Source organism: Mytilus galloprovincialis, chromosome 9 (assembly GCF_965363235.1).
Source record: "Mytilus galloprovincialis chromosome 9, xbMytGall1.hap1.1, whole genome shotgun sequence".
NCBI classification, from domain to species: domain Eukaryota; kingdom Metazoa; phylum Mollusca; class Bivalvia; order Mytilida; family Mytilidae; genus Mytilus; species Mytilus galloprovincialis.
Window position 1 is genome coordinate 45161358 of NC_134846.1, and position 72089 is coordinate 45233446.

Consider the following 72089-nt stretch of genomic DNA (forward strand, 5'->3'; position numbering starts at 1 on the left):
TCGAGAAGATATGGCAATTTTGAATGTAGCCATCAGGTTTGAGTGAATGGTTAATATAATTTTCGCCAAACTTGCTAGTTATGTGATGTTTGCCACTTTCAACAACTGCAATCAACAAACTATAGTTGGACAGACTACGATGTATTTTTGACAGTATTTTTCCACACTAAATGTAATGTTTAAACATTTTGATATCGGTAAAAAAGGGCAACTTTTTGACAAATTAACTTGAAAATAACGTTCAATTCTCTGATTAAAAACACAAAAGTTATACGTGTTCATGCAAAACAAATGTCTTGGAAGACAAAATTTCCCCAAAGACTAAAAAGAGTGAAAACGTTTTTTGTTTTTTTTAACAAAACGTATTTGACACACATATACATAAATATGTATGTACACAACGAAATAATATATCCAGCCCATTCGATCAGCTAACACTAACATTACTTTAGTTCTGTAGATACCTTGAGCTAAATTCTGAATTCTGTGTTTCGTTGTCCTTCAAATCTTATTACGTATTATATTATATATACGTTTTCTTCCGGGAGTTGACCTGATATGTCACGTCCAGCATTCAAACCTGTAAACTTTCATTTGGCTGTTTTGTTAGAATGGAAACACGAAGCCGTGAGCGTCGTTTAGAAAGAATTAAATATATTTTCACATCTTTTAATAACCCTTGCTACATACATATCCTATAATGCCATGTTTTCGTAGGAAAACTTGTCGAAATGTATAAAGATTTGCTACGATTCGAATTAATCTCACTTTATAATGCAGATTTAAATTCTAACCCTCTTTTTCAACCCAACTTGCAGAAACTGTTAAGTGCGAAAAAAAATCATCAGGCCTGGGCCATGAAATATACTTGCCACTGTACGTTAATGAAAACAGTCTATTATTCAGTCGATGTATATTTGCTTGAATCTATTCACATTAACTTGTATAATAAACATTCCGATGAATACATATATAATAACATTTGTTTAATAGGTTTTCTTAATCTAATTACTAATTCAAATTGCGATTTATCAATCGGATTTTCTTTGCTATCACATTATATATACTATACTCTAGCCAACAAATAAATAGATACAAGTCGGTGTATTCTCAATACCTAATGAATATACATCATATAGTTAATAGATGCCGAATTGGTGTTATATTTACAGATTATGTTCTTATCAAATACATTAATTTAAGGCAAAAAAGCGATTCTATTTTGTTGCACTCTTTTGGTTTTTTTCAAATCGAATATCGGCCTAAAATTAAAAAATCCACACTAAAACTCAGCTTAAAAATTGAATGCCTTTTGCAGATATTTGAATATTTGATTCTCATCTTTGAAATTATGTGTCGACTTTTGTCATCGTTTTCCGCAGAAATTATTGCATTAATTACAGATAATCAAAACACAATATTTTCTCTTTTTCAAAATAGGTCAGCTTCTTTAAATTATATGCATTAGCTTTGCAAATGGATTTTTTTCCATTGATGTTTTAACAGTTTTTCCTATTCATTTATAAAAGCAATTGTAGTCTAAACTTGTGTGTTGACTTGGTAGTATAGCATGTGTTATGTTCTGTTTACGCTCGACTTAATTTACAATTTTGCTTTTGGATTACACATTTTCGTTTTGGGGCCAACTGTAACACACTCCCGGTGCGAGATATTATCGCTGTATTGAAGACCCGTTCAGGGATGGCGTTTGGCTGTTTTCTCCTTTTTAGTCGGGTTGTTCACAGGCACTTGTTTCTATCCATTGAAAGACCCACTATCAACGTAATATACGTTGATAGTGGGTCTTCCAATTGATAGAAACAAGTGCCTGTGGTGTTGCTGTCTCTTTGACGAATTCCCCATTTCCATTCTAATTTTATTAATTGATTCTATACAGATATAGAAAACATTCATATTGCTTTTAAATCTCACCAAAAAAGATCCCATCTTTTTCGATTGCATTCTTTAAAAAAAACCTTTATACATACATGAATATAAGTGTAATTTCTATAGATACGAAGACTAGATTCCTGATATTTTATGTCTAAAAAATGTGTGAAGTCTGGCCAGTTTACTTTCTTTTATCATTGTATTATGTGTTTGTACCACACTTGTATATAATTAACATTCGATTTATTGTCTTAAAGTCTGTGACTTGATGACTTCGTTATATAAATCTTTTTCAACACCGAGATAACCATTTGGAATATTTTCTTTGGCAATTTTATTTCTTTCTGGCATATATCAATAAAGTTTTCTTGGGATATTTAAACATTTACAGCTAATAATATTTCATTACTATACTTTTTCCTTCAGCAAATAATTTTGATGTCTATATGTATTTAAATCCTTTCTTCCATTTTTGTTGTGCGTGAAAATCCGTTGAAAAATGTTCCACCAGTTTTCCAAAAGATGACAAAATTATAATCAGTATAATAAGGTAAGACAAATATTTGATTTTCATTATATATTATTCAACAAAAGAAACCATACACGACTTTTGAATCAAATTGATCAAAAAGTATTTAATATAAAACAAAATGAGATGCACTATTTCAAAACTTTTCATTTACCATGTATTTGCATATGATTATAAAAATCAACACCTGTCGGAAAGAAACTAAATTCCGGGGAAATCATAGGATTCAAATTATTTTGGCAGAATGTAGCATTAAATTTGACACACAATTTTTAAAGTACTGCAACAAATTTCAAATTTGTTTTAAAATATGCAATCTGCTAATCAAGTTTTGTTTAAAATAATGGGTTGAAATATTGTTCGTTTTTTTTTTTGGTAATCTCAAAAAATTAAATAGAAATGTGTTTACGTTCCAAATCAATGCTTAAAATCTGAAAACACCACACTGTAAATTCGAATCATTTCAGATTAGTTTTTAGTTTGTTACTATGTATTTCAATTTCACTTAACAAATACTGTATGTGGCATTAAAATGAAGGGATAATGTATACAGTTTACCGATTTCTTACGGGGCCGAATTTCGATTTACATATAATCAACTGTATGTTTTTTCAAAACAAATTGATGGGAAATATTGTCTAAACCTTTAAGTGAGAGGTTGGTATCATTGATTGAAACTTCTGTTCTAAAAATTGTCTTTTTTTGTAAATTTTGTCCAAATAAAAAATAATTTCGCTCAATGACGTCTGGAAGCAAAAAAATATTTTTTTAATAAACGGAATTATAGTTCCGTGGTTATTCGGTATTACTATATTCAATATTTGTGGTGTATAATGAAAAATTCATCTTCGGAATTCGAAAAAAAAGTTGTGTATTGTTTCATTTGTTTACTAGTATACATATATTATATATAATTGATGCATGGGACTTGTGTATCGCCCTTGAAATATGTGTTAATACTTTTTATGATATATACACAGTAATGCTTTTATTTATATTTACTTTGTCTATAATATATGTTCTAATAACTTGAAATCTTATAATTTAAAATATATGAATAATTTCTACCCATTCTTTCATCTGTAATTATAATGCAGTATGTTTTATTGGTGCTCATGTAGCACGGTCACTGGTGTTTGATTTTGTTTAATACAGTTAAATTTGTAAAATTAATTATTTGCCGTTTAAAGGAGGCGTCCTGTCTCCACCAGTGACAAATCAAATTCAAATTGCTAGTACAAAGTAAAATGGACATTAAGTTCATTGTTTTTCTCCCTCTCAAATCTGTACTTGAATTTTTATATTTGTATTCACACATATTGGTTGTATTATTTAAAAAAAAAAACGTGATACACTATTAGTTTATATTATTTCTTTAATTATCTAATTAAGGAATAATATCATTTTTAAAACACCTTTAAATTAATTAATGGGAAACACATACCACCTTTAAATTATTTTTTTCCGTTGATTCCATTATTTTTCCATAAATCAATGTAAATATTTATTTTTCCATAAATCAATGTAAATATTTAAAAAAAAAAGTTTAAAGACAAGTTTATGACATCTTAGGTAAGACCATTCTAAGACAGCTTCGGGGCGAGGTCTGAGATATAACCTATGATAGCCAAGAGGATCATAATTGTAAGCGTAATCATCCAATGTCATCTTTGCAGTAGGCGTTACTATCGCTGCTAATTCTATCCAATCAGGACTGTGCATTCTAGAAATCAACTAACAAAATGTATTGTTATAAAAAATAAAAATTAGACATATACAATCATAAAAATAAGGTTTCATTTTTTTTTTAAATCCTTCTTCCTTTTATTGGGATACTAAAACTTGCATCCTTCATAATTTCGTGTAGAAATATGCATAATGCCATCAGTTTTTCTTTAAGATATTGCCTTTTTTAATTACATCGGCGTTTTACGTTTCCGCAAATTGGCATTACTTTTCCGGAAAAAAATATGACTTTTCCGCCAAAAAAAGTTTACGTTTCCGCAAATAAATATCTTACTTTTCCGGTAAAAAAGGTAACTATTCCGGAAAAAATAAATTGTTACTTATCGGCAAATAATTAAGGAATACCTTTTTATCGAAAGCAAAGTCATAATAAAAACATAAATATTTATAAAGTTAAAGATCATCATTACATGCAAGCAAAACTCGTCATAGTATGAAAACGTATGTCCAAAAGACAGCACTAATCAGGTATATTTTGATATATATGAGTTCATAAGTCAGTTCTGGCAGAGTACATGTATGTGTAGCCAATACGTCGTACAAAGTCCACACTTTAGTACATTCACCGTTTACAAGTTTTGTAATTTGTTCAAGAAGGAAGACTTAATAGTCTATCTTATTCTTTTCATATTCCCGAAGGGTTGCTTTTACGGTTAGACTTCTCATCTTTATGTAAGATGTTGTTTGCAGTTTCAATAACACATCGACAAAGACAAAAATATAGGATGGCTAGCGTAAAACTGCTCTTTTAGGTGGGCATGAAAGACTCGGCACCATTCATTGTTCTCTTTTCCTCGGGGTCAAGAGGTGATGCATAATTTATCTTATATATATTTAAATATTTATAATTGACCAGGGGTGGTGTTCTCGAAGCTATCTTAGGATTAGGACGTGTCCTAAGTCTATCTTATGACAAGTCTTTGTCCTAAGTCGTGTTCTCGAAGCTCTCTTAACTTATGATATATCTCATTTTTCGTCCTAACTTTAGGACACCCAATAAGGTGTCTTAAGAGCATCCTATCTTCATCCTAGTGTAATAATGTTTGGATTTCGCTTTTTGCTCATTATTTTACGTGAGAATGAACATGAAATGAAACGCACCATCGGTTATTAACTCGTATATAAAGAAATTGTGCATGATTTTAAACTTTGAACTTCGTGTTTCACGATATGATTACACAACAAATTTAATTCTCATTTCAAAACAAATTGTTTTCAAGTTTAAATAACAATCCTTTTTCATATTATAACATTGGTAATTATGCATTTAATTCTGTACATGTTATTATAAAATTCGTAAACAATTGTGTTAAAAAATTTCGTCATTAATAAATGTTTTATCAAAAAATTACTTTAAAGATTTAAAATTTCGACTTAGGAAATGTTTAGGACGTCCTAACATAAGATTCGTCTGAGAGAGCTTCGAGACACAACTTAATAGTGTCCTAAGTCGATCCTAAGTCCGTCCTAAAGTCGGACTTATCTATGACTTAGGACGAATCTTAGGATACCTTCGAGAACACCACCCCAGGTATTTTTCCGGAAAATTAATAAATACAAATTGCGGAAACGCATACTTTGAATTTGCGGAAACGCAAACCGAAGGTCTAATCTGACTTAAATTTCGTCAAATGACGGATATAACACAGAAAATACACTGTATTCGTAGTATTAATGTATGCTCAAAATATACAGAATAACGGAAACCGGAAGTCTAATCTGACTTAAAATTTCGCCCAATGACGGAAATATATCCGGACGTCTTTTTCTCGTTTTTCATAATAACTCAATCTGAATAATCATATGAATGGATGACAAATGCGATTATGCACTGTACCCATAGGACACAGAGGCATGATGATTAATTTATTGTGGAAAGAAGAGAAGCGACACCCAAAATGAGGTCTTCTGGTTTATGATAGATGTCTCTGTTATTACAAAATAAGAAATTAATTTCGCTCAGCTTCGCCTGACTTGCAGTAGCAATAATTTAACGATTGATTGCAATATCATGTCTTGTACAGTTTCAGATATGGCTGCACCGGCAGATTTTACAGAATTACCAGAAACAGTTGATATGGATTCATTTTGGAAGAAAGTGGAACAAGAGTTAATAAGTCCTGGAATTAGACATGGTAAACATTTTCGCTTGTTAAATCGTAAATTTACAACGATAAGGCAACTAGGCAAGCTAGTGCAGGAATGCAGCCAATTGCATAAAAACTGTCACTTATATGATTAACAAAATTGTGTGAACAATGAACAATGTGAATTAATGTGAAAAAAAAATGTGGTATGATAGTCAACAAGACAACTCTCAACATAAAAACAACTGACATATGTTAGCAAATATATATTAATGTATAGCCTGTAACGCTGAGAAAAACCCAGACCATAGTTAACAAGTACAAAGATTTCACTTGTTTATATGGCATTATATTTAAAAAAAACCCCACATATTTGATATTATTGCTAATGAGACAACTATTCAGAAGAGATCAAATAAAACTGAAATAAACAACTATAGGTCGCCGTACGGACTTCAACAATGAGCAAATACCATATCGTAAATACCGTCTAATTTGTCTAAATAACAGCCCAACAATGTTAAATAGATATCTAAATTTGCTGAATATTTGTTCACCCCGGCCGGGATTCAAACTCGTACTACTGAGATATGTGACCCGGATTTCGAACCAGTGCTACTGAGATACGTGGCACTAAATCGCCTTTCGCTATATCTGGCGCGCTAGACCACTCAACCACCTAGACTCTCTCGACTATATGTATAGTCAGCTATAAAAGACAAATGCAAAGCTATGAAAACGAGAACCCATGGGCCTAAAACGAAAAACTAAATGTTAAATAATTCAACAGAGAAAACTTACAGCCTGATTAATTTAAAAAAAAGAAGCAATAACACAATATGATACATACAGCGTCAAGCGAAAACTACTTAATTACAGGCTCAGATTTAGGACAGTTACATATTGTTTGCGGACGACACATCCCGGCACTTATTCACTTGTTGACATGTTTCAGGAAACCGACTTAATGAGATAGTGCCAAACTACGAATTTTGGGCACCTTGGATTGGAAATGAATCAAGGCGTAGCAACCATGTCTTCAATACAGAAAGTTTTAAATGTCCAAAGAGGCTTCACATTCCAGACGAGACTGAACCAGTTCCTGACGAAATTATAAAAAATTTAAGAGATGAAAAGGTACACGTAGTTTTTGAGAGTCATATAACAGATATAATAAATATACATATACACCGAAACCTCTACCCTGAAAATATGATAATATTTGAAAACTCTTAGTAGATCTGCCCTCTTTCTCATCTACTAAGAGTTTTCAAATATTATCATATTTTCAGGGTAAAGGTTTCTGTGTATGTGTATATTTACTTCATTAACATAATAGAAAAGTAGAGCTCTGAATGTCATTCCAATCCACTTAGTCTATATTGTTTGTTATTTCAAGATAACTCATAATTTGTTTATGTAAGAAATTATAAGATACTCTCATACAGCTTCAATTTCAAATTACATATTTCGTAAATCGAATCAAATAATAGTTTTGAAGGAGAATTGTAACGACTAAAATTTGAAAAAAAACCCATCTCCAATACAATCTCAGGAACAATGTACAAAATATGATGAAACAAGGAAATACAAAAAGCTTTCGCGTATTCAAACTATGAAAATATAAATAGTTCACCATTTCCATTTTCAATTTTACCTTGAACCATATACGAAACTGTTAGATGGAAAGGATACTCTTTCTAGCTGGACAACCCTCTTCGATCACTACTTCGTGAATATTTTGTAGATTCAGTTAATATGATTTATTTATGAAATTTTCGTGTGAAAGAGAGTAATCCGATATTTTGTGCAAAATTGTCTGATTTTGTATAAACTATGACTTTGACTGTCCCTCTTTTATGTAAGGAAAACCCAATTTTGTATGATAAACGTGTGATAAAAAAATACACAATTGAATTTAAAGATAAAATATAAACAGATAGCTAGATCCTATTATTAATAATATGCTTAAGATAAGAAAAAGAACAAATGGGGTACCGTCAGCGGACTCCTTTGCTTGCTATACTCAGAACACTCATTAATAGAAGTTACCTTATACGAGTTATCTCCCCTTATCTGTCACGCTTGGACAAAAATATTTATTGAACAAAACTATTCGTTGTTTTTAAATAATCCATTGATACTCATGATTTTCTTTTTAAAGATGAATATTCGTACACACACATTTGAAAATACATACTATATAATATAAATTTGCAGTGTTATCCTATATTTTAAAATCCAAGGTGGATGTACACACCCAAACCACCTACATACCGTTATGGAACGTTTTATGTTAAATATAAAATTATGTAGTTACAAGCGTCATTCATAAAATCTAATTTTGTTAAGGTTTCGAGAGTTCGACGTTTCTGCAAAGAACTAGGTATACCAGACAACGGTTCAATGATGGATCTAACAATCAGACTTCGTGACCATTCAATAAAACAGACTGAATATGACAGGGCATACGAAAAAATCTTTGGCACATCTGGTAAGTTTCAAAGCATTATGGAAATCTTAGCATTTTAAAAATGTTAATTTGCTATGTGTTATTTAAATATATAACAGAATAAAATTAAACGAGTAGAAAGTGGTTCAATTTTAATTTTGCAAGAAAAATGGGAATCAGTCGGCCAAACATTCTTTCGCATTAAATATGAAAAGAAAATGTGGTACGATTGTCAAAGACAACTCTCCACAAGAGACCCAAATGACACAGAAATTACTTTACACAATAACAACTACGGGTCACCGTACAGCCTTCAACAATGAGAAAACAACATACCTCATAGTCAGCTGTAATAATAATACCAAAAACATGAGGGGAAATATGGCAAATAGTAGAAATCGCAGTCATTCCGTCTTAATGTTGACTCTGTACATATGCTCTGCAAGTGTTACTTTACGACTTGGTGTACAGAAGTGACATGTTATACAGTTGCACAATATCACATGAGTTTGTGCAAACAAAAGAAAGTATGTTCAAGACCTCCACAAAATATGAAATGGAATTGGTAACGAATTTGATGTACATGTATTATATTAGATTTTCATAGACCTTAGTGTGGACAGTATATTTAACTTACATTTCTTTCATACACTTTCCAAAAATATTTATTGACGTTTTATTTATGAAATATTTTAAGTAAGGGAATGAGATTACGAAACAAACTAGTAGGTCTGAAGCTAATAAAGAGTAGGATTTTTTTGTTTAAAACTGTGTAACTGCATCATCAAATAACTGGTTCTCGGTCCAACTGATTCAAGGGATGCATTAATGTCTGGAAAATTCCAACATGCTCAACGTCATCCATAAAATCCATAGAGTAAATATTATTTTTATTGACGAATGATTACGAGAATGAAAGACAATAGCGACAATGCTCACATTGACATTTTACATGAATTTGAATAAGTATCACTATGGGGTGGTAGTATAAGATGCCAAAAAAGTTTATATAACAATACGAAAAGAAGGATGATAAAATAGTCTGTTATACGCGAATGATAGTTTGATTTGAAACCTGTCATCTGTAGACCTTATTCTTTTAATTTGATTTGAAGATTTATAAAAATCAAATTGAAATTCTTTTGTATTACAAACAATAGTATTACTAACGTAAAACATGAAGATTTGTTATGAATGCAAATGAGACGAATATATCCAACAATGCAAACGTAGTCCTTTCTAGCGCAAATGAAATGATCTGCACACTTATGTTATGGTTTGCATACTGATGTAATGGCAATGAATTCAAATGTTATACATCGAAAACCATATCACGACCTGGTGTCTATACAAAACAACAAATGAAAAACAATTAGGATATTTATGAAAAAAGGCAAAAAACAGTTATGATATACAACAGCAAACACAGTTGAAAAGGGATCAGTTCATTGCAAAAATGAAAAAATTTTTTTTTTTCTAAATTCAGGTGGATGGCTTATTGCTGCCTGTCCTCATTCGGTGGTTTACGCAGCAAAGAGTCTCCTCAGAGGTGAAAGTCCAAGAGATTTCGTCGATTTGATGAGATCATTCAAACACCGACCAAACATCTTGATCTGTGATATAGCCAATAGGGTAGCTGCCAGTGGAAATAAAATCACCCGCATGTTTTATCCATTTGAGGGACGTGTGGCAGAAAACACCATCGATAACATAGAAAAGGCTAAAAGTGGAATGTATACTTGGGAATTGGGATGTCTTAATGAGATAGGTCCAGAAACAACATTCAACCAGTTAATAAGCAATGAAAAAAATCCAACATCTGGGTCATCGGAACACTATAGCCTATTCGACTGGTTCCACGAGGATAACACAAAAGATGACAATGAAACTCTTAGAAAAGTATCTCTAGTGGAAAGATTAGGATCCATCACCAACTCCCAAGTTGTTGAGCAGTTTTTCAACAGCATGAGAAGAGATCTTTACTTTATTAACGAGATGTCACCAGCTGTTCATGTTTTCGTCTGTCGCCTAATATTACAGTTCCACAATGAGAAATCTAACAACAAAATCAAAAAGCAACAGAGTAAGTTGTTTCCAGCAGATATGTCTTTCAACCAGTTAGGCCAGTTATGTCAGCACTTTGGAGACGAGATCAATGGTATACAGACATCAACTGTTGGAAGTATGGAAATGCCAGATCATGGTTCAGGAACTGTTGACCAGCAATCTGATATAATCACACAGCATACTTTCCCCAAGGCTGCTTGTGTTTCTGACAGATCATCTGACGTAGTAGCTTTGCATTTGAATGAGCTATCGCAAATAGAAAGCGCACTAAACTCGTCAGCCAGGGAGAATTATTCAACCTTTTCCTCTTTAATGCTGTCAACTTTTGAGGAGAAAATAAGAGAGCTCACAAACATCTGGGACAATCTCTCTGATGAAGAAAGACGTGCTATGTCACTAAACATGGACTATGTTACTAACGTTCTTTTTAAATGTCCGTCGGAGAGAAGACTGTCAGAAGTAGCTAGCGTTTTTGTAGGTGGACATTTCATACAATGGCAGGGAAATACAAACTACTGTGGATTGTGTGCTGTTAATAATATCATTGGTTCAACCGCTGACGGCATATTTCCTGTTCTGATTGCTGATATGGATCATATAGCAGATGAACTGTGGTTGAATATGGCTGGAGATCCTTTAGTTCCTCTAACTTTCCTGATACCGGCACTTCGTGACAGAGAGGGATTTTATAGTGGAGAGGTCATCATCAAAACAATCGAAAGGCGGTCATATTCAACCACAAGACTGCAGCACGATGTCCTTTCTGCCACAGAAGACAATGAAATCCTAGAGAATCTCATGTCCTTCAATGAAATTAAAGGACTGATTATTAGAAAATTTAATGAAGCCCATTGGATTTCGATCCCCATTATTGACAGTAACTTTACTCTTATAGACCCGAAAGTGAAAACAATGAGAACACTGTCATCTAGCGATGTATGTCAACTAGTAAGGAGCCATTGTTTTCACCCTGGAGCCGTTTACATTGTGCAGGTAAAATATAACCAAAAGCAATTGCGCTGGACAGATGCTACTATAGAATATCCTCCTAATACTGATTTGTTAGTCAACTCAAACATTAACCACATATGTAAAGTTCGATCTGATCGAAACACAGATCCTCCATCCATGCTTCGTTCACAGGGCCATATTTCATTCTATCTATCTACACATACAAACTATACAGGCAAAAACGTGTAAAACTAGTAAGGCCGGCAAGTCAAAGTCAATAGTGTTACTTTTATTGTATTCGAGGACAAGAAGAAAATCAAATGAAACGATGTTCAAATATACCTACATCTCGTTCACATCTTTAGAATTCAGAATACATATACATTTAACATCACTGAAAGAAGTTGACTTTCTCCCCATTTTTTCATGCCTTATATATAATGTAATTTCAAAAGTCAGATCATTTACAATGATTTATTATAAAAAAGAATAATAAGACACAAACGGATTTAGTTACTAGCTACGCTTACGGTATTTAGACTAAAGTTCATTGTGATATAGCTACAATACTTGTTTGTTCCATTATAATACATTATTTTTATTGGCTATTGGCAATCGTGTGTCAATGTGAAATCAATATTCATTTCCCAATGAAGTGTAACATTCATGATGCCACGAGCATCTACAATAAAGTGCACAGGTAAATAAAAGAAAAACTTGAAAGAAATCTTGATTTCATGATCCTATAAAAAAAAGTGTAATTATAGTAATTAAATACGATTTTCAGTAATCTTATAGGGATGTGAACGCATTGACCGTGCGTACATTTAAAGAATTCAAATTTCGGAAAACATGGAGAAACCGGTACGACAAAAAAAAAACTTTCATAAGTGTTGTCGGACACTTTAACAATGGTAAATCCAGAAAAGCGGTTCGGACATGTGAAATTATTAAACGTGTTGTTTCCAATTTCTTACATAATAAATAAGTTTAGAAAAAAATCATAACTTGATTTTCGGTTACAATTAAGTTACGACATGTTTGTTTTAAAATATTTTACAGAAGGACACTTGTCAAACTGGAACAGACGAAAACATAGAAAGCACTGATGTAGAAGAAACTGGAGAGGAGATAATTCAGAATGAGGTTAAGGTTTATGACCCCTTCTGTGGCCATTTTTGTACGAACTTTTCAAACTGCAATAGTATCAAAACAACAAATATAATGAAAAGTATAGATAGACCATTGTGTATATATACTAAGGGGGAACTTGATGCAAAGCATGGTTATTTACTGTTTCATTGTATTTGATAGAAGAAAAAAAGGGCTTTGTGGCAAGTAAACCAAGATTTTAAAAGAAATTCCACAGCCTTTAATACAGAGGTTTTTGTTATAAAATTTTAAACAAAGATAACTCACTTGCTTTTTCTATGATGTGCTAGCATTTATTGTTTACAACAGTGGCGAATCTAGAAATTTTCATAAGTGGGGGCCCACTGACTGCCTAGGGCCAGGGGGAGCCCGCTCCTGTCATGCTTCAGTGATTCCCTATTTAAGAAACCAATTTTTTCCCAGAAAAGGGGGAGCCCGGGCCCCCTGCCCCCTAAATCCGCCTCTGTTCAAAAAGTTTTAAGCAATCTGTAAATTCCAAAAACACCCCATGCTGAGTCACTTAAGTCGAGCGCACCCTAAAAGGTGTACTTGATTCGGTTCATACGCGCGTTATTCAGTGTGCACCATTTTTTTTATTTCTTCATAGACAGAAAAAATATTACAGTCATTCCTTAATGAAATAATACATGACAGTTAAAAAAAAATAGTTGATAATCATAAGACGTCTGACTATCATAATAAGTCATGTCGCGATGTGTCTTATGTTTACGACACAAGTTATGATATATCCATCTTGGAACTCTTTCGCAAACATATCTGTTGAGACTATCATAAGACATGTCTCAGTAATAAGACACTTTGAAAACAAGGCCAATGAATTAAATACATGAGAGTATATAATTAACGAACTGTCTATATTGCAGGTGAAACCACCAAAGGTAAATGAATAGAACATGTTTAGAACAAATGAATTACGGGCGAACTACTTTTACTTTTTTACGTAAATTCGAATTTTGATAGGTATAAAATGTTTGCGCAAGCAACTGCATGATATTACATTTGACGAATTTAAAGAGCCATACCTGTATCATTTAACACAGAAAAAATAACCTGAACTTTACAATAGTTTTTTTAATGATTAATTATATTGATAAATATACATTATTTCATTCGTTGACTATAGACATTTGAAAGCAAAGGCTTTGATATAAAAACACAGTGTGTGTGTGTGTGTTAATTCTCAAAAAGAACAAATTATAAAGAAAATAAATATGTCGAAACTATTTATTTATAAAAGGATTATTATTTCTAATGTATGCTTCACAGAAAAGAAGGACGAGTTTTTGGTATGAATTAGACCATAAGAAGAATGCCAAGAGATTGCCAGCTAATGTAAGTGTCAATCATTCATATATTTCTAATTTGCCACGTAACACTTACCAAAATATTGGTAATTGTTAAAAAAAAAGAACAGAATAGAAGACAATTCAATAAAATTAAATATTTCATTTTCAAAAAGAAAACAAGACAATTTTACAATAGCTGTTATATAAGGACAGGGAGTTTGTATTTAACCTGCTAGCAGGAATTGTACATGTTTCCCCAAAAATGTAATTTAAATTTCGACATATTGAACCGTTGACTGATTTTTAAATACATCAGTATAAAATGACTTACAAATGTAGCAATAGTCTCCGCTATCTATGCATTTCTTGCAATGATAACAAAAAAATGCTCGGTTTGTATTTCTCCATAAAACGAGTTTTGTTAAACTTTCAAAGAGATCGTCTTTATTTATATAAATATGAAGTTCAACTGTAGGCATAAGGGTTTAAAACGTCATAGCTTCGTCGCAGTGGGTTAAACACTTCCAAGCTTTCATTCAAAATTTCGAGTATTTTTCTTTATTAGAATTGATTTGTTATAGTAGTTATGACTTTGTTCATGCTTTATAAGAGTGAACCGCATATCGCTTTATGTATATATACAAAAAAAAAAAAACGTTATTAATTTCAACTGTTTTACAATTAGTCTGTGGAAGACAATAGTAGAAATACAGATGAGAATGAACATACGCAAAATGAAGAAGAGAACAGTTCAAAGGGTAATATACTAGTATTCGAAATCCATACTGTACACAGATATTGTCTTCAAATTAATGGAACTGTGTATAAGTAAAATAAATGAAAAGGTGTTTTACAGTAATTTGCAAATGTATATCAAGCCAAACAACCAATAACTATGAATGGCTATCACACGAGATAAGGGAGATGTAGGGTGAGAGACATATCGAAAAGTAAATCCGAATGTTTGTTTTTATTTGGTAGGTATATATCATGTAGGTATATTATTGACGTAAGAAAATTTCGTAGCACATTCATTTCTAGCCTCATTTAGTATTACTGTGGTCGAATTTCGTATTTAAATCGTGCATAAATTTCTCAGTTGTCATATTATAATGATCTAAAATGTGTCAGACTCAATAGAAGCAACAAAAGTTAACTCATCAATTTGTCACGCATACTAATTTTCACAATTTAAAATGAGAAAGTGTTTTCGATCAATTATACTATCCATAGATATGAAACCTCGATGAAATTTCGCCCTACAACTATGGACTTATCAATAACTACAAAAACAAGTATTAGCCTTTCAAAAAGGACTAGCCGTCTCTTAGCTGATGAAAATGGAAAGTGTTCTCGCTTTGTAGATTAATTCATTTAGAAAATCCACGTGCATCAATCAACAAATTTTACCACACACGTGAGGTCACACGTTATGAAGTAGTTACATATCGTTTAACATTGTTGTTTACGAAACTCCAGAAGATTCAGCTATTTATAGATAAAAGTTACCTGTGTACCAATATCATGAATATGCATGATTAATGACCAGGCAAACTCTAATTGCTAGAATAGAGAGGACAAATCCGATACTCTACGGGATTGAAGGACATTAACTAGGTTTGAATTGTCCTAAGCAATCAATAAACTTTGATTATTCACGTCTCGTAATATCTTCCAATCAGGTAGTAAGAAGCATTCACGCAATGACTGCCCATCGTTCAATTCTTAATATCGTCTCCTCGGAGACGGAGACGATAATCACTGAGACAGTCGCATTCCATCCACACCTTCGGCCGGCTTCCAGCTAACGGTAGTTTTCTAAAATATACCGTTCTAACGAAAGGTTAGGAAATATGTAAACTATGTCTTCAATTTGATTCGAAGTTTATTTCTTCTTATATATTTTATTATGCTTTGAAGTGCATGCAAAATACATTTGAAGAGATTTATTACAGTAGGTCAAAAATATTTGTTTTATGGGCTTTTATGTAATCAAATTGGAGAAAGCGGACAAAATTGATATTTAATTTCACCGGTTGCCCCTTAATAACTACAGTTTTCAACTTTTAAATGTTTAAGTATAGTAAAATGAATTGGAAAAAAGAAAAAAACAATGTACTTTTGTGTTTGTTTCAGATACGCCAGAGATTTCTGAAATAGACGTTACGCAGGTGACATGGGTGAGTGAATTCAAATAGAACTGTTAGGATACAATATATTTTAAAACAATTGGTGCAGTAATGTGCGGTGCTTTGTAAATATATTTATCAAAAACACATGGTGGGCGTGGACCGGTGTTTGCATCCAAGACTAAATGATGAGTAGGTTCAAAGTACATGTATGGAGTTGTTTCATATTTTGTTTCCCCTACGATTAAGTAGAAATATGAATATATACAAAAATAAGTTCAAGATCAACTTCGTACGTTATCTTTTTACAGCTTAATAAAGACAGTCCAGATGACACGGAAGTTGGAAACAATGAAGAAGAAGAAATAGATGAAGGTAATATATGCTCGAAGGTCGAGGGGATTTGAACAGCCCTTTTTTCTGCGGAGGTCTATTAAATGTCAATATTAAGTTAATCATTGATCTTTTGCTGTCTTTCTATTTGTCAAAAACATGACAGAAGTACACAAAAAGCACTTGAAGAAGCCTAATTCTTATTTGATATATGAATCAATCAAAACCCAATCAAGACCTCATTTACAACTTACTGACCATTGAATATTCTGAACAACAACTAATTATTATATGTATAATATTTGATGTTTTTAATCTGAGATTAAACATGAGATAGATTCATAAAGACTAAACCTTAGAAAACAGATATTAGCTTTTCAAAAAGCTTAGTTTCATAAATTCTTATCGAATAGACTTAGATGCACAAGGTCCTTCACACTATTCAACGGTTAACTGTTCATTTTGGTTTTGATTCTGTAATTTGTCTTAACTACAATTAATACATGCGAATGCAAAATAATTACTGTTGTCTGTTCAGTCCAGTGTGGAATTACAATGTTCAAGGTCTCAAAATGACCTCAGGTTCAATAATTTGTTTTAGTTTTCTTTGATTTATGTGCTAAACTTATTTCAGTCATACACATTGAAACTAATGGGTAACTTTCAAAATTTTCTAGTTAGACATGTTTTTATATGAATTGCATTGATTCGATTTTTATATTTTTAGACAATGCTAATACCTTTAATTGACATAACAATATCTGTATTTTCATTTGTTTAATTTATTGTAGGGCAATACAACTTAGAATCAGTTTGGTTATCTAATGTAAGTGTGTTACCTTTGCAAGCACATAAGATTATATTAACTGACATTTAGAATTGAGAAGTTGACTAATGAATTGTAATTCTAAAACAAAACAAAAAAATCAAACGAAATTCTCAAAATAAATATACAATAGTTATACATCGTTGGAAAATTTAATATAAAAATAGTTTGAACAAGCTTTAAAAACAGGACGAAAAGAGAGGCTTGCCGACAATGTACATTTGTTTTATCCTGCAATTCACACATGACCCATGAGCGACGCTGCGTTAGTTGTTAAATCCAAGTCAGTACCGCTGACTTTTTCAAATAAATTCAAATCGACATGGTTTAAATGCGGACCACGAAGAGGATCCCAAAATGAAACGTTACCCAGAAAGAATATCCAATTTAACGCTTTCTCAACATGGAAGTGAGTAACGGAAGACTTTATTTGTACTCAGAAAATAAAGCAGACATTTATTTGATTATTTCAGGATCATATGAATATATCGATTTACTGATAATTCTTACATGCTTTATTAATCCCAATCACTTTAAATAACAAAAACTAGATCATGATTCTTAATTTGAAACATTTGTTAATTTTTAGATTAGTATACTTTCATCTTATACCTTCATTTCAGATTGACTCTGCATTAAATCACATATTCGGGATCATGATATGTGATGATTCAAAATGGTTAGTAGATTTTATTACCGTTAATAAATTCACGAACATCGTGATTTACTTTTGTTACGCCAAAGTATGAAAGGAGTTAATTTCAACATGCACTAGATCACACCCGCGAAATCGCGGGCATTAAGAGCTTGGTTGAACGTATGTAAACTTTTGTGGAATCAAAATTCATAGGCACTTAGAAACTCTGAGCTTGGAAACAGTTTTAGCCCTCTGCCTCGTTTCCAGAGTCCGTTTTTTATTCTGTTAAATTGATTATTTTCAAATTTCTGTATATTGTGAACATACATATACTGTAAATAAATTGTACTTTCTATTAACTATCAATTTCAAGTTTCTTCACCTAGGCGATCAATGCTATGTTGTGTAGAGAATCTCCGCTATCAACGGATCAAAATCATTGTCCTGTCGACCCGAGTAATCTTAAAATTTACTATGTGCAATTTTTAAATCGGAAGTCTTGTTTGACTTAAAAGCGAAATCGCGGCCATTAAGAGCTTGGTTGAACGTATGTAAACTTTTGTGGAGAAAAAAATTGTAAAAGATTTTGTGTCTAGAGAATTTCAGTTAAAAATTTCATGTCTGGAGAAATTCAGAAAAGGTATCAAAATTCATAGGCACTTAGAAACTCTGAGCTTGGAAACAGTTTTAGCCCTCTGCCTCGTTTCCAGAGTCCGTTTTTTATTCTGTTAAATTGATTATTTTCAAATTTCTGTATATTGTGAACATACATATACTGTAAATAAATTGTACTTTCTATTAACTATCAATTTCAAGTTTCTTCACCTAGGCGATCAATGCTATGTTGTGTAGAGAATCTCCGCTATCAACGGATCAAGATCATTGTCCTGTCGACCCGAGTAATCTTAAAATTTACTATGTGCAATTTTTAAATCGGAAGTCTTTTTTGACTTAAAAGCGAAATCGCGGCCATTTTTAGCTTGCTTGAAAGTATGTTAACTATTTTAGGATTATTTTTTGTAAAAGATTTTATTTCTGTAGAATTTAATTTACTGAAATGATATCAAGTCATATATGTACATAGAGACAGGACAATATTTTAAAGCCCTATCTCTTTTTTTCAAAGCCCGTTATTATTCTGTTTTCTGTTGTATTCCATTATTTTTCGTTTCTGTATACTATGGAAATACGTATCTATATTATCTGAAAATGAAAATAAATAATTTTGATATGGATGCTGTTTTTTGGTCATTGACCAGCTTCGGTCCAAATTTTCAATAAAAATTCCATTAGGTTTGAGTAAGTTATTGATTACTGAAAACTTTAACCTCAGACTTATTTTCCTTGTTAACTTAAAAAAATAAACAGTACGTTCATTTGAAAGTACGAACAATTTGCTCTCGATACTGTCTTTTTTTGTCTATTTTTGTATAGTAAGCTATACATGGCCCATAAGTGACAAACGATAAAACGTACAACCAGAATTATTTTTAAACATTAATAAGTGTAGAAGAACAAATATAATATATGGCAACTGATTTAAAGAAGCCATTATTAGAAACACTTATTCTAGAAGATAGATATCTAAGTTGTTCAAGTAACTGTGTAACACCTCTAGATATTAAATTATATATTTATGTTATTGTTATTCATCAGCTTTTTTTAACGGTGTAGTTTAATAATCTAACGAATTGTTGATCAGAAATGTATCCATTATACAGAACAAAGCTAGTCAATTTTTTGGATATTATTTATTTTTCAAATGATGTATAATGTTTAGTCACCATACCCCAGCTCTTATAAGATTCCTGGTCATGAGAGTTTCTTCTTTTTATGTAGCATTCTAGGCTTGTCTTCGGTAATTGCGAGCTTTTTAGTAAAGGTGTTATTTTTGGTAGCACGAACTTGACTCGAGGGAATGCAAATAATGTTTCTGAATATTTATACTTAAAAAGAAACATGGTACATTTAATAAATGTTGCGGGAATCTCGTTACAGGAGATATACTTAATTAGAATTTTGTCTTTTAAAGCGATGAGGTTGACCATGAAAGACACCATGAATTTCTGAGAACACCAAACAGAGTTCAAGAAAGGGAGCACGATACCTACGGTTTTGGTTATTATGTCTTCTCGGAAAACGTAAGACTTATATTGGTATTCCTTGAAGTATTTAAACGAACAAAATTAGTTTTGTTTTACAGTGCTTGAAAGTAAATAAATCAATATTAAGGTGTTAAAATGTTTGTTCACATATTATATATCAATATACTAAATAAATAAATGATTGGGAATACGTTAAAGTAATAAAAAGTCAAGAGAATTTCAGAACGCAATTTGGTTCCGAACAATATCTATCACGCTTTGTGCATGCAGACTCCACGCGGCCTTCACGTGATTTTACTATTTTTAGAATAATTGCATAGTAACCAAATGCACTAGATTCAACCTTTACTAATTATGCATTATTTTTGACCTGGTCGTGATTAATGTCCTATAATAAGAACCCATGCAGCTTTCACCTGATTCTCTATTTATAGAAAAATGTCAGAGTAACCTGTCCATATGAACTTGATTGATTCTTATCATGTTATTTATATGGAGCGCCTAAATAAATATCTTATTAACAGAATTTGTAGTGTCAGATGTTATATTAATTTATTTATGGCATCTTAAACTGTAAATGCATACTATACGCTGTTATATCCCAATATAAAAAATAGAGGCTAATAGGGTGGTAATGTATAAAGAAATTTAAACAAAATAATTAAACAAAAATAAAGAATACAGACCAATGACATGATAATGGGAAGAATACAGAAATTCGCGACTTCCATCGAAACACTCTTTAAGCAACAGTTGCTATTAGCTCATTGGTGAAGGTCGAAAATGCTTCATTTTTGCATATTTTTTAAACAACTTCTAAATATAATGCACTTGGTTTCGCTCATTGTTGAAGGCCGTAAATGCTTCACTTTTCATATTTTTTAAACAAATTCTAACTAAATATAAAGCATTTGATTTTTCTCATTGTTGAAGGACCGTAAATGCTTCACTTTTCAAATTTTGCTGTGTCCATATCAACGGCAGCCATTTCGACCTTTTTCAAAAGAAATGTCAAAAACATTTCACTTAAGTCTAATATTCTGTCAGAACATGCTACTTTTACGTTGTTCCCCCAAAGGTTTCACTTTTTTTTTGCTGCATGCAAACTCCAAGCAGCCTTCACTTGATTTTCAGAATTTTGAGATTGAAAAATCCCGATGTATCCGAGTATTTAAGAACAATCCCGAAACAACCGAATGAACTTTCGTCAGGCTTTATTATATATCAATATACTAAATAAATAAATGATTGGGAATACGTTAAAGTAATAAAAAGTCAAGAGAATTTCAGAACGCAATTTGGTTCCGAACAATATCTATCACGCTTTGTGCATGCAGACTCCACGCGGCCTTCACGTGATTTTACTATTTTTAGAATAATTGCATAGTAACCAAATGCACTAGATTCAACCTTTACTAATTATGCATTATTTTTGACCTGGTCGTGATTAATGTCCTATAATAAGAACCCATGCAGCTTTCACCTGATTCTCTATTTATAGAAAAATGTCAGAGTAACCTGTCCATATGAACTTGATTGATTCTTATCATGTTATTTATATGGAGCGCCTAAATAAATATCTTATTAACAGAATTTGTAGTGTCAGATGTTATATTAATTTATTTATGGCATCTTAAACTGTAAATGCATACTATACGCTGTTATATCCCAATATAAAAAATAGAGGCTAATAGGGTGGTAATGTATAAAGAAATTTAAACAAAATAATTAAACAAAAATAAAGAATACAGACCAATGACATGATAATGGGAAGAATACAGAAATTCGCGACTTCCATCGAAACACTCTTTAAGCAACAGTTGCTATTAGCTCATTGGTGAAGGTCGAAAATGCTTCATTTTACATATTTTTTAAACAACTTCTAAATATAATGCACTTGGTTTCGCTCATTGTTGAAGGCCGTAAATGCTTCACTTTTCATATTTTTTAAACAAATTCTAACTAAATATAAAGCATTTGATTTTTCTCATTGTTGAAGGACCGTAAATGCTTCACTTTTCAAATTTTGCTGTGTCCATATCAACGGCAGCCATTTCGACCTTTTTCAAAAGAAATGTCAAAAACATTTCACTTAAGTCTAATATTCTGTCAGAACATGCTACTTTTACGTTGTTCCCCCAAATGTTTCACTTTTTTTTTGCTGCATGCAAACTCCAAGCAGCCTTCACTTGATTTTCAGAATTTTGAGATTGAAAAATCCCGATGTATCCGAGTATTTAAGAACAATCCCGAAACAACCGAATGAACTTTCGTCAGGCTTTATTATATATCAATATACTAAATAAATAAATGATTGGGAATACGTTAAAGTAATAAAAAGTCAAGAGAATTTCAGAACGCAATTTGGTTCCGAACAATATCTATCACGCTTTGTGCATGCAGACTCCACGCGGCCTTCACGTGATTTTACTATTTTTAAAATAATTGCATAGTAACCAAATGCACTAGATTCAACCTTTACTAATTATGCAACATTTTCGAATAATTCTCTAGAAAATATTTCAATAGGTTCTAAAATTTATATTGTAAATATACACACTGCAGTTATTAATAGATAAATAAAAAAATAACTTGTACCCTTTAATACATCCAATCACAGCGTTCTTAAGTTGACTTCCTACGCCCTGTCTTGGGTACACAAAAGGCCAACCTAATGCTGGGAAAATGTAATACTACCGTTTTCCCTATACATCAAACATCATGAAATTGAATATTTTGTCCAGAACTATACGAATGAAAATTATAATAGATCCAAATTTTATTCAGATTGTACTATAAAGAAACCAAAGTTTTTTTTCCGATTTATTTACATAAACTTATTAAATCAGCTGCAGCATTACTATTATATGTAGACCTTCATTACATAAAACAATGGAAATAACATTGTATATTGATATAAACGATAAAACTTGTTAATTAAAAATAAAGATATTAATCATATTGAATACCATTAAATGTCAATACACCGATGAAAAGAATATATAATTTACTATTAAGTTTGTAAGCGTTTATTTTTATTTTTGATAATTTCGTTTCTGTAAACAATTTCATTTTAACCGTAATAAGTTTCATTTAATTTCAGCTGGTCTATGATATTCACAGTGTAGATACTATTCTGTACGCTATCCGGAAGTCGCGATTTTCGAAGCGATGATTTCCAACTGGCTAACAGGACGGTTTTGCCTACGGTGACTTTTCTCATCATTTGTTTACACCTATATCTATAAAGTGCTTTGAACATCTTCAAGGTATGTATAGCATCATAAATATGTGTAACTGTAACAAAAACATGCACTAGAACATAAAATATATATGTGCATCATACCAACTTGATAGTAAAAAGTGAAATCGATGGACAATTTTGCTCTCGTAGTACAAAGCAAATAATCTTTTATTGCAAATATTTGCATCTGTTTACAGTTAAATATATACTGTTTCAATATTCTTTTCGTATTTAAGTAGAATATTCGTATTTCCCATAAAAAAATATGTTTTCCTTGAGGATCCCAAAATAAATTACTGTACGATCAGTCTACAACTGACTGTATTCTAGAAGCGATTTCATTTTTTTTGACTGTATGACCAGTCGTGATTTTGAAGGAAAAAAAACAACGGCAATTTGAAGGTATATACGTGTCTATGTGATATTATGAACTGTCCAGGGAACTATAACGTGTAATATCTTTCATCAGACAATATAAATATAGTTCTGATGATTTTTGTAGACTGCAAAATAATTGTATTTTTGTTCCGTCAGTCTTATTTAAAATCAAATGCCTAAAAAGCAATACATGATTTGCTTGTGGACTTTGTAATAGTGTATCGTTGCATTACAAAAAAAATGCATAAAGAAAACTTTGCGAAGGGGAATAATTCATGTGATATAATTTGGGTAAGTTTACAGAATTCATTACCTGTATCAATAACGAATGAATTTAAAATGAAAAGGATAATATCATTTTTCTTTAAAAAGCGATTTCTGGGTTAATCCATATATATTTCATTGTACTGATTGCATTTGTTAATTGCGTGACAACTTGTGAAAATGATAATAAATTGCTTATGTAATGTCACCCTTTTTAACAGGATTTTCCACAGAAAAATCGGTTGGTAGGTTTGAAACCTTTTTTTTTAACTATCAATGCATTTGTATGGGAACATATATTTGGAATCCCCTTTTCTCCTGGGTTGGACCCTCTTTCCATTTAAAAATGGCTGGAAACCCCATTGTATATTAAGTAGTTCATGAGGAGATGGGCTTACAAAACCGGCGAAACAAATTGTACCGGTCAAACGAACGAACGGAAAGACGGACTTCATTATCAGTATAAACCCCCGCTTTACAAAGTAGTGTACAATTGGGTGTCAAAGAGACAGTACGGCCTCGAATGTGTGTAAATACATGCATTTTTATATAACAATTAAATCTGTGTGTTTGTACAATTTTAAGTATAACGGAGGACAGTTCTGAAACTTCTACACACAACAAACCTTCCTCTTATTTTAACAACATTTAAACATCCTTATACTTAATGTATTAAGTAGAGTACACCCTATTAAGCTAAACATGTTTCATAAGTTTTCAGGATGTGAATTTATTGAAATATATTTGTGTTATTTAGAAAAATGCCACCTTCTAATGTATCGTAAATAACTTTGAAATCACCACTAGAATACAGTGAAATAAAGACTGATCATACAGTTTCAAAATATACAAGCGAGACTGATCGTACAGTGAGAAATTCAAACAAGTGTAATTTTCTTATTTCTGGCTTCAAAGATCTGGTTGAAATTTTTACGACCACTTGAAATATAATTCCTTTAGTTAATTAAGTCTGGTGTTTACGTTAATTTGTACACTAAGAGGGTAAAAAGATTGTTTTTAGGTTCACAGACTGATTTTCCTTAGTGATGCACTTGAAAATATATTGATTAAGGCAAATATACGAATAATGAATGTGCTAAATTTAATTCTTAACCATTTGAGAATACCGATGTCAGCTGAATTAATCATTAAGCAATGTACAGATGATCAACTTACCGTTTAATTCAGTATATCCATCAAATTTCAAATGCGATCCAAAAAGTTCTCGCTTCGAAAATCACGACTTCCGGATAGCGTATACAGAATAGTATCTACACTGTGATATTGGTTTAACTCTATCGCAGAAATTATTGTATTATCCGAAACTGCCAGGGTAAGTTGTCATTTTTATGCCTCATCAAGTAAAAGATTGGGTTGATATTATTTATCCCTGTCCGTCCTTCCGTTTCATCATGGGCATATACTAGTAGTTAATTATAACTCCTCCAACAGTTTAAAATGAAGTAAGTTTTCACTGTGCTGGCTGTTTGTACATATATATCGATGGTGAGCATGTGGTCAGGGTTTTAATTTTTATTTAAAAAATAAATATTTGTTCTTTTTGGAAAGGGGGCTTGGTGGCCGAATGGTCTAATTAGTTACTACTGGAATCACTAACCAGTCAAACATTGAGGTTATGAGTTCGAACCCCGTGTTGGTGCACTCGACTTCCATGTTAGTTGACTAACCGGGATTGACAGTTCTCCGATCGAAGGTCAGTGGTTTTCTTATAATGAAAAACTGGACACCACGAAAGAGTCTAAAAGCGTTAAAAAACAGAATTAAACAATCAATGCATTTGGGAGACTGTTTAACTTTGTCGGTTTTTTTTAGTATTTACTTGCATATATGAGGAACGCTTTCTATACTTTTTAATTGTTTCTATACTGCACTACGTGCTCTTAAATATTACTATGCATGTCTTTTCAAATCTTTCTTAATATTTGTGGCAAAACGACTCCAATAACTATTCCAGTAATCATTTTTAAATCTCGTTACAGGAAACCATACACCTCAGCAGTAGTAGAGCAGATACGGGGACTTGCAGACTGCTTACTGTTAATACTACGTATGTATTGTTTTGGTTTGGTAATTTTATAAGAATATCTAAGTTCAAATCTATTAGATTCATAGACAATGCGACGTTGCTTAGAAAGATTGACAAACAAACAAAATATTAAAAAGAAACCCAAGGCACACGAATCAAATAGGCACTTATTAATTTTTAAAAAGCGAAGAAATTTTAACATGTCAATTATAAATATTAAATGAATAATACTTCATTTTAAAAATTGTACTGTGTAAAATAGGATTACCAATGAGACAGCATCCCAGCAGAGACAAAATGACATAACAGTTTAGCCACTACGCTACGTATCGTTTTAGAATGCATACTCTCCATTGTGTAAATGTTGTCGTTTGATTCTTACGCATTTATTACATTTTTTTAAACTCTTTTTCAGTTTTGCTTCAAAGTACATCAGAGACGTGGTCTTGAAGGAGATAATGATTTGGCTATTGTGCCGAAGCAGCAAATGTCCATACCAATTTGTCAACAATAAATGTTTGTCAACAGAACATCGAGTTGTGAGGAAAGGACTAAGAATTTCGATTTAAATGTGTATTCACGTCTCAAAAAATCAATTTGTAGCTAAAGTTTATTACTTCTTAAAAATACATAACAGACGAGACAAAAAAAAACTATAAAAACTCTGATAAAAACCGATCTTCTTCTATCTATAGCATTTATAATAATAAAGCCTTGAACAATACGGAATGTCACAATTTAAAAATAAAATATAAAATATATTACTATATAGTGTTTCCATATTATTGCGAAAAGGGAATATTAAACAATTATGAAAAACGGTTTTCCTTTTTTCCAAAATTTTTCTTTATAATTTAAAGAATGAGATTATCAAATGACAACTGCATGTGTTTTATTGATCCGGGGCCGTGTCAATAAAAGTATCCTAGGATATGTCCTAAGATAGGTCTTAGGACATTATTTAGGATGGTCTTAGGACGTGTCTGAGACATGTCTTAGGATGTAAAACAAAGCTGTCTTAGGACAGTCCTAACTACGATGGTCCTAGGACCATCCTAACACATTTATTTAATTGAAAATATATGTAAAGATTTGTATGACATAGATTGAATTGTATTTTAGAACCTATATGTAAAGACAGGGAGGATGACTCTTATATAGAAAACAATTAACGCAAAATAAAAGTTAAAGTTTTTACGGAATACTAATAAATACGTTATTAAATATGATAAAAGATTAAATTAATTTAATACGAAAACAAAAGTTAATGGTCACAAAACTTTGTGATATTCGTGCTGCAATTTTAGTACATAAACTAGTTTTGTCCTTAGGTCCACTCTATTTCATTACATGTATTCAATCAGGATTAGGTAAATTCAGAAGTAAACTTTTTACCATATTTGAATTATTTAAAATAAGTTTCTAATGATGATAGTATTGTTCAGACTTCAAAAAAGGCAGCCCGAAATAATTTAATCTAATACAATTAAATCTTTAACAAACATTAAACAATATTTTTTTTATTTATTTTATCTAATGATGTTGTATTAGTATTTTTAGTATTGAGTTTATATCATATTTGTTGTTTTTATTACGTTTTAGGACGATGTAATCTTTAGGACTATCCTAAGACACCTTTTTGTTTATCCTAAATTTAGGACCAAATTTAGGACATATCTTATTTTAGGAGACTTTCGTTAACCCGACTTAGGACTAAGACTGTCCTAAGACCATCATAAGACATGTCTTAATCCTAGGACAGCTTCGTTGACACGGCCCCCGATTTCTTTTACGAAATCTTTTCAAATTTTCCTAACTTGTCGGCTATTACTTATTTTTCGCGATACACCGAATGTTTAGTTGCGAGAAAAGCATGATTATTTAATTTTTAGGAACTGATTGTACTTGTATTTTTATGATTATCTGGCTTTCTTTAAATGACATTCACAATGAAATAATCAATAATGAATATGCACAAGAGAACAGTTGCAGATATGTTTAAATGTATTTATGTTTAATCTTTCGTCTTGTTTTTGTAAATGTGCAGTGGGTATGTCTTGATCCAGTGTCAAAGTTTATTAGTGTTCTTCTCAACAATAGGTGTACATTCATGCCAGGAAGATATCAATAATACAATGGGATGGTGCTTATCTGTAAAATGTTTCGTAAATGATTGGTTCTGGTTGTATTTTGGTCACTCCTACCAATCATCCAGATTGATGGTTGTAGTAATTATTTGGACAGATATCATTTCAAGCTCGATTTGATATGCTTAATAAAATTTCTACAGGTCATAAAAATTGTATTTTGGTGTACGTTTAATATGCATTAGATATAGTTAATGATTATTTTGTGTGCCCAATAATGTTTTTATTTACTCAAGGATTTGATAACACGTTTTTTTTATCAATGTTTTTTGTCAACTTATTAAGAATAGAATAAGAATAAGAATTTTATTAGGCTGAAATCCAAACAATAGGATTGTTATTATGCATTTGTATCATTCAGCAATATTCTTTTATAACTGCTGTGTACTTTATTCTGAAAGAGATCGAAAACGAATTCCCGCCACTAGGGATATAATCTTTAATGTTATTATTTACCCCAAAAAATTAAAAACAAATTAGATATGTATAGATTATTACATGGCATTTTTCATATCAGACCCTTTATCGGCCCAAGGTTATGATATCAGCCCAAGAGCCGCAGGCTCGAGGGCTAATATCATGAACGAGGGCCGATAAAGGGTCTGATATGAAAAATGACATGTAATTATCTTTTTATCATATACTTCAGCAGAAGAAATACAGACAAGAACTATTAAAATTTAATTTTGTTTGTCTTTGCACTTTCAGATAATATTTACAGCCAACAACCAAAAAAAAATCTTAACATTAATTGTTTTTATTGATATTACAAGCATTTTATTTATCTTGTCACAACAATTATCATGTTCTTCAATAATATTGTTACCTCATTTATGTCTTTCAAAACATATTTAACTTAAATCGTTTTTGCTCCTCAAACATTTTGTGAAAAGTCTTATCACTTGCCGTTTTCCGCGTTCTTTTGTCGTTTCAAACGAATTTCCGGAAATGCACGAAGTTGCATGTGATAAACGTCACGGAAATTAACGGAAAGGCATGTAATAACATTCCGGAAGCAGTCAATAAAGGTACCTTTATCAGCCCGCTATGGAGTTTCTTAGGAATCTGATCAATAAACCTAGTAATCCTTTCATAGCCTTTTGATATTTTCAAATGTTATTGAACTGTAAAATTTTAGTAATATTTTATACAAGTATATGATAATAAATGTTAAAGTCATTTTCGACCATCAATCAATCTTTTTATATTTTCTATTAATACATTTGAGAACATTTGATATCAAAATATGAACAAATAATCGTTTTCAATATTTAAAATTGCACAACAGAACATATGCTCAATTTAGATGTGGAGTAGTGCCTTTAAAATTGAAACTGGTCGTTACAAAATACTAGATTTCGATAAACCATCGTGTTTCAATTGTGATAATATAGAAGATGAAAACATGTTTTGTTAACATGTCATTCACATGAAGATCTAAGCCAGTCTTTATTAATTGATATAAATCATCACCATAATTATATGTTTTTAACTTTATCGGATGATAAAAATGGAAATGTTTGTAGTTCTGTAGCAGAAACCTGCCATAATGTGACGAAATAGTATTACTATTGTTTACAATGGTCTTATGGAGATGATATTTTTTTATGTGCAAATGTATATACATGTATCAATTTTTTATCTTTGAATGTGCATGGTAATATTGCACTTTTTGTTGTTTTATTAAAATAACAAAACTATGTTTTATTCTGATGTTTTAATATTGTAAATAACAGTGTCTAATAGTTCTTATAAGAATGACACATGCATTCTAAATTTTATGAATGTACATTGAATTTCGTAGTGTGTTAATATTTGTTTGTATGTGATAAGACTATAGTAAACTATTATACTTTAATCAGAGACATATATGTCTCTGCTTTAATATAATAGAAGCGGAAGCGGATTATGTAAAATGTGAAGAGTCAAAAATTAATTTTATGGGTCAATAAATTCAAAATAAATTATTGCCATTCATTATAAATAAATTTCTACCAAAAATAAGACTCAAAGAACTTTTTATTATTCATATTAACAATAACAAAGTACGTACACACATGTTGGCGTATGAATACACAACGTCAGAGTGGGCGTATCGCCATAAAAATTGACAACATTGAAAATAAAACTAATACTTTTAACCAATCAGAAGACAGTAAATACTACAAATGTATTTATTAAGACATGTTCCAAAAATAATCAGTTATTGATTAAAAAAAAATCCGCAACTTATATACGAATAATAAACAAATCTGAGAATGTATTTTTGTAGTTATAATGACGATGTGCACAGAACAAAATAAAGTTTACAATTTATAGTATTATAGTTTTTATTTATACTTATTACATTTTCTTTGTTCATTGTTAGTCTGATTTCATTGTCTAAATACGTAAAATGTCTATCTGATGATTAAATGATTCATTGCTAGGTAGCTGGTGGCTTTACTTCAGTGGCAAATATTTCAGGCATATTCAGGGCGAGTTTACAATTTAAACAAAGCATACATATACGATACGGAATGAGATGAGTTCTTCGTTTATTTTTTATAAGAATTACGAAAACATAGTCTTTCATGATATACACGCCCGTAACGGTGTGAAAAGGGTTCATTATCAGCAGGTCATATATTAGCAGGTGATGTTATAAGTGAAGAAATAAATGGTCGATAGATGCCTACAGGGAGGGGCAATATCTGCAGTTGATGTTAAAAGTAAAGAAAGAACCGATGCAGGAGCAGATCAAGAATTTAAGGTTAAGGGGGACACAAACGTTAATTGTTTTCAAATAAAATCAAAGTTTTATTTTATTTTCTCGATACATTGTTAACGGTCGCAGGACATTTTGACGAACAAATTTTAACTACTAGGTGACATTTGAGAGCCGACATTAGAGCCCATTTTAGCGAAAACTTACCTGTTTATACTTTGGGCATAAGTTCAGCGTAGTTCATAGCGAACAATTAATGGTCAAGAGTCGTTCCATGCCAATTATAATGAATAAATTTTTATTATGTCATAGTTGTCACCCAGCTATTATGTTGTTTTTTCATTGATACTACTATCAAATTGTAAGCAACAACATATTAAATAAAAATACGAAGTATAGACGAATGTGAAAAATCTAGACAAGATAACCAAATGCTAGAAGAAATTTTTAACGTGTGATTAAAAGTGCTGTGTTTTAATGGACATCATATGTTTTATTTTATGCTCTCCTCCTGAGTATGAGTTATAGTGCACCCTTGAGACCAAGTATCAAGTGAATGACTGACAGATGGACGGAGCATATATCCATGATCCGCGAGAGCCTCTGAGTTATTATGGTTAATTCTCCTTCATTACAATCTCAGAACACCCCGAACTTATGCCCTAATGGATTAATATTGCATATTCGAGTTTATAAAGCTACATGCAGTTATAAAGCTGCAATCCAAAACAGACGCCAAGGATCATGCGAACATTAATTTTATTTTGATTCTGAGTTTCTGTGCAACCTAATCTACACCAAGACATCATGATTTGTTGAACCCTTATCTATATAGTAATATCAGGTAATATCTTAACTAAACGTTGACTTGAAGACATGGTGCTGGTAGTTGTGAAAAAAAAAGAGATACAGGAACACCACACAAAAAAAAATAATCCTTGTTTTGAACATCATCAATGTGTGTAAGCCGACTGTACATCATGGTTTCAATAATTTGAAATGAAACCTGTTAACTGAATACGAATGACTTAAACGGTTAAACACGTGGTAACATAAGCCCTTCCAAACTTGGTTAAGACGATTGAAATGTGAAGAGTTGACAATCAGACTGGAGGATCGACGGTTACACGACGTATACAAAGTGAGACGAGACAGATGAATCATATATGTTTTTTTTTCTGAAGTCGTGCCAGCCTTTTTAAAGAAGGTTTGCTGACAACCACTAAAATTAGAATGAGATGCATTTACGAAGTTGTGCTGGTGGGTATATATTTTGTTTAGGGATCACATGCATGTAGTACGGTTGCACGGCTAGACCCTTTGATAGTTTACAAACTTTCTCAATTTGATGGAGAGAAAAAATAGTGTGGTCAAGCAGATAACAAAATTGTTTGTCAATCAGTAATTATTTTCAAGATCTTTCTTAACTGGTAAATAATAGGGAAACGACAATAAAACAATGAAAATCACAAAGGTGAAGCCATGTAACAGTAACAGTGAAAGAAGATAACACTTTTATACAAATATACACAAAGCGTATTTTGTTTACTTTTCTTCAAAATCATTAATTGTTTTTTTATAATATAATTTTCTTTTCGTAAGTCATCTAAAGTGATATACCGACTAGACCAATGATTATATTTACATACAAACACGCTTTCTCGACCAAACCAATAACAACGTTTTATACCTGTTGTTTACAATTTGGTTCTTAGTAGCCGTATCTATATGTATGGAATTAAGACATGAATTGGTTCTAGAATTACTTCCGGTTCTGCAATAACTTGGTTCTAAATTAACACCAATCGTAACTACTCGGCCATTCTCGCTACGCAGTACAATAGCCTCGTATGCACTACGGAGAAATTCTTCTTAAATTGTTGGCCGGAATTGTAGTGATCCGCGACACAAAGAAGTTCTATCCTCCAGGTGGCGCTATAATTTGGTTACATATCACAGTAATCAAGAACTTTAACTCTGCCAAATATTTTGGCGCGAAAGAAGGAGCAAAGTAAATAAGTAATGGTAAAAAAATTGTACCATTCCAGTCGAAAAAATATAAAATTCAATCGGATCGGAAAATTTTCCGGACAGGAGCAAGTTAAATCAGTAGTGGTAAAAAAATGTACCAGTCCAGTCGAAAAAATATAATTTTGAATCGAATCGGAAAATTTTCCGGACAATGATTCCTCCGCCTAATGCATACGAGGTTATTTCTTCGTGCAACCAGAAAGGCCGAGTTGTTCCGATTGAAATTAACACACGCTGACGTCTACTTATCGACTCTCTCTTGACTTTACGTATGAAATGAAACAAGATCAGATAACTCCGAGAATCATTTAAACTTTTCCATAAAATTGACCAATCGGAAACCGAGATATATAAAAGACGTGGCGTGTTTATTGCCAATCCATCGTCGGTAGACGAAATAATTACGATTATTTATAAGGTAGATGTACTTCGCACTCTTTCACATGTAACAAATGATGTTAGAGGATGTCCTCATTGCAAAAGAAAAATCAATATGCTGTTGAATCAAAATAGTTAAATTACGATTTTTGCATGTTTTGTGCATAGTCAATAAATAAAGGCAACAGTAGTATACCGCTGTTTAAAACTCGTAAATCTATGGACAAAAAACAAAATCGGGGTAACAAACTAAAACTGAGGGAAACGCATTAAATATAAGAGGAGAACAACGACACAACATTAAAATGTAACACACACAGCAATGGACTAAGCAATAGACAAAATCCGATGAGAATAACCAATATAACATCAAAACCAAATACATGAATTTGGGATAGAAAAGTACCCCTGATCACGGAGGCTGTGCTAAGATCTGTTCATCCGTTTTTTTAGTCGTACATTTGAAAATTTGTATCCAATTTTAACTCGCGGAGGAAAATGGCAGTCAAATAGTTCGTTCCTATGTATGCTGGCTTATGTTGCACTTCAGTGTTCCCTTTGTTCCTGTGTTGTCTTCTTATACTTGGTATGGTTCTCTCTGTTTAAGTTTGTAACCCGGATTTATTTTTTCTCTCAATCAATTTATGACTTTTTGAACACTTGTATATACTACTGTTGCCTTTATTTACCGCAAATGCATTTATTTAATTATCACAAATATCGTAAAAAATCACCTTTCATAAATAACTCCTACTTCATATTTAATCGTATATAAGAGAATTTTAGGTTTTTGACGTACTTAAACTTAACATTTCAATTAAATGTTTATTGTTATCTCCCTTTGGGCAGTACATTTGTAAATTAGACAAAAATCGTATACTTTGATGTACGTTATACGCTTGTATAACGTTTTCTCCAATTAGTTCAAAGCGTATTATAAGATAAAGAGAGTTTTCAGTTATATTTTAACAGACGAAAAGAAGACAAACTTTGTTCGTATATTCTTCTGCTATACTTGAAAAGAACCAAAGCTACGTCTAAACATTGATGGTTTTGATAACCTGCATACAGTATTCCTTCGTACTTTACCCTAGTAATCTGATTGTTATGTTAAATTAAATTTGACTTAAAACTGGTTCAGACCGATTGCTTAACAATTACCAAACCCGACTAGGCCAATCGTCGTGATCGCCAACCGTTCTGAACCAATTCTACGTGATAGCTTTGGTCTCGGACGAATATTTGTCTCATTGACAATCATACCACTCTTCTGAAACAAATAAATCTATCAGGCTAACTATGAAGTTGCTTACGTGTAATCGAATCGATGGTTGTCTCACCAACAATCATACCACACGTCCTAAAAAAAAATAATCAATACGGTGTCATTTAGTTTCTTTCTTCAACACCTTTTCATCTCTGGTAGATAGTTGTCTAATTGGAAATCATACCATGTCTCAAATATAAATTAATCAATTCAACGACCTATATAGACTTGTTGCTTACATCCATATCCGTTGGTCTCTACGGATGGAAAAAGAAAAATCTCAAAATTACCAAACTCCGAAGAAAATGCAAAACAAAAATCTAATGACATGTTATCTATTCATACCTGTATTGAATCATAAACTACGAAAGAAATCTAAATGTTCCCGTTTCAATTTTTAGCTATTCAAGACATTCAAAATGTAAGTAATTCTACAAGGACACATAAAGAAACAGTTATTCGTTTGAACTGGTCAAATGATTAAGGCAACTAACTGCCTTCTTCACATAATGCAAAAATAACGAGTAGGTTGATATATCAAAGACTAAATTAACCAAAGTCGGGTTTATGAAGCTAGAATACTTTCATGTAGAAATGCGCGACTTTGTCTGAAATTCGAAAAAAAGGAACAAAATATTTACATGCTACAACTTTTTGACATGTTCAAATTGTAAGATAATTTTTTTATCTATAAAACAAACTGCTATAAACAATAATCATATTACGATTTTATTTTGTACTGATAATAGATCATTCCATCCACATTCTAGTCCAAAAGCCCGTAGTGTCTACCAAAATTAGCGGATGAGAACCAAACGTTATCTCATTAAAATCTGACCCCATTCTTTTTGTAAAAACAACAAGAGTATATTTTAAAAAAATAAGACCTAAAAAAATCATTACCATCCATTACTACCTCTTTACTTGAACACTTTATATTGTTGACCAAAAAATACAGATAGCTGACGATGGATTTTTACCTTGTAGAAAATTAGAAAACCATATTTGAAAATACTGGTGACTTTATTGTTAAGCTAAATCATGGTTTGACATATCGGTTTTAAAATTCTGAAATATAATACAGAAACTCTCAAGGACGAATGTTCTATTTATTGACACTTTAAAAATACACAAGGTTATATAAAAATGGGTAATTGACACAAAACCTCTACTAAGATAGAAGGTTGTTAAAATTTAAATATAATTCCTCACCAGTATAGTAAGGGTAAACAAAACAAATGTATAAGAATCTATACATATTTTGTGACGGGGCCATATCTATATAGCTTCCGGAAATTCCAAAAACCAAAACCTTTTTTGTACTGACATAAACAAATGCGTTTTAAATAATTTGTTATATGCAATTCAAAATAAATAATAATTTGCCCTTGATATGCATATCCAATTTGGGGTATTTTTTTCTTAAACATGTTATTTAATATGCGAATTACCCATCTGGATCGGTTTGCTCAACCAGTTTCATATGATTTTGAATTAAATACTAAAGAATGCCACTTCGAGTTTGGCTATATTTATTTGACAATTGAATAAACGCAATAATACTGTAAGATCATACAATTTCAGGAAACCTTTTTTAAGATTCAAGTAAGGTAATTTCGCTCAACCTATTCAAGGTTCACCAAAACACCTTTTGGCTAATATGGTCGTATTTACACTACACATTTAAATCTGAGTAAATTTTAAATGCGTATTTCAAAACATTTTGGCTATACTTTGGCTATACTTTTTGGACCTTTTGGATTATAGCTCTTCATCTTTTATATAAGCTTTGGATTTCAAATATTTTGGCCACGAGCATCACTGAAAAGACATGTATTGTCGAAATGCGCATCCGGTGCAACACAATTGGTACCGTTAATTTTATTTCAAAACTTTTCTGTATTTTGAGGTTCCTATTTTTAGTTCAACAAAAGTTAAAAAGCATGTTTGAAATGTTCCTTCATATAAATAATAGTTAGTTGTGTGGATTAAGTCTACAATAGATGTAAAATATGTACCGCGCTGAAGTACGTCCATTATTCATAGTTCATTATTCATTATTCAATAATGAATAATGAAATAGTTCTCTATTCATTATTCAATATTGAAAAATGAATAATGAATAATGAAATGGTTTATGTTTCATTATTCAAATTGAAGCGGTGAATAGTGAAAAAAATATAAAAAAAAAATGACTGTGACACTATAGCTATATTTTGATTCGAAATGACCATAAGACGGTTTACGGAGGACCTAAATGCCACAATATGCATAAAAATGAGGAAATATAAAAAAGAAGATGTGGTATGATTGCCAATGAGACAAATATCCAGAAAGACCACAATGACACAGACATTAACAACTATAGCTCCCCGTACAGCCTTCAACAATGAGCAAAGCCCATACCGCATAGTCAGCTATTAAAGGCCCCGCCCGATAAGACATTGTAAAAAAATTCAAACGAGAAAACTAACGGCCTTATTTATGTAAATTAATGAACGAAAAACAAATATGTAACACATAAACAAACGACAACCAATAAATTACAGACTCCTGACTTGGGACAGGCACATACATAAATAATGTGACGGGGTTAAACATGTTAGCCAATTTTGAATAATGAAATGGATATTTTGAATAATGGAATGGACTGCTGTGACCCTTCAGCCCTAATCACAGATATATATTCTACCTCAATCGAAAGGTTATTAAGAGAGGAACAAAATGTATATAGTCAATATGTTCCGCAACGCATTTTAGAGGAGTAACGAAGGACTTAAATATCGAAATACGCCTGAAGATTGAGTAATAGCCAATTTTGAATAATGAAATGGATATTTTGAATAATGGAATGGACTGGCAGGACCATTCATCCCCTAATTACAGATATATATTATACCTCAATCGAAAGCGTATTAAGAGAGGAACAAAAGGTATATAGTCAATATGTTCCGCAACGCATATTACAGGAGTATCGAAGGACTTAAATATCGAAATACGCGTGAACCTTGAGAAATAACTTATTTTGAATAATGGAATGGACTGCTGCAACCCGTCAGCTCCTCATTAAGGAAAAAAATTATACACCAAATTAAAGCTAATGGATGGAGAAATAAACTAAGTATAATCGGTATGTGCCGCAATGACCATTACAGAGGTTACAGAGGGAATAAATGCCAAAATACGCGTGAAAATTAAGAAATAGCCAATTTTGAATAATGAAATGGATATTTTGAATAATGGAATGGACTGCTGCGACCCTTAAGCCCCTAATTATAGATAAACCTTATACCTCATTCGAAAGCTGATTACACAAGGAACAACATGTATTTAGTCAATATGTTCCGCAACGAATATTAGAAGATCTAAAAGCCGAAATACGCGTTAAAATTAAGAAATAGCCAATTTTGAATAATGAAATGGATATTTTGAATAATGGAATGGACTGCGGCGACCCTTAAGCCCCTAATTATAGATAAATCTTATACCTCATTCGAAAGCTGATTACAAGAGGAACAAAATGTTTATAGTCAACATGTTCCGCAACGAGTATTAGAAGACCTAATTGCCAAAATACGCGTGAAAATTAAGAAAAAGGTCAATTTTGAATAATGAAATGGATATTTTGAATAATGGAATGGACTGCGGCGACCCTTTAGCCCCTAATTATAGATAAATCTTATACATCATTCGAAAGCTGATTACAAGAGGAACAAAATGTATATAGTCAATATGTTCCGCAACGAGTATTAGAAGACCTAAATGCCAAAATACGCGTGAAAATTAAGAAAAAGTCAATTTTGAAAAATGAAATGGATATTTTGAATAATGAAATGGACTGCGGCGACCCTTTAGCCCCTATTATAGATAAACCTTTTACCTCATTCGAAAGCTGATTACAAGACGAACAAAATGTATATAGTCAATATGTTCCGCAACGAATATTAGAAGATCTAAATGCCGAAATACGCGTGAAAATTAAGAAATAGCCAATTTTGAATAATGAAATGGATATTTTGAATAATGGAATGGACTGCGGCGACCCTTTATCCCCTAATTATAGATAAATCTTATACCTCATTCGAAAGCTGATTATAAGAGGAACAAAATGTATATAGTCAATATGTTCCGCAACAAAAATTAGAAGAGCTAAATGCCAAAATACGCGTGACAATTAAGAAATAGCCAATTTTGAATAATGAAATGGATATTTTGAATATTGGAATGGACTGGCAGGACCCTTCAGCCCCTAATTACAGATATATATTATACCTCAATCGAAAGCTTATCAAGAGAGACACAAAAGGTATATAGTCAATTTGTTCCGCAACGCATATTAGAGGAGTAACGAAGGACTTAAAGATCGAATTACGCATGAACATTAAGAAATAGGCAATTTTGAATAATGAAATGGATATTTTGAATAATGGAATGGACTGGCAGGACCCTTCAGCCCCTAATTACATATATATATTATACCTCAATCGAAAGCTTATTCAGAGAGGAACAAAAGGTATATAGTCAATTTGTTCCGCAACGCATATTAGAGGAGTAACGAAGGACTTAAAGATCGAATTACGCGTGAACATTGAGAAATAGGCAATTTTGAATAATGAAATGGATATTTTGAATAATGGAATGGACTGGCAGGACCCTTCAGCCCCTAATTACATATATATATTATACCTCAATCGAAAGCTTATTCAGAGAGGAACAAAAGGTATATAGTCAATTTGTTCCGCAACGCATATTAGAGGAGTAACGAAGGACTTAAAGATCGAATTACGCGTGAACATTGAGAAATAGGCAATTTTGAATAATGAAATGGATATTTTGAATAATGGAATGGACTGGCAGGACCCTTCAGCCCCTAATTACAGATATATATTATACCTCAATCGAAAGCTTATTCAGAGAGGAACAAAAGGTATATAGTCAATATGTTCCGCAACGCATATTAGAGGAGTAACGACGGACTTAAATATTGAAATACACCTGAACATTGGGAAATAGCCAATTTTGAATAATGAAATGGGTATTTTGAATAATGGAATGGACTGGCAGGACCCTTCAACCCCTAATTACAGATATATATTATACCTCAATCGAAAGCTTATTCAAAGAGGAACAAACGGTATATAGTCAATTTGTTCCGCGACGCATATTAGAGGAGTAACGAAGGACTTAAACATCGAATTACGCGTGAACATTGAGAAATATCCAATTTTGAATAATGAAATGGATATTTTGAATAATGGAATGGACTGCTGCAACCCGTCACCTCTTATTCAGGAATTTTTTTTACACCAAATTAAAGCTTATTAATAGAAGAATAAACTGAGAATAAACATTATGTGCCGCAATGACCATTACAGGGATTACAGAGGACCTAAATGCCAAATTACGCTTGAAAATTAAGAAATAGCAAATTTTTAATAATGATTAGGTATTTTGAATAATGGAATGGAATGCTGCGACCATTTATCCCCTAATAGAGATATACGGAAAGTCTCGGTTCCGACTGTTGACTCCGACTATGACAGGACAAAATACAGGGGTTGTCTCAAAGATTAATTTAGAGGTACACTAGATTCAAAAGTTGTCCATAAGCGGAGCATACTATTGCTCCAACGAAAATAAGAATCAAAATTTAAATCAAGAGTTTCGTAACAGCACATTTCAATCGGGTAAGTCTTCTAGCTCATACACATTAAGCCTGGCACGTTATTTTGATTGAATTTTTTCCTTCATCTATGCCATAGGTACATGTATATACAAATGTATTTAAACTTATCTTTGATATACAGAAAAAAAATCTTTCATATCTCAATCTTTCCATTAAAAAGATTTACTCAATTAGAATATCAATTTGTTTTTTAAATGCTGAGATAAAATAATTATGGCAAAGATATTTTAAAATGTTTGCTTTGTTTAATTTACCCCCAAATTTTTTTTTATCAGTCTTCCATGTTGACAATTTTTATGCCGATAACACGGGGAATTAAAGTTAATGTTAATTTAACGGAAAAGGGTGCGCTCGATTGTCGTCCCCCTCTCCAAAAAAATCAACTCGCATGTTCAATATTTTAAAGGTTAGGTACTTAGACATTTTTTTGTAAATCATAACTAAAAGTTCAAAGCAAAAAAAAAGAAGCTTCATTTGATTTACAAATACAAATTTACGGGAAAAAGTGGCAGAAGCAGATTAAAAAGTAGACCAGTGATCTTGGTCCCTGTTAACGGTAACGAAAATTTAAAAAGAATATGGTCCGGTCCCTTTTACAAGAAACAAATGTAGCCGGCCCTCTTTTTCAAATGTATGGATCCGCATCGGGGAAAGGGGGCGGGGGGTGTGTGTGTTGGGATTTCGCTTCAAACGACATGTACATGTAATGTACATGCTCACTTAGCTATTCGAAAGTTGATTTCTAAAATTAAGTTGAAGATAACAATTAATGGATCCTGTTAGAAAACAAAAGTTTCTTCAGATTTTCCCTGTTTTAAATCTTCACCCTCCTGATTTAACGGAATATTCAGATCATTCTTTAATGGATAACATTTATCCAAATCAGCATCCATTCATAATTTTATCTTGTAATTACACCATTTACGCGACAGCAAATCAACATAAAACATAATCACCAGAAATACAAGGGTCAAAATTAAATAGAATCATTGCCGAATATTGAATTTTTTTCGAATATTAAGTAACTCTTTGTGGAGGGCACCCAAGAGAAAAACTCAGACAAATTGTGGAGACTGTTACAGGATACGTTTACAGAGGACAAAAAAAATCGTAATGTAAAATCTCGTTTAACTAAATTTTACATCGAAATGCTAATTAATTAGTACCTTTTATTATTTTGAGACGACCCCCTTCATTTTACCTGTCAGAGTCGGTGTCAACAGTCGGTACCGAGACTTTCCGTAAATGTCTAATTATAGATATATTTTATACCTCAATCGAAAGCTTATTACGAGAGGAACAACAGGTATATAGTCAATTTGTTCCGCAATGCATATTAGAGGAGTAACGAATGACTTAAAGATCGAATTAGAATCGCGTGAACATTGAGAAATAGCCAATTTTGAATAATGAAATGGATATTTTGTTAAATTCTCCCTCATGAATTCGTCCGAATTTAAAACATTTCTATACTAAATACATGGCTAAATAAGAGACAAGTCATAATTTAGGTTTGTTTGCTCGCAGTAACTTTCTTATTTTCTCAGCGAAACAACATTTAATATCTTGTGAACATTTTACAATTTACAAAAATATACCACAATTCCATCTATATACATTCACAATGTCCTCTAAATACATATCAATACAAACATAACTGTAATATATTATGCAGAGCTTAACGTTAACTTCGTCTATCAAAGTTACTCGAGCACATCGATAATAATCAAACGTAATCAGGACTTATATATGCCTATAAAACCCCACCCGTACTACCGCCCTCGAAATATTCGTGCAGAAAACAACTGTAACATCAGACCACTTCTGATTTACATACTAGCCAAACTTGTACCACAAGTCTAAAGATAGAAATAGAATAGGGAAATTCCAAATATAACGGAATAGAAATAAATTTAAATTCTCCCTCATGAATTCGTCCGAATTTAAAACATTTCTATACTAAATACATGGCTAAATAAGAGACAAGTCATAATTTAGGTTTGTTTGCTCGCAGTAACTTCGATAAAACAAAGGAATAAATAATTTGAGAACTATATGCCAAGATTCAAAGAAACAGCCATTTGAGATTTTAAATTGTCTTCAATATACCCATCTTTGGCTTTATCAGAAGCCCATCTACCGTGGACTTTAAATAACCTATCAGAGACTCCTCTATTAGCCCCCGTAGAAGCGCCACCACTTCTCAAACTATAAAGCCCAAACTTAAGCTTATCTAAACCAATATCTGATAAACTCTCTAACAAAATTTCTCTCGCTCTGGTATAGGACAATGGACTATTTACATTACATAATTTATAAACATCTTTCGATTTCATAAAAGACAGTGCTCTGAAAATATAGCTATCAGAATTTTTACTCAATTCAGCTAAATTGATATACTTATTTAACCAAAAAACTGGACATAAATCTGTACCTGTTGCAGCTATAACAACAGAATTACCCCTTCTGTATAAATCAGTTTTGCTTTTATCAATGCGAATTTTAACATGACTGACTTGAAACTCAATATTATTCACCTTATATAATGTTAGCCAATTCACTATACCTCAAAAATCCAGAAAATCCTAACAGAAATAATACTACTACACGCAATTTTTTGAGATTATTATGATCTCCGAACTTCAAAACAATTTTCCTTAATGTATCTGGCGTAATAGGTTCTTTTTTGTTTATAGGTTTACTTAGCAATCTCCTTCCTCCTTCATAAATAAGACCAAGGAATTTGTCTGAACAAGGATTATGTTTGAAATTAAAGTCATGAAACCATTTTATTGAATAAAAACTTCATTACTTGCATCTAAAATCGCAACACTGGATCCCTGTTGAATGAGTCCACCTATATACATAGAAATCGTAGTAGTTGTCGCTGGTAAACACTCAAGTGAACATGAAACACACCATTTTTCAAACTTTTTAAAATAGCACTTGTATTTCTTAATTGTAGAATTTGATCTAGACGATTCGACAAAAGAGGGTAAATCTCGTATGATACTGGCAAATCTTGAATCATTGGCATAACACTCAAATTGTTTCCATTGATCTGTAAAATAAATATAATAATGAATACCAAGTAATAACTATAAACAAAGTAAATATAATTAACATTACTACTATAAATGAATGCGGCATTTCCCTCGCAAACAACCCAGTGCGGCATTTCCCTCGCAAACAAATGAATGCGGCATTTCCCTCGCAAACAAATGAATGCGGCATTTCCCTCGCAAACAAATGAGTGCGGCATTTTCCTCGCAAACAAATGAATGCGGCATTTTCCTCGCACACTTACTGTGGCATTCAACCTCACAGTATTTAAAAAAGTCATATACTTATATATATACAGTGGCATTAACCCTCACTGTATTCATAAACAATTAATCAACAATGTTAACAATGACATATCTAATTGTTGCAGTTAAAACATCACAATGTTAAATTTAACGTTCTTTCGAATATAGTCTCATATCTGATAACTGCGGCAAATAACCATCGCAGAAAACTAAATCAACTACAGTCTGTATATAACATTCAATGCATAAATCTCAATACTTCGAGAAATCCAACAACAAAACATATACATTACTGTTAAAAGGTCTCTGTGCAAATATACTCTTTTCTTGTGAACCTTTTGTAAAAAAGTTCATAGGTTTTACATACTCTCTAAAGTCTATAACAAAAGATTTAAATCTGTCTGAAAACCTATTCACTAAGATAGGCCAAAATAACGCTGATGGCCATTTAGGTACAACTAAAGTGCCTTTAGCTTTAAATAATCGCATGTGATTTAAACACTTGCTAACTAAACAAACTGGTGGAACTAACCAGTTATTATGAGCAGACCAATCATATGCGAAAGCATCAACCCCGGAAGTATCCGGTGAATAATATCTAGAGTTAAAATAGTCTACTTTTTTGTTTTTCGAATCTGCAAAACGATCGCATGTGAATGGTCCCCATAATTTATCAAAATATATAAAAATTTGATAGGAAACACCCCAATCGTCATAATCAAAAATTTTGCTCAGATAATCTGCATAAGTATTTTTATCTCTAGGTATCCATTCAACATCCAAGAAAATATTATGTGACAAACAAATATGAAATAAGCTTAAAGCAATGTCTTGTAATTCTACTTTCATGCTACCCTTTTTAAAAATCTGTACTACATTTTGGTTATCTGTATAAAGTTTAACAAATTTTCCTGTTAAATCAGATTTAAAAGAAGAAATATTCTTTTCTACAGTTTTCAATTCTCTCCATGTAGAACTTTTGCTTCTTTCATGACCATCAAACATAAAATGTACAATTTTGTTATCATTCATTATAAACCCTGCTCCGGCATACTGACTAGCGTCAGTGAAAATTACACGCTGTGGTATTCTATTTATAGGTACAATGCGTTGGAAAGATAATGACTCGCATTCAAAATACCAAAATTTTAGTTCCTTCAAAATGTTGTCATTTATAGGGATGACATCGTCCCATGCAGATCTACAACAGACTAGCATATGCATATGCTTCGTCATCATTTGACAAACGTTACCAAGAGCAGGAATCATAGAAATGATTTTTCCACATATTTTAGCAATACATCTATAAGTCAAAATAGTTTTGCCATCTACTACGCTCGATATTACCAGCTTTAAAGCAAATAATTTTTTAAGCGATATTTCTAAAGTACAATCTTTAAAGTTCCAAACAAAACCTAACCAATCAATATTTTGTACTGGTTCCCAGACACTCTTTTCTGTATTAGCAATAAAACCGGAAAGCAGTAAATCATTTTTTACTGTTTTCGATAATTCAAAACATGTATCAAAATTTTCTGCTGTACCCATACCATCATCTAAATAAACCACCATGGGAAATCCTAAAGATCTCCAGTATTTAACTAACAAACGTACTGTCTTGGTAAATATATGACCAGCTGATGAAAGTCCAAAAGGCAAAACCGAAAAAGTAAAATAACGCACTGTATCACCATATTGCCAAGAAAATCCTAAATATTTTTGATGGTCAGGGTGAATTTCTATATGGTGATAACCAGACTTTAAATCAAATTTAAACCCAAAACCGCTAAAATTTACAAATGTCATAGCTTCTTTAACCCCTTCATATTTAACTTTTTGTTTCTCGACAAATTTATTAACAACATGTCTCAAATCTAAGACTAATCTTTCTTTACCCGTACTATTTACCGACACAGTAAGTGGATTAACGACAAATGGTCGATTTACTTCTTTTATACATTCTTTAGTTAAAAGTTCTTCAATAGAATTTTCCACAAATTCTGAGTGTTTTAACGCGGATCTATTATTACTTAGAAAAATAGTCGGTGGTTCACTCAGAAAAGGAATTCTATAACCAAAATTAATAACATTCATTATAAAATCATTAACATTAAGTACATTTTTCCAAAACAATGCATGTTTTCTTAAATTTCCTTTCACATTTATAAGATTTTGACCAGATTTTTTCTCATACTTGTTAACAAATTGAAAACAATACTCAACTTCATCTATGTCTGTATCTGTTTTGTTACTGGGTCTTTCCTGTGTTCTGTTCCTGGAACTTTGTTGCACCAACTGTCGCTGTAGGAATCCTTTTTTCGGGGCAGTTCCTTGCAAAGTGCCCGGGCTGGTTACAATAGAAACACGTGTAACTTTCTGACTTGCCTGCTTTGGAGAACTCGGTATCACTGACTTGGCCAAGGCCACGAAAAAAACTCCTAGAATTGAATTCTCCTTTTCCGGAACCACTATTGGAAGATTCTGGTTTACTGTACGGCTTGGAACTTCTTTTACGAGAAGCCCTGGAAATAGCAGCACGCAAATCACTAGCATCTTCTTTATTGTCGGCCAACGGACTATCCAAGTATTCTTTAACCGTGTCCCATCCATGCTTGTCGGCTATCTTTAGAATTTTGTTACGCTTACGGATGATTTCCTTTTCCTGGGAAATGATTTCACTAACTTCGGAAGCGTTTCCAAGCTTTATACAACTTTCAACGGCAGCAAGCCTCTCCAGACGCTCGGTATTAAACGAATGTTGCACTTTAATTCCCTCACTATGGAATACAAATTCTGGTTGATCGACACCGGTTGCTTTAACACTTTTTCCTAAACGAGCTTCGAAATGATTAATCAAGAAATGTTTTTGCTTCTCTAAAGCATTGTTTAAAGCTGAAGTGAAAAGCGAAATAGCCCCGTCCGTACTTAACTCTGTTTCGTTACTATTTTCAGCATGTTGAGTAGTAGCACGGCGTTCATCATGGTCGGAGCCTTCCTCGGACATATTATGTAGAGCTTAACGTTAACTTCGTCTATCAAAGTTACTCGAGCACATCGATAATAATCAAACGTAATCAGGACTTATATATGCCTATAAAACCCCACCCGTACTACCGCCCTCGAAATATTCGTGCAGAAAACAACTGTAACATCAGACCACTTCTGATTTACATACTAGCCAAACTTGTACCACAAGTCTAAAGATAGAAATAGAATAGGGAAATTCCAAATATAACGGAATAGAAATAAATAATAATGGAATGGACTGCTGCAACCTTTCAACTCTTATTCAGGATTTTTTTTTACACCAAATTAAAGCTTATTAATAGAAGAATAAACTGAGAATAAACATTATGTGCCGCAATAACCATTACAGGGATTACAGAGGACCTAAATGCCAAATTACGCTTGAAAATTAAGAAATAGTAAATTTTGAATAATGATTAGGTATTTTGAATAATGGAATGGAATGCTGCGACCATTTATCCGCTAATTATAGATATACTTTATACCTCATTCGAAAGCTTATTACGAGAGGAACAACAGGTATATAGTCAATATGTTTGGCAACGCATATTAGAGGAGTAACGACGGACTTAAATGTCGAAATAATAGATGAATAAATTGAGAAAAAAACAATATGTACCGCAATGACCATTTGAGGGGTTACGGGGGACTTAAATGCCAAAATTCGTGTGAAAAATAAGAAACAGTCAATTTTGAATAATGAAATGGATATTTTGAATAATGGAATGGAATACTGTGACCCTTCAGCCCTTTATTACAGATCTATCTTATACCTCATTCGGAAGCTTATAAAGAGAGGAACAAATGGAATATAGTCAATTTATTCCGCGGAGTAACGAAGGACTTAAATATCGAAATATGCGTGAACATTTTGAGGGGAATTTCTGCTGGGACCGGACCGAAAAATTCGAAAATCTTGCACGCTCGTTGACGAGGTTAAGAGGGAAAAAAGAGGGGGTTGGGGTCGTGGGAAAATGTATCTTTGTGGAAGAAAGAAAACACACCAAGAAAAATCCACAGATAATAAACACAATGGATTGTAAGATTACAAATATGTTTGATCAGAGAGAGAATATGGCGCAAGAGGTAGAAATTTTGGAAAATACTGCTGAGGAAACTCTCAAATGGCGAGAAGTTAGTCAGTACTCACCCTGGATTGTCAAAGACATTAAAGATGTTGACACGAAGTTGACACGAAATGTGTGTTCGCAAAAATCATAACCTTGTGCTGGGAAGGGAAAATATCCGCACTTGGGGATGTGAAAGACTAAACAAACAGCTGACCACTGTCGGGGCAAAGAGAGAGACCGATGGAGCAGTGCAAATCGTGAGCTATGGGATGAAAAAAAAAACAGGCGCACCGGCTATGATTACCACGGCTTTTATATTTTTGATAAGGACGGTATGATTGGAAGTGTTAGGATATGTTGTTTAAGCCTGAAAATCGGGTCTAAAACCCTTGAATTGAGTTTTTGAGGCAGGTGACAACTTTCCCAAACTCGGCATCATAGATCTGTTCATCATTAACTAAAGCAGAGCTGACTTTTTGGACTGGGGCAATCGCAAGGTATCGTGGTGTTTCTTTTTTTTTTTGGTTACATGCCTAGAAATTAGTGTGAGATCCATTACGGTGGTAGCATTCAAGCAAGCTAGAAACCCCAGAGGAAGGGTGGCTATAAGACCTGTACCGGTCAAAGCTGAACCAAGGGTACTGCTGGTTAACACCAAACTAACCACAGAACAAGCACCCAGTGCTACAGATACAGCTTTGTCCAGACGTTTATAGGCATTCAAGGTAGTTTGATACCTTCAAATTTCTGCATCGAGTTGATTCGACACACATTGTCGGTACCAAGAATCTAAATCGTTCATTTATTTTATAGGAGCATACCGAGGAGGGGAATGTTTTTGAAGGGACTGTAAGCATCTAAATATAAGATCAGAACGGCTCCGTCGTGGAATTGCTGACCACGCTCCAAGTACAGTCCATACCCATAGGTAATCCGGGCGTTTGGGGATTTGAGGTAGAGACCGTTGCCACTGGGATTCACTGTGTAAACGCAAGAAGATGAAAACGGATAGTGAGATGTTCACCTCTGAGATCGTTGAGATATGTTTGCATGCGATTGCTGGTTCGCAAGATCACTAGCAAGTATACTACCAAAAGGTGCTTGGGGGTTTGAATGATTTTCATACCAGGACCGTCTGCGGGAAAAAAAAAGCTGTAGATTGAAGACTGTTGTGTACCATTTACATAACTTCATGGTTGATATCACCATTCACCAGAATGCTGTTGATTCTGATGATAATTACAATGTGCTCCCCTTCTGTATAACCGTTTGTGATCATACCGAACGTGTAAATCTGCCACTTGGATCCCAAGACGGTGTTGATGTTATTGACAACTTTGAAGTCTACTTGATAGAGTTTGGCGAGGGTCAGCGTTGCTTTAGGGTCGCCCGGTTGGCATCGATGATGATCTTCGTTTTGTGTTTGTTGAGCCGTAGCTGTCGCTGGATTTCATTGTTGATGTCTTCGATGTCATAGGAACCTGTGCTCAGTGCGACGGAAAACCAGTTGGCACCATCATCGGGAGAGTAGCGGAAGGAATGGTTACCTGTATACATATGAATGTTAGGGGTGGAATTATTGGTTTTCAGATTTACCAATGCCATCTCGTAGGTCTTTGATTCCTTGAGTTGCAGTGGAGGTTGAACCGGGTAAGAATTTGGCTATCGTTTCCAGAAACGATGAAGGAAAACCCATGCTTGGGGTTGGTGATTTTAGCAATTGCTGAAACCATGTGTTATCCATTTATTTATGGTACACCATTGTCACATATTTTTGCTTCCACTCTTCGATACCGTCATACTTCTCAGTTGTTGATCACAACGATCGCATAGACTTCGGCAGGGCGGCTGGCAAAGAGTTACTTGTAGGTGAATTTTATCCATTTTTTTACTTTTTGTACACGACGTTCATCTTCTGACTATCGGATTCAAATGGATTGGTGACTCACATCAATGACAAACAGTAAATACAGATCGTTGAAATCGGAGGGGTTAATGTTGCAGTTGCTGATAAAACGGTCCATGTTGAAGTAGTTAGAACTCTTCGACATTCTTGTACTCTCTGGCGATCTTGGTTTGTGTGAAACTGGCATTGAAGTCTATCGCCAGGTAGCGTTCTGCGTTGAGGGTGACGTAGATAGTTCGCAACCGGCAGTGGTCGAACACGGCTTCATTTTAAGTCCGATCGTACTTTTACCGGTCTGAAAGGCTACGATGATGTATCTCGGTTTCTCCCGACCGCTCTTGGCAGACAAACGCCAGTGGAACTGTAAGGTTTCGGCAGCACTTGTAGAATCACACTGTCGTATTCGGAAACCACAATCGATCTTACTCTTGCTTTGGATGGTCTTTTACAACCGCAGTTTTTTTTTATCGGAAGGAAGGAAGGACGTGAGGAACAAACCAAGAGATCTTACTCAGGTTAATTTTCGCCACTTCGTTGACGGCAGCAGCAGGATGGCATTGTCGTCCGAGTCGCGCACGAGTGAAAATTCGTGCTTGAATCCATACACAATCTTGTTGTAATCGTCTGCAAAGCCGAAAATATGTCTCAGGGGTATGGTGAATGAAAACGATCCTTTTATTGGCGGGCTTGGTGATAATATACCTATGACGTGCTGCAAAGCCTGTGTTTTCGGTCTCGGCTTCGGTAGATGAATCTTTGTACCACAGCTAGTTAAGACCTTGGGATTTGAAGAAATTGTTGGGATAAATCAACATTCCCAGCATAGTGATGTCAACGACTGGGTCGTTGGTATGTTCGATCAGCTGGCATGAGAGCTTGCATTAATTGTAACTGATAGTCTTGAAGAGATGCATGATTCCATTGTGAATGAGAGACACTAGATCTGCATTAGCATATGCACTACCGTGGTTCTTTTACAGTCGCCCCTCTACCAAGAGATAACTTTCAGCGGGATGGAGGAACAAGTCTTGGGTTTCGATGTTGATTCGGATCTCACCTGAATTATTCAGGTTGGCACCAGCTTGAGGTTCGTATTCGTGAACCTTATATTTTTGGAGACTTTCGTCGTAGATCAACCCTTCGGTGATTATAAGGATGTTGGACATTATGTATTTATTTATAGCGCTGCACAAAGTCGTGGCTGGTAGCAATGCCAGAACCGGAGATCAGGTTGTTCAACTGGGTTTACTGCGGTTTGCTGATTGACCATTGGACTGTTGAGTGGACATTCTGCGTTTTCGGGGGCGGGTCACTTTATCAACCACATGGTCGACGGTTTTGGGGCCCCTTTTTCAACACCTCTCAAGGCTGCATTGGTGTTTGCACTCACGGCCTTACTTCCTATGGTTTTGGTGGCAGAGGAAGTAAACATGCGTCCAGCCAAACTGGCAATTGTGCCAAACAGTCCTCTACCACTGTATGCCTACTTTCAGGCGTAACCTTTCTTGATTTGCAACATTTATTATAGGATACTATGATGAAGCGCCATATTTTCTTCGATGCTGATATATCTACCCTTTTTCATAGCATGGATAATCGACACAATTTCGTTGCGCACACCATTATTTCCTGCTCGGTATGCTGCAGCACACAGTTCCAAGCGATCGAGAAGCTGCTTGAAGTTGGAAAAAAAAACACGGTTTGCAGCTCACTGCCAAACTTATACTTCTGGTAGATGTGGGACACGATTCCCTTCCACTTGTAATTCTTATTCGCCTTCGGAGTTCTTGAAAAGATGGAATTGCCTTTATACATATCACCGGAACTTTTCAGGATCTCTGCATATTTGTCAAGGTCGTCGTGCTCGAACGATTCTGGTTTCTTTTCCACCATAACTTCCCAGAGGCCAAGGGTTCCTTTGTACTTTACACTATCCATGAACAAATTATCGCCGTCAAAAGTAACTGGTCAGCTTCTGATGAAGATACCATCGTTTTCAGATCGCAATCAAATGGTGTGGTCGGCGGAAGTAGTCATACTGAGCTGCAAATGCTGCTGTGCTCGAGCTCCAAGGACGGTTTCTGTAGGTGGTGCAATTAGTAGTGGGTCGGCAAACTTGGGCGGTGGATGAGGGAGTACTGGCACTGTTGCAGGAAGGTCTGCGATCTTTTTGGTGATCTGTGAAGCTGCCTCTCGCTAAGCCTCAACCACCTTGTAAAGGTCCCGGCTAAGTTCAATCTTGTAGAGGCGATGCTGCATATTACTGGCTTGAATCTTCCGTTTGGTGTCTTGCAACTCCCTGACAAGTGCCTCACGCTGCTTAGGGTCGATAATCTTGATAAATGTCATTTATCTAATAGGATCGAATGCTGTTGAACGCCCCTACGCGTTGGTGTGAACGCCCCTAATCAATGAGTTGCGCATGAAGGTATTACACAGCTGATACGGATCCCTTTTCTTCGAAAGATTCAAGTGTCATGGGTATGTGCACTGGTGGCCTCAAAGCGTCTTGGCAGGGCACTGGGGTTGAGAAAATCGCTACACCTTACCATAATGGTGGAGTTCCATGCATTGAAATCACCTCCACCGCTTTAGATCGGTCGAAGGATCACGCAACTGCATTTTCAACATGGAACCCACTCAAAATTGCATTTGCAGGGCCATTCGAACTTGCAGGGCTGGGGTTCCTCTGTGTCCAGATATCATCTATTTATATTATCTTATACCTCAAAGAACTCATTTAATTTGCATATTTTCCATTTGCCTTGGTGCTTGTAAAATCGATGGTTACAAATCCATAGGGCTTGGACCAGCAATGCTTACACAGAGCGTCAAACTGTACTGTTCCTTGGTGAGATCGTTGCAGTGATCGCGTCGGATGTGGTCGATATTCTTAGCATTCTGCTGAAAGAGGCAGGGGAAGTTGGCATTCTCCCGGATCGACTGGCGGGGCAGTGTGAAGTAGTTCTGGCACAGGGTAGAAACAATCGACGTTGTCTTCACTCGTGTTCTGTTTTCTCAGCATCAAGTCGTCGAACACCATGAGGTTCACCATGAGGTTCTTACGGCTGGAATCAGGTTCTCGGGGTATTGGTACATCGCTCCCTTGATAAAAAAAAGTCTCCATACCACTCGGGTGTCGTGGTGGTGATAAGGTGTTGACCACATCGATCAACGAGTAGGGTGACTTGCCCTTGCACTGTAGGAGGTCTCGATATCTTCTTTAGGGAAGCTTTTTTCCAGCGCTTGCTCCAACAGCTGGTAGATAGGTTGGTGAAGCGATTATCCGTAGACGTACAATCGATTGTAGTTGGAGCCATCCATCCATCGCGCTGGAATAGGTTGTTCAGCAGCGTCGTCTTACCACAGTCCGATTTCCCAATGATCAACCGTCTTATCGATCGCTGAAGTAGGAGGTAGTGATTACTCCTCGTGGGGGCGTTGGCACTGTAGGAAATGTCTTCAACGTTCATTTATTAAAATAACATAGAGATGATTTTCTGCATGAAAGTCATAGAAAGACGGACACAGTTAACACAAGCGAGGTAATGACCAGCAACGGGCGACGGAGAAAGGTTGGCAACTGCAAGGTGTGCGATGCCAAGAAGTCTCAGTTCGTTGCTACAACCGGTACAGGGTTCATGAACAAACTAATCAACCGATTACCCATGGAAATGCATGTACCCGGACACAACTTCACCGGGCGAGGGACTAGACTTAGAAAGCGACTACTTCCCGATGGCACCCGAAGGCTTGGTCAAAACCCATTATTCAAGTTGACCAAATATCACCACGATCTTTGTTATGCCCAGCACAAGGATGCAACCGCACGCAACACCATCGGTGACGAAGCTATGCTAGCCTCGCTTAACACCATTCCCAACTGTACCACACACGAACGCTTGGACTGCAGTATCGTCGGACCAATCATCGGTACCAAAGTTCGATTCGGTCTGGGTGTTAAAAAACTGTTCGCTGGACCGATGAGCTACCTAAGGAGTTGCACAAACCAGTTCGACGTTAGTTTCATAAACGCTGTGTAGCGGTGGGTGGTGTGGATGAGACCTGGGCGGCCGACCTCGTTGATATGAGTGACTTCTCTAGGGACATCAAGGGAAATAAATTTATCCTGAGCATTATCGATGTCTTCTCGAAATATGACTGGCTGATACCACTCAAGAACAGGAAGGGGGTGATGGTGCGGGATGCCTTCCAAGCGGTGTGCCCAAGAAGCTATGTACAGACAAAGGCACTGAGTTTTACAACACACATGTAAATCAGCTGCTTCAAAAGCATGGTATCGATCTCTACTCCACCGGGAACGAAGATAAGTCGAGTATTATCAAACGTTGAAACCGCACCATGAAAGAGAAAATGTTCAAATACTTTTCAGCCAACTCCACACGCACCTATATCGATGTCCTGGACGATCTTGATCGCCAGTGCAATACCACCAAGCACCGCTATCAAGATGGCCCCTGTTGCCGCAAGTCATAAGGAGCATGAAAACAAGTTGTATTGGAACCTTTACGGCAGCATACCTCCCATTAAACCACCGCGATTTTCCGAATCACCAAGAAGAAAGGTACATTCGAGAAGGGATACACCCCCCACTGGACCGAGGAAGTATTCACCATTTCCCTAGTTTTGTCAGAGGTCCACCGGGCAATCTTTTCTACGATCTTTTCATCTATCTCCTCAAGGGTTTCACCCAAGTCCGTGGCCGCGGTTTCCAGAGTGAAAGTATCTCTCGTTCTCATCATCCGCCTTACCTGTTGGATTAATCTTTTCAAAGGTACAGTGCATGATCACATTGGTTTGCCCCTTACAATGCCCATATTCTATAAGTTCCCCACGTGACACCCGAGAGACCTCAAGGGAGGTCTGCACAACCATGCCATGATGGGGTCATATTCCAGGTAGTAAATACATCTTTAAAGGCTTTCTTCGGTGAATGTACCACAATGTTATCCCCAATGGCTTTCCTATCTTCCCAAATCTTTTCCTGCACCTTCTTTAGCAGTCCATCTATCGACAGCCTGCTAACCCCTTTCAACCCAAGTTGTTTTGTTTGGATGATAATCTCCTTCCTCGTGTGGGGTTTGGGACGACGATGAAATTTAAGATTTGTCTTCGTTTCTATCACCTCTCAACCAACTGATCTTTCCTCAACCGGAAATACCCTCGAAGGTGGTTCATTTTGGATATACCTCTCAGGGCTTTGACGTTTTCAACTACTAACTCCATGTTCACTATTGGATTCATGTCTTTATCCTAACAATAAAAAAATCAATTTAGGTCACCCCAAAATCACCATCCCCAGTTCACTGGTTTTCAGACCCAGTTTTGGGGCCTACAAAACATATCCTAACACTCTCGATCCTACATCCTTATGAAAAATAAGAAAGTCGTGAAATGTACCCGGTGTGTCTGGATTTTTTAATCCCATAGCTCAAAAATTGCACAGCTCCATCGGTCTCTCTCTTTGCCAAGACGGTAGAAAGCTGCTTGTTTAATCTCTCACATTCCCATGTGCGAATAGTTTCCCCTTTCGAACACAAGGTTATAATTTTGCAGACTTTTACTTCGTGTCAACATATTTAATGTCTTTGACAATCCATGTTGAGTCCGGCCCTACTCCTTGCGATTTGAGAATTTCCTCATCATTGCAGCGCTGTTCTCGATTGGCCTTAACAGCGTCCACTTTTTTTCAGAATTTATACCTCTTGCGCCGTATTTTATCTCTGATCAGACATATTTGTAATCGTAAAATCCATTGTGTTTATTCTATTTGTGAATTTTTATTGTCGAGCCTGCAACTTTTATTGCAGAAAGCTCGACATAGGGATAGTGATCCGGCGGCGGTGGCGGCGGTGTTAGATTACTTTTAAAAGCTTTATATTTTAGAAGGTAGAAGACCTGGATGCTTCAAACTTTATATATAGATGCCTCATGTTACGAACTTTCCGTCAGCCACATGTCCAATGTCATTGACCTCATTTTCATGGTTCAGTGACTACTTGAAAAAAGTTAAGATTTTTTGTAATGTTAAATTCTCTCTTATTATTAGTAATAAGATAACTATATTTGGTATGTGCATACCTTGCAAGGTCCTCATGTCCGTCAGACAGTTTTCACTTGACCTCGACCTTATTTCATGGATCAGTGAACAAGGTTAAGTTTTGGTGTTCAAGTCTATATCTCAGATACTATAAGCAATAGGTCTAGTATATTTCGTGTATGGAAGGACGGTAAGGTGTACATGTCCAACTGGCAGGTGTCATCTGACCTTGACCTCATTTTCATGGTTCAGTGGTTATAGTTAAGTTTTTTGTGTTTTGGTCTGTTTTTCTTATACTATATGCAATAGGTCTACTATATTTGGTGTATGGAATGATTGTAAGGTGTACATATCTAGCTGACAGGTGTCATCTGACCTTGACCTCATTTTCATGGTTCAATGGTCAAAGTTAAGTTTTTGAATTTTGGTCTATTTTTCTCATACTATATGCAATATGTTTATTATATTTGGTGTATGGAATGATTATTAGGTGTACATGTCTAGCTGACAGGTGTCATCTGACCTTGACCTAATTTTCATGGTTCAGTGGTCAAAGTTAGTTTTTGAGTTTTGGTCTATTTTTCTAATATTATATGCAATAGGCCTAGGTCTACTATATTTAGTGTATGGAATGGTTATAAGGTGTACATGTCTAACTGACAGGTGTCATCTGACCCTGACCACATTTTCATGGTTCAGTGGTCAAAGTTAAGTTTTTGAGTTTTGGTCTATTTTCTAATACTATATGCATTAGGTCAACTATATTTGGTGTATGGAAATTATTTACATACTTATCTATAATAAAATTATGTCAGTCGCGCAGGTTTTATTTGACCTTGACCTCATATTCACGGTTCATTGCTAAGTGCTATGTGTTTGTGTTTTGGTCGGTTTTTCTTAATTTATAAGCAATAGGTAAACTATATTTGTTGTATTGAAGAATTGTTAGATGTACATGTCTGCCTGGCATGGTTCATCTGACCTTGACCTTATTTTCATGGTTAATTGATCAATGTTTCATTTTCTTGGTTTATGTTGAGTTTATGTGATAGTTGTAATAAAGCTTTATATTTAAGACTATCAAAATAATATCAATGATTAGTAAAGAAGGCGAGACATTTCAGCGTGTGCACTCTTGTTTTTTTTGTGTGTGTGTGTTTCTTTCCTCCACAAAGAATGTCTTGATTCGGGACTGAATGGTTGCAGCAGTTCACTCCATTATTTAAAATAAGCTATTTCTTAATGTTCAAGCGTATTTTAATATTTAGGTCCTTCGTTACTCCTCTAATATGTGTTGCGGAACATGTTGACTATATACATTTTGTTCCTCTCGTAATAAGCTTTCTAATGAGGTGTAAGGTTTATCTATAATTAAGGGCTAAAGGGTCACAGCATTCCATTCCATTATTCAAAATATCTATTTCATTATTCAAAATTGGCTATTTCTTAATTTTCACGCGTATTTTGGCATTTGATCCTCCGTAAACCCTCTAATGGTCATTGCAGCACATATCGTTTATACTCAGTTTATTCCTCTATTAATAAGCTTTAATTTAGTGTATAAGTTTTGCCTTGATTAGGGACTGAAAGGTTGCAGCAGTCCATTCCATTTTTCAAAATAATTTCTCAATGTTCACGCGTATTTCGAGATTTAAGTCCTTCGTTACTCCTCTAATATGCGTTGCGGAACATATTGACTATATACATTTTGTTCCTCTCTTGATAAGCTTTCGATTGAGGTATGATATATATCTGTAATCAGGGGCTGAAGGGTCCTGCCAGTCCATTCCATTATTCAAAATATCCATTTCATTATTCAAAATTGGCTATTTCTTAATTTTCACGCGTATTTTGGCAATTAGTTCTTCTAATATTCGTTGCGGAACATATTGACTATATACATTTTGTTCCTCTTGTAATCAGCTTTCGAATGAAGTATAAAGTTTATCTACAATTAGGGGCTAAAGAGTTGCCGCAGTCCATTCCATTATTCAAAACATCCATTTCATTATTCAAAATTGGCTATTTCTTAATTTTCACGCATATTTTGGCATTTAGGTCTTCTAATATTCGTTGCAGAACATATTGACTATATACATTTTGTTATTCTAGTAATCAGCTTTCGAATGAGGGATAAGGTTTATCTATAATAGGGGCTAAAGGGTCGCCGCAGTCCATTCCATTATTCAAAATATCCATTTCATTATTCAAAATTGGCTATTTCTTAATTTTCACGCGTATATTGGCATTTATTCCCTCTGTAACCTCTGTAATGGTCATTGCGGCACATACCGATTATACTTAGTTTATTTCTCCATCCATTAGCTTTAATTTGGTGTATAATTTTTTTCCTTAATAAGGAGCTGACGGGTTGCAGCAGTCCATTCCATTATTCAAAATAAGTTATTTCTCAAGGTTCACGCGTATTTCGATATTTAAGTCCTTCGATACTCCTGTAATATGCGTTGCGGAACATATTGACTATATACCTTTTGTTCCTCTCTTAATACGCTTTCGATTGAGGTATAATATATATCTGTAATTAGGGGATGAATGGTCCTGCCAGTCCATTCCATTATTCAAAATATCCATTTCATTATTCAAAATTGGCTATTACTCAATGTTCAGGCGTATTTCGATATTTAAGTCCTTCGTTACTCCTCTAAAATGCGTTGCGGAACATATTGACTATATACATTTTGTTCCTCTCTTAATAACCTTTCGATTGAGGTAGAATATATATCTGTGATTAGGGCTGAAGGGTCACAGCAGTCCATTCCATTATTCAAAATATCCATTTCATTATTCAAAATTGGCTAACATGTTTAACCCCGTCACATTATTTATGTATGTGCCTGTCCCAAGTCAGGAGTCTGTAATTTATTGGTTGTCGTTTGTTTATGTGTTACATATTTGTTTTTCGTTCATTAATTTAAATAAATAAGGCCGTTAGTTTTCTCGTTTGATTTTTTTTACAATGTCTTATCGGGGCCTTTAATAGCTGACTATGCGGTATGGGCTTTGCTTATTGTTGAAGGTTGTACGGGGAGCTATAGTTGTTAATGTCTGTGTCATTGTGGTCTTTCTGGATATTTGTCTCATTGGCAATCATACCACATCTTCTTTTTTATATTTCCTCATTTTTATGCATATTGTGGCATTTAGGTCCTCCGTAAACCGTCTTATGGTCATTTCGAATCAAAATATAGCTATAGTGTCACAGTCAATTTTTTTTATATTTTTTTCACTATTCATTGTTCATTTTTCAATATTGAATAGTGAATAGTGAACTATTTCATTATTCATTATTGAATAATGAATAATGAACTATGAATAATGGACGTACTTCAGCGCGGTAAAATATGTATAGATGTCATACCACCAATTCACCCACTTTAATTAAGAACGTATTTAAAAGTAACATAAAAAATAGTGCTTTTGATGTCATTGTTTACTTAAACTAAAAAAAACAAGGTTGCAGAAATGAGACTTTTATTGAAAGCAAACTAAATGTAGATCATTTTGAGCCCAAACCTACTTGTACATGAATTTGCATTAAATATTGAGAATTTATGACCGCCATAGTATACATGTACCTACTTATGATTTCTAAAAAAAACAATGGATTAGTTTTAGCGATCATTGTCTCCTAAACATTAGTATTTTGCTAAAAGACTCTAAACATATGTTCAAAATTGTCATGTTGATAGGTGATACATGTACAATGCAGGATATACCTGGTCATATGGAGGTAAACTTGTGGTCAACTATGTAGGAAGCTGTAATAGTTGCAAAAAATAAAACACCCAAGAATATCGAAATCTGAAGAAAAAAAAAATACAAAACGGAAATTCCGTAATCAAATGGCAAAATCAAAAGCTTAAATACATCCCTTGGGGTATTCCACATGTAATGTATCTTAAATCAAATTCAGTTCCATTAATACAAACTTGTTGTCTATTACAAATTATTCAATGTGATTCAAGCCATTTAGTACATTTGACACACATTATTTGTTGTTTTTACTGAAAAAGTAGAACAGCAGCTATATGTTAAATAAAACAAAACAGTTATTGGTTTGCACGAGTAAGTTGATTGAGCAAAATAACTTCCCCATATAATGAAGTATATCAAGTGGGTTGATATATTAAATACTGAATTAAAAAATAAAGTGATTTTGCAGCTAGAAAATCCATGGATCAAATATGTACCATCGACTAAAATTTGAAGAAACAAATGTATCTGCTGAAACATTTTGATTTGCTCAAGTTGTTAAATATATATAAAAACATTATTTTGAGATACATACATAAACATACTGCAATATGATCATATCATGATCATGAATTTATTTTGTAATAATAATAAAACATTCCATCTACATTCATTGATTTGAGAATTTCGCTTGCTGGATCGTAATCAACCTTTTCTGGTGGTGCCTTTAAGTCGTAGAGATGGGTTATTTCATTGACAGTTAGATTAAATGGCGGTCCTTCTCCTACCGGTCGGTCGGGGACTTCTGTAACACATGGAGCTCCACGTTTCATGACAGATTTCATTATTTCTGTATATTTTCCTCGCTCGTCGATAAGTACAGCTTCCAGACCTCCACGGTCCCAAACACCATCGAAATTGGTTTCTAAAGTTGGGCCAAATTTGAAGTAATCTCCACAATAAATCTTTATTCTGTTTTCTTCATTTTCATACACATCGCCATCTATTTCCGGTACATGTTTTGTTTTATATGACAGCTTATTTTCATCAAAGAACTGCTTGGCCGCTATTTCAATGTATTCAACTCCCACGATAGTGTGGCCCTTCTTTGCTAGATAAAACATTTCAACAGCCTTTCCACATAAAGGAAAAAATATTTTAGCGTTATTCTTCTTTTCCGTTATCTTGTCTACATGCGATAGAAATTTTGGATGTACATCTTCCATATGCCAGGGCATAGTTCCCTTTTCCCAGCAACCTTTCCAGTCCATTTTAAACCGGTTTACACTAAAACCGAAGAAAAATAACATGAATTTAAAAACGATATACTAGTATACAAACAAGATTAAACAGGTGGATATGTCTTTGCTGCTCAATTTATCATATCACAATATGCTGACATAAAACCACGTTTCACCGTAAATGTGCTGACCCAAGTCTGGAGCCTGTGATTTAGTGGTTGTTGTTAATCATTGTTTCTCATAGTTTGTTCTTGTATAGTGCCGTTACTCAATTGTCCCAGGTTAGGGGGCAGTGTTTGGCGCCAACAAACCAGTTTAAACCCGCTGCATGGCTATGCACCTGTCCTTAGCCAGAATCCTGTTGTTCAGTGGTTTTCGTTTTTTAGTGTGGTTTATAGATGTATATCGATTTTCGTTTCATATATTGATTTTTCCTATCAGAATCGAAATGATTGATACAAGTTATACTTTATTGTAGTTCTAACATGGGTAGGCATTATATTCGTGTAATTTTAGTCCTCACTATCACTCGGGCAAAAATAATCACGAATATAATGCCTACCCATGTTAAAACTACAATAAAGTATAGCTTGTATCAATTATTTCTTAAATGTTTTTAATTTTTGTCGTATTTCCCGTCTATTTGTCTTGACCCTAGAATTAATATTTCGATTATTTCAACAATGTGCAGTTTATTGTCCACATCCGCCTACGGAAAAATCCTATGAAAATAAACATGTATAAATGCAGAATTGTCTCAATTATGCGTCCTCAATGAATAATAATTTTGTAGAGTAAAGACCAAACTCATTGAAATTACCCGCTTCATTTATAGTTGAAGAATAGAGATCCCGTTACTAAATTATAGATAGATAGATAGATAGATAGATAGATAGATAGTTTATTAACGTCTCACCATTAATATACACAATACAATATTTACATATATCATAAAACATAAATATATATTAATGCCATTCTTAAAAGAATTATGAGAGACAAAAAGTAAAATTTCATCAAACAAAAAAAGGACTTTATAAAACTATGTACATGCACTTATTAAAATTTCTAAAACAAATTACAAAAAATTAACAGTCTAAAACAATTTATCGATATAAAAAACGTCTCCTTCTGTCTAAAATAGATTTGCAGGTTTTGGCACACTTGTAAATAATATTAACGTTTTGGCATCCCAACACAAAAGACAGTTTCTCACGGTTCGTCAACATGTTAAAGTTCTCATCTACACTGTTTATGTATTCATAAAGTTCATTCCTTAAATCGTCATAAAGTGGACATTCAATTAGTACATGTTCCTCAGTTTCAGTTTAAGTTTCACACATAAAGCAAGTCCGTTCATGCATTGGTAAACGTTCGAAGCGCCCGGTTTCGATTCGTATGGGTGCAACCCCACATCTGAATTGCGAATATGCTCTACGTTGAGCAGGAGATAATAGTGTTTTTAAATAAAGTTCACAACTAATTTCGGTTTTAAATGTTCTATATGTCCTTAATTTGTTACTACCACCATCCATACGTCTTGCAGAAACTCTATGTAGATCTTCCGTCCACTTATTTCTAAAATCGGTTAAAAGTTTATCTTCTATTTTCGCTAACACCGTAGTTTTGTGAATGTTCGTGTTATTATACCAGTCACTAATATTACACGATTCGAACTGCTGATAGAGTCTATAATTTGAATTTTTACATGCTTTATAACGCCTAAAACTATGTTCCGCCCAGTTATGAATTCTTTTATTTAGTCGATCAGTGTTCATATACCTTAAACGATTCCATTGATTTATAACAGTTCGCCACTGCCTTACACAAGGTGGTTTCCAGGCTGAATCTCCATTCACTGCTACATTAGGTGTATACCGTCCGACTCCCATATAAAAACGAATTGCCTTATTTTGTATCGAATTTATACATGAAAATGTTCTATCACCCACACTGCCGCTCCGTAGCTGATTGTACTCCAAACAATCGAGTCATACAATTTTGTGAAAGAATCAAACGGTAGTCCTCCAAAGGATTTATATTTAGATATCACTAGTCCCAAGGCACGGTTGGCGGATGCTGCTACGTGTTTCGCCATTATTTGATAGTCCAAATGCTCCGTTAACACTAAACCTAGGTATGTATATTTTCCCACCACATTTATGTCAAGTTCGCCACATTTAAAACTGTTTATTGTCCTTGGGGTCGAATTTGGTCGGAAATGAACAACGTTTGACTTGTTATGATTTATTGTCATCTTATTCTCTGCACACCAGAGCTGAAGCCCATCCAGCAAAACTTGTAAGTCTGATTCCGAGCCAGCTAACAAAACAAGGTCGTCAGCGTAAAGTAGGATCGACACATTTTCCTCGTCAATATTTATTCCAACATTTAATGAACATATATACGTAACAAGACCGTTCACATACACATTAAAAAGTAATGGTGAGAGCAAACAACCTTGTTTTAGACCACATTGAACATTGAACCAGTCCGTTAATTGACCATTTACCCGAACACAGCACTCTACTGACTTATATAACGACACGATAGCATTATACATATTCCCGCATATTCCAATATCAAGCAATTTCTGACATAACAAATTACGGTCTATCCCATCATACGCCTTTCGGAAGTCTATAAAAGCTGTGAAAGTCGACAAACGCTTTAGCTTTCTTGTTTCAATAATTGACGATAATGACTTTATATGATCAATAGTACTACGTCCCTTCCGGAAACCATTTTGACAATCATCTAAAATATTATTTTCCTCCTCCCATTCGAGCAATCGATTATTCAATATGTGACAGTACAGCTTGTAGCAAACAGGAACAAGTGTTAAACCGCGGTAACACATTGGGTCTTTTGGATTCGACGTCGACGACTTAGGTATTGGATTAATAATTCCTTTTCGCCAGATAGTTGGAATTGTACCACTGAAGAAACATTTATTAAACAAACTTAGTAGGAAGTTCAACAAACGTGGATTCTTGAGGACTTCCGATGGGATTTCATCTACACCAACAGCTTTGTTAACTTTCAAACTGATCACAGCTCGTTTAACTTCCTCATGAGTAATGTCATAATTCATCGTAGCACCATTATCTGTACTTGTGTCCGTTGGAAGGTTATCAATACTACCTTCTGGGTTCAACAAACTACATAAAGATCGTTTCCATTCATTCAGGACAGCGTCTCGATCATGTGAAATACTTCCATCCGGTAGTTGCACAGACATCGGTATAGCTTTCCTTCTCTCTTCGCCTACTCCGACCCGTCCGATCTTTTTCCAAAATTCAGTTTGATTTGTTGATTCCAAATTGTCAATTTCATTTAATTGGTCTCTCCAGTAACGTCGTTTCGAACGTTGTGTTTCACGGTCGAACAATTTCCGTTTACATATGAATTCTTGTCTACATTGACGTTTCCTAGTATCTGATTTACTTTTCAGCATCTCTTTTTCAATAGCGCATACATCATTCCACAAAATCGTCAGATGATCCGACCACCACGGTTTTTTCATCCGACGTTTTTTATTATTCAAGCCTAAAGACACTTTAATAACTTTGTAATCCATCTTTTCCAACATTTCGTTTTTCAAACGATTAACAAAATTTTGGTAAACTATATCCAAGTTATTTTGGTTGACATTATTTAATTCCAAGGATAAAATTAACTCTTCAATATCACGTAAATGATCCGCTAAGAACGAATTTGGGATATTTTTCAAATTAAACTTATTATATTCACTTTTATTTCCATTATCATTAGATGCTTCCGACACACATTTCTCTACCTTTACATTCCATAAAAGCATCGAGTGATCAGGTTTGGACACTAATGGATCAACATACTCAAATATATCATGTTTTTCGATTAATTCCGACATAGTTATGACGTCACATTGCTCAAAAATATCAAGTAATTCATATGGAATAAGACAATAATCCACTACAGAAGATCCAAGCTGAGATATATAAGTATAATTATTTTTGACACCTTTTCTTCCATTTAGAATACAGCAATTCGAATTTATAAGATATTCGCATAATAATTCTCCATGCGCATTGCGCTTAAAATCAACAACATTTCTTTCCGGTATCGTATCGACTCCTGCAATGTAATCATCCATATCTCCACAACGGCTATTGAAATCGCCACACACAAAGAAAATAGATTCATTTCCATACACATGAACTTGGCTCAATAACGAGTCATAAAAATCATTCGCATCTATGTTATGTGTAGTTCCAGTTGGCGGTAAATAACACACACACGCTCGGAAGCAATCTCGACCGTCACTTTGTTGTACATGAACCCATAAAATTCCTTCAACTGATTTATCTAATATTTCGATGTTGTAGCGTGATGCAATGTCATCGCGTACTAGAAATCCGACACCTCCCGAACCTTTCTTTGCTCTTTCATGTAATTATGTCCGGTTATGACCAAACCATTTATAGCCATTTATACGGATTTCATTTTTTCCTGTCAGATGTGTTTCGGCGATCCCTATAATATCTAAGTGTTCATTTTGAATACACATTTCACGTAATTTATGTCGGTCATCAATGTTCGAAGTGGCCCATCCCTTCACATTCCAAAACCCGCAACGCCACTAATAATGCCGCCCATTTCTGTAACCGCCACGGTGAGTAGACTGTCTAAAATTATCGGTGTCTCTTGGTTCGTTTTCTCGTCGGTAACTGTCTCTTACGTTGTTTGATGTGTTTTGCTCATGTCGTCGTCCTCTTTGCTCGTACAGCTGTCGGCTTAGATCGGTCCTTTCTCTTGATTCGTTGTCATTTCGTTTTGTTTGGATTCTCGATCCACGAATTTCTAATTTATCCTTGCCGATAGTATTCACAATATGACGAAGATTTGCATTGAGCATCCTTTCAGCCTTCGGTAAGTCATTTTCAATAAATACGTCTCTATAATTCCTTGCTTCTCGGAGTGTTTTCTTTACCTCCATTACTTTACGCTTGTCCTGTGCGTTTTGGAACTTTACAATAACTAAACCCGGTTTACCCTCTCGAAAGCTCCTCTTGCGTTCTACAGAGTGTATGCTGATATTTTTCAATCTTAAACCGTCCTTTAACAGTCCGCTTACTTTGTTGAAAAGATTTTCATTTTCACTTCCTGCCAGGTTTCGAATGATAGCGTTGTTTCTTTTGTTGTTCTCTGCCTCAGCCTCGGGTCTGATCATAGGTTCTTGACAACGGTCTTTCAAACTTGATATTTCATTCTTTACACTCTGGAAGTCCTCATTTACATCTACTTTTAACTGTTCTATGTCCTTTGTAACTTTACTCTCCAGATTTTTCATTTCTTTATGTACGATATTCCTTTCCTTCTTCATAGCGGTTTCAATTTTTCTATCAACAACTTTTTCAATAGTTTTTGCGAAATTACTTTCTAAACTGTCTATTCTTGTCGATAGGTGATCGCGTAAAGTATTCATCGAATCTGTTAAATTGCCTACCATGATCTTTAAATCATTGAGATCATTACTGTTTGTTTGTTTACTAACAACTTTGATAGTGTTCATGTCGCTTTTATTAGACGCCTTCCCTTGAACTCCAATACACTGATTGTCTTCTAGAGCGTGACGATTTTTGTCATCGAGCACACCTGGGCTATTTCTCTGTTTTTTAGTACCATTTTTATTATTACCATCAGACCTTCTACGTTTTGTTGTTTTTCTAGGTGTTAAAGCGAAAGTATTAAAGTTACTTACAGGCCTTTCAGCGTGAATTTCAACCGGTACAGATACAATGTTACTAGCCATAACTGTCTGAACGTAACTATCCGCTGATTGTTTACTCATAGGATCCGACTCTGAATTAAGCATTCCCAACTGCTTTTCTCACCGAATTTTCACTAGTTCACAAGATCAAAAGTAGATCAAACGTTACTTTTCACTTAAATGTCTTGTTATAATCCAGAAATATGTGAAAAATACAAAAATATTAGACCACAGAAAATTTTTTACTTGTTTACTTGCACATGCGCATCTTATAATCCATTATACGTTAGTGCTAGAAAAACATTTTGTCTTTCTCTCATTACTGAGTGATATTAACTATTAATTAAACTCATTCTTTTAAAAGAAACCTTTTTTTTAATGAGGATATACATTTATTCAAAATAAGTTATATAAACTGTCATGCAAAAGTCTTATTTTAGGAATGGATAATTGTAAAGATAGCAATTAAGTACACGCCCATTGACATACTGAAATTGTGTAAAGTCATTGTCAACATTGAGTGATCGAAACGATAACATTTTTAAAATACCGTCCACATTGTTATGAAAATCATTCTATATCAAATTGAGGATATTATTTCTCAGACGGGTTATTTAAAGTCACATATATTATAACATTTTTGTCTGGTATAGGCCGTATTTACACCACAACTTTTACTCTTAGTACAGACAAACCTATACACCTGGGACAGTTTAAAAACATGGCAGAAAGTAAAAAAAAAATATTTTTAGATGCATTTTGTGTTTTACAAAATTATAAACTTTTCTTGATTTTTCTTATCATTTTTTTCCATTCCTGCAGAAGGTGTGAAGACAAATTAGAAAAGAAGTTTGTGAAGCTCCCCTTTAGGGCCGTAATTAGCCTCTTTTAGAAGTGAGGCAAAACAAAATCGGCGAGGCCTCTGAAAAACATCGCAAAATCCAGCATTCTGAGCATTTCCCGGAATCTTTCTTACTCTGAATTAAACGCAAACATTTTTAGCTTTTTTTCGACAATATTTTGGTCTTAAAGCAAAATATATAGATTTATTTGTAATTTAAGACTTTTAAGTTTAAGGGACAACATCAAAAGACCAATATGTAGAATAAAGAAAAATCGTAATTCTCATAATTATCAATACCGTATCTGTCTGTTCTTATCTTTAATTTTGTTAAGACTTCCTTGATTTTTTGTTTGACTAAATTAGATATAGTGTGCCAGTGCAGTATTATACTTTAAGTACCGCTTAGGTCGAAACTAAGGACCACCTTGTTCTTGTTTTATGGTATTAATGATTCTCACCCATTGAAGGTAAATGGTCGTTCCCTTAGAGAATTTCGCTAGAAACTAGTTAAAACTAAAAATTACATAACAAACAAGGCACTTAAAATTGATATAAGCCTTTTGGTATTTAAAAATCAATGCTAGAATTTCATATTTGCTGTAAAAAGTATTTCATAAATGTATATCGCTTACCTTTTCCCAGTTTTGAGGGTGCTCGTTTTTAATATCAGCTTGTCAAGGTTTTCTATTCTACTGACTTCGTTAACACAAGTCTACACAGAACTACATATGACACAAACATTTAAATTTGTATAAAGTCCAGTCATGCTTCAAAACCTTTTCCAAATACACAGGTGTGTTTATACTCAGAGTGAACTTTGTAGACTGTCAGTTTGCTAAATGGTTATGACGTACCTTAAATAGACTTTGTACAAAACATTGAAATTATTCGGCGGGGGGGGGGGGGGGGGGGTATTTTATCGTATTGACTTCATTTTCTACGGAGAACGGGAAGGGACATGTTATATATATTTTTTGAATCCGTTCCCAAGGATTACAAATTCGTTATAACGAATTGCTAATCCGTTCCCATGGATAACTTATAAAAAAGAAGATGTGGTATGATTGCCAATGAGACAACTATCCACAAAAGACCAAAATGACACAGACATTAACATAGGTCACCGTACGGCCTTCAACAATGAGCAAAGCCCATACCGATAGTCAGCTATAAAAGGCCCCGATAAGACAATGTAAAACAATTCAAACGAGAAAACTAACGGCCTTATTTATGTAAAAAAAATGAACGAAAAACAAATATGTAACAAATAAACAAACGACAACCACTGAATTACAGGCTCCTGACTTGGGACAGGCACATACATAAATTATTTGGCGGGGTTAAGCATGTTAGCGGGATCCCAACCCTCCCCTTACCTGGGACAGTGGTATAATAGTACAACATAAGAACGAACTATACAAATCAGTTGAAAAAGGCTTAACTCATCAGATGGACAAAAATACACGTGGACGTGGTTATCCGTTCACACTGATTACTATTCCGTTCATACGGATTACTAATCCGTTAAAAAAGTGACTTGACTTTAACCTTAATTAAATGCAAAAGTGGCTTTATGATATCAAGATAGAGAAAAACTAGTCAATTTAGAGTCTGAATAATGTGCCCGAGTTAACATGCATAACTGCGGACAGTAACTCCAGTGTGCTAGCACTATAAAAATCCAGCCCAGCTTGTTGATCTAGTACAAATACAAACAAACGAAAGCTCGCATTTCACAATAGTCTTGTTTTTGCCATGATATAACTGAAATATTGCTTACTTGGCGTTAAACAGCCTCAGTGGTCGATTTAGAACGTTTTTTTAAGGTTGGGAGCCCTGACTGCCATGATAGGGGTCCCGTTCCAAGTCATGCACCAATGATTCCCTTTATAATCAAATATTTTTCCCACGAATGAGAGGGGGACATGGGCGTGCCCAATACTCCCTTTTGGATCCAACTATAGGAACATTCATTCATTTATTTGGTATAAACTTTTAAGTTTCAGTAAATGGTCCTTAATTGCTCTTCAACTTTGTTCTTTATTTGGCCTTTCAATTATTTTGAATCGAGCGTCACTGATGAGTCTTTTATAGTTCTCTTATATTTGATGTGTTTCCCTCAGTTTTAGTTTATAGACGAATCGCGCGTCTGGTGTAGTACACATGTTTTATAAGCCTGGAACCTGTTATAGTTATAGAGTGTATATGCATAATCACAGATGAACAGCTTTTTTAGTACGAGTCAAAACTGTGTGATAATTCGATGACCAAATATCGTCGATATGGAAGCGAATACTCAGGTCAGAGGTCAAAATCAAGTGCTAATCGTTGGGAAAGAATTAGCAATCCGTTATAATTCTACCGTTATAACGGATGAGGAATACGTGGGAACGGATTAACAATCCGTTATAACGGATGAGTTATCACGGAAAAGTAATCCGTTATAAGCAATCCGTTATAACGGATTAGTAATCCGTGCATCCGTTGGAACGGATTAAAAAAATGTAACATGTCCCTTCCCGAGCTCCGTAATTTTCATCTGTTGCTAATGATGCTTTTATTTTACCCCGCAAAAATTTATTTACACTTTTATACACTGATGTACACGTGTGATTCCTACATTGTTTTGTTGCTGAATATTCATTTTCATTCTGTTCGATGCAAAGTTATTTATATTTAGGACAGGTCATTCGTTTTCAAATCCTTCTGTACCCGAAGAAAAATAAAATAGTCGTAAAATATATTTGCTTTGCAGTACTAAAAAATTATTAAGGAAAAGTAAAATGTGTCATATACATGAATTTCTGATACTTATTATAAAACTGCCTTATATCTCACTTCATTATCATGACCGTCTAAAACATCACTGACGCAGAAATATTGGAAACAAATGTATATACAAATAAGAAGATGTTGTTTGAGTGCCAATGAGACAACTCTCAGCCCAAGTCACAATGTATAAAAAGTTACCAATTATAGTTCAAAGTACGGTCTTCATCACGAAGCAAGGGCCCTGTCTCCTACATGTATTTTACAAATACCAGGAAAGTGTTCAATTTCATGTTATATGCCATGTATGCTAAACAGGATAACACGCGTGGTGACTCAATATGTTCTGTTGGTATTCTGAAAGCATTTTACAATGTTTTACAAAAGCTATCTTCTCACGTTTTGTTTTGAAATGCTATCATTCATTTACCTTCAAACATTCACATACTAGTTTTACCTTAAAACATTTCTCTGTATAATGCACACAATTTGTTTCATATTTTCACAGCCTGTAGCTTGAAAACCAACTCGGTGAGCTATCATTTTATAACATATCACAATAATTACATTAGATGTATGTTTCATTATAATACGTTATAAAGATTGGCTGACTGCACATCATATGTTATTCCTTAAGCAATTGCATTAAACAATAAAACTTATCATTCGTGATAACACGAGGTCCGAAAAAATAAAGTGCACAGGTGAATTAAATAAAAAAATGATAAAATTTGTGTTTTCATGATCCTTGCTAAAAAAAAATGTAATTATAAGTATGAAATGCTTCTTTTTGTAACTTCATAGGGATGTAAAAGCGTTGACCGTGAGCACATTTTTAGAAGGAAGCGCTTCCGCGCTTCATACAAAATGTACTTCGGTCAACGCTTTTACACCCCTATGAAGTTACAAAAACAACCATTAAAATATACTTTATATACTACTATGATGACCCCTGAACATGATGATTAAATATGGAACTATGTCAACTCCTCCACTAGCCAATCGGCCCACACTTATTCGCCCCTCTCTTGTTTACGAAGTCGCCCAACTTTTGAAAAAGGGTAAACATTAATCCAATTGAACAATAAGTCTGACACCTCACTTATTTACGAAAAGGGTTAATACCCCACTGAATAAAGGTCTACCAATTCGCCACACTTATGAAAGTATCTTGCTTCCTTTAAGTATGTTAAATTTCTGAGTTCGAATCCCAGCATAGACATTGGATTTTTTCTACATAAATTTTGATAGATAGTCTTTTCCGTATGAATAATTGTAAGTTTTATTGTGGATTTGACATTCCCGCCAAAATTTTACAGAACAAAGGAAACCGTTTGCATGCATGTCACAAAAAAATGTAAAACAATATTTAAGAAAACTGCGAATTGATACTAGAACAGAACTGGAAATAAATGTTTTTCTGTTGTTTACGTTGTTTTCATTTTAACAAAATATTTTTCTCTTTTCATGAAAAATCAAACTGACATATAGCAATGCACACACATGTAACACAGTACACAAAAGAGAGCAATTACAAGATTAACATTAAAATCATTCAATATAGTGGTTACTTAATACAATCAAGTCTATAATAAATTAACAGATTGAGGCTTCAAAACTGAACTTTGTTATTTCAAAGCCTATCTACATGAAGGGGAAAGGATAAAAATACAAATACCTAATTAGTTGATTTCGTTTGTAGGGATTCCTACATATCTATATTTCTCAACTTACCAAATTACATTGGTATAGAAATACACACAATAAATATTACATGATGTATTTGTACATACATACAAAAGTTATACGATAGTTGAACAAACATACATTATTACATACAGATTAATTCGGATTTTACGCTGTATAGTAAAAATAGGGTATCTTTATTGAATTTGGGTCATCAATGCTATTCAACTGTGTACACGCATAACGGGTACAAATAAACTTATATTTGTTTCCCATAAAAATCATTATTTACAAGAATATATATGACCAAGAAGTAAAAATTAAGAAAAGAATAGAACAATTAAAATCTAT

The 72089-nt window shown here is 33.9% G+C and overlaps 1 protein-coding gene and 1 long non-coding RNA gene across 2 annotated transcripts; both read left to right on the plus strand.

Annotated features, from left to right (window-relative positions):
- Nucleotides 1-7212: 7212 nt before the first annotated feature.
- Nucleotides 7213-10625, plus strand: LOC143046915 (uncharacterized). Its single transcript, XR_012969306.1, has 3 exons — nucleotides 7213-7389; nucleotides 8605-8746; nucleotides 10191-10625. It is a non-coding gene; the product is annotated as an uncharacterized LOC143046915 (long non-coding RNA).
- Nucleotides 10626-10634: 9 nt separating this feature from the next.
- LOC143046560 (uncharacterized) lies at nucleotides 10635-20684 on the plus strand. Its single transcript, XM_076219719.1, has 10 exons — nucleotides 10635-11764; nucleotides 12785-12874; nucleotides 13759-13773; nucleotides 14867-14939; nucleotides 16318-16361; nucleotides 16622-16685; nucleotides 17435-17469; nucleotides 18093-18148; nucleotides 20139-20247; nucleotides 20646-20684. The coding sequence occupies exons 1-10, from the start codon at nucleotides 10670-10672 to the stop codon at nucleotides 20682-20684; spliced, it is 1620 nt and encodes a 539-aa protein (XP_076075834.1). The 5' UTR covers nucleotides 10635-10669.
- The last annotated feature ends 51405 nt before the right edge of the window (nucleotides 20685-72089 follow it).

Bases quoted from the DNA above. Each gene is read 5' to 3' on its own strand.
- LOC143046560 (XM_076219719.1), top strand. From the start codon at position 10,670: ATGAGAAGAGATCTTTACTTTATTAACGAGATGTCACCAGCTGTTCAT. The intron at 18,149-20,138 runs GTTAGTAGATTT...TGTCTTTTAAAG, and splicing joins ATATGTGATGATTCAAAATG to CGATGAGGTTGACCATGAAA. The intron at 20,248-20,645 runs GTAAGACTTATA...CTCTATTTATAG, and splicing joins ATTATGTCTTCTCGGAAAAC to AAAAATGTCAGAGTAACCTG.